At 36.2% G+C, this 72,089-nt stretch overlaps 2 protein-coding genes across 2 annotated transcripts; one reads left to right on the top strand and one right to left on the bottom strand.

Moving 5' to 3' along the window:
• Nucleotides 1-39,387: 39,387 nt before the first annotated feature.
• Nucleotides 39,388-53,852, top strand: LOC149843191 (Pentatricopeptide repeat (PPR) superfamily protein). The gene is made up of 2 exons (XM_090000853.1): nucleotides 39,388-40,847; nucleotides 53,365-53,852. The coding sequence occupies exon 1, from the start codon at nucleotides 39,388-39,390 to the stop codon at nucleotides 40,747-40,749; it is 1,362 nt and encodes a 453-aa protein (XP_089856979.1). The 3' UTR covers nucleotides 40,750-40,847; nucleotides 53,365-53,852.
• Nucleotides 53,853-55,970: 2,118 nt separating this feature from the next.
• On the bottom strand, nucleotides 55,971-63,903 carry LOC149843192 (uncharacterized). Its single transcript, XM_089999645.1, has 6 exons — nucleotides 63,528-63,903; nucleotides 62,763-63,312; nucleotides 58,923-59,034; nucleotides 58,683-58,838; nucleotides 58,525-58,587; nucleotides 55,971-56,521 (listed from the first exon to the last, which is right to left on the bottom strand). The coding sequence occupies exons 1-6, from the start codon at nucleotides 63,703-63,705 to the stop codon at nucleotides 56,318-56,320; spliced, it is 1,263 nt and encodes a 420-aa protein (XP_089855771.1). The 5' UTR covers nucleotides 63,706-63,903; the 3' UTR covers nucleotides 55,971-56,317.
• Between the last annotated feature and the right edge of the window lie 8,186 nt (nucleotides 63,904-72,089).

Here is a 72,089-nt window from a genome sequence, read left to right on the forward strand (position 1 = left end):
CATCAAACTTACGGTGGGATAACCAAAAGTTTAAATAAAAGGAAGTGAAACCTAGGAGCAGAGAGAGGTTTGATAAAAAAAGTCCACCAACTGGTACTCAGATGTGACATAAGACAGATCAATGGTTCTTTGAAGATATTTCTTTTAAACATAATAGTAGTTCATCTCGTTGTGCTTCGTCTTTTCATGAAAAGTATTGTTGATGAAAATATAGATGATACTCTTATTGTCGCAACACATCTTTGAAGCTCCTAAAATCTTGATTATCATATCAGCCAACAATCTTCTTAGCCACACCACTTTCATTATAGTAGTAACCATGGCATGATACTCGGTTTCTGTTGAGGAAAGAGAGAGACCTTTTGTTGTTTTTTGCACCTTCATGAGATCAATGATTCACCTAAGAAAACACAAAAACATGTGGTTGCGTATTTATTATTAGGATAACCGCCCTAGTATGCATCTATATATGTAAGTAAATATAATATAGATGAGAAAAACATGAACATGCCTATAGAAATAGAATTTTTAAGATATCTAATAATACGCAAAACAACTTTCATGTGAACAAATGTGTGAGTGTGTTGAAACTGACTAGTTGTGTGTACAATGTGTGCTATATCAGGTCTAGTAATTATCAAGTAAGAAAGAACTCTGATAAACTATCTATAAGGAGTTGGATCATCTAGAGGCTCCCCAACATCAATTTTTATCTTGACATTTGTTACTTCAGGAGTGTCACCCTTCTTATCATCTGATATACCTGACCTAAGAACAATATTAGAAGCAATCTTTGATTGAGATAATAAATATCCTCTAAGAGAATAAGCAACTTCTATTCCTAGAAAGTATCATAAAAAACCCAAATCAATTATTTTAAAACTAGTTTTAAAAATATTTATAATATGTTGAATTTCCTATATATCTTCTCTAGTTATTACCATATCATCAATATTGAAAAGTAGAATGACAATACCTGCATCAGAATTCTTAATAAATAAAGCAGTGTCAGTTACACAAGATCTAATGACAATATCAAGCATAACATTGTTAAATCTATCATGCCAAGCTTTGAGAGCTTGTTTCAAACCATACAATGCCTCATGTAGGCAAAGAGCCTTCTCTTGAAGTATACCCATATCTGAGGGTACCTTCATGTATACTTATTCCAATTTAAAAAGACATTCTTAACATCCATTCGATATATGAACCAGTTTTTAATTGAAGCAACTGCAATGAGAATTCTAATTGTGGTTATGCGAAAAACAGGTGCAAAGGTTTCTTCATTATCTATGTCATATTCATGTGCATATTCTTTGACAACTATCCTGTCTTTGTATCTCTCAAGGGTCCCATCACTCTTGATTTTTATCTTATATATACACCTACCACCTATGGGTTTCTTTCCCTTTACAAGATCTTGAATAGACCAAGTTTGAGCCTTTTCTAATGAATTTAGTTCTACCTTCTTGGCTTTAACGCATTTTGAGTATTCTTTGGCTCGAATATAAGATAAAGTTTCTACATATGAGTGAATTAAGGTTATACATGCTTGATATTTAGACAAAAAAGAATCATATAAAATAAATTTTGATGAAAGCTTTGAAAATATAGATGATTTCCTAGTTTGCAATTCTTCTTCACCTAAATTAGAGATTTTTTCAAGTGCATATAGAGGTTTAGGACATCCCCGTCTAGAGTATTGTAAACAAATTTGATTATCATGAGAAACTTCATAAAGAGACTCCCTATCTCTTGATTCAATGATATTCTCAAAATCATAATTACAATCATAGTCATCAATATCTTGGTTGGAACCAAGATAAAATAAAAATGAGTACTCAGTTACTTCCTTAGCTTGATCTTTATCAAAAGAAGCTTTTTTTTCAAAAAAGTTACGTTTTTAAAAATATATTACTTTTCAGTCATAGAATCATAACACCAATATCCCTTTTGATTGTCAGCATACCCAAAAAAGGCTCAAGGAATGACTGAGAAAACTTTTCATTTTTGTTGGTTAATACAAAACATTTACAACCAAAGATTCATAGTCTAGCATAATAAGAGAGAGTTTAAGAAGTTTTTCAATAGGTGAAATATTTTGTAAAGAAGATGATGGCATTCTTTTTATAAGATAAATAGTTGTTAAGAATGCTAACCATTTTTTTGTGATGTGTGAGGGTAAGATCTTTGATGTGTGATGCCATAAAGTTTAAGATAATCATTAAAATTAGTTAATAGAAATTCTCTACTTGAATCAATATGAACTATAGAAATTTCATTTTCAAACTTATTTGTAACCAACTTATGAAAATTTTGTAAATAGAAAAAAGACTTCAGATTTATGCTTAAGAAAATATATTCAAGTGCGTCTAGTAACATCCACAAATATAACATAATATGCATATCCACTTTTAGATAATATGGGTGTTGGACCTCAAATATCCGAATGAACTAACTCAAGTGGTTCAGATAAAACAAATGTTCTATCATTGAATGACATTCTCTTTATTTTTTCAATAACAAAGTCTTTACAAAATAAATCATTAGGATTACAAAAAAAAATAATTAAAAAAAATAGATTTTTGATACATTTGGATGCCCTAATCTTTTATGCCATACATTCAAATCTAATTTTTAGACATTACAACAAAAAACATCTTTGGGTATTTCTAGAAAGCTCATATAGTATATCCCTCATTCTCTATGGCCTTGCCCAATCAGTTTTCCTGAACGGCGATCTTGTAACAAACATTCATTTGAAGATAAAGAAATGTCATAACCATAATTGGATATTTGATAGACGGATAAAAGATTTAGGTTTTATTTAGCGATGTGTCGGATCTTTGGACTAAAAGACTTTTTTTATTTTAAAAAAAAAACTTTTCAAAAATTTTTAGTCCTTCAATTTAAAGAGATGTATCATCAACCATAAAAGCATTTGACACACTTGAGTTGTTATGTTATTCAAATAATAAATCATAGTTTGGGGTCATGTGAAACGATGCACCAAAATAAAAAAGGCCAAGAAAATTTATTAGGGTTGGATAAAGATGAAACGACTCCAATTGACGAATGTGCACCCTTGAGAAGAGGTTAAAGAGAACCCACTAGTTGAGCTAGAGACATGCTTTCAATAGGTGATTCTTAGGATGTAAGAATATCACTTGACTCTTGTGAAGAGTCAACTGAAACAATTTTTTTTAAAATGTCTCTTTTAGCTTAGGACATTGAAGATTAGTATGTCCCGGTTCATGACAATAGTAATAAATAATTTTCTTTCTATCATAGTCATTTTCTTGTCTTCTATAATAAGGTGGTTTATATGCACGGACATAATTTCTCATTCATGAGATAGCCAAGACTGAGTCATCTTTATTTCTTGCCACACTTTTTCAACCTTTTTTCAACCTATTTTCTTCCATACTCAATTCCTCTATAGTGTCTAATAGAGGAAACATTTTTTTCTATGAAAAAAAATAGACTTAGTTGCTTCAAACTCCGGCCTTGAACCGTTGATAAATTGATAAAATTGCTCTGTATCTATTTATTTTTAGCGGTGTTCAATATCTTTGGGGCAATACCATTTTAACTCCAAAAGAGTCAATTCTTCTCACATTTTGAACAAGTCATTATAGTATACTCCAATACTTTTTTTTACCTTGGGTCATAGTCTAAACTCTATCTTGCATATTACACATATGTGCAATATCTTTAAGTAGATACATTCTCTTAAGATACTCCCAAGCCTTATTTTCAAGTTCGAATTTAGCAAGGTTAGAGCATTTTTTAACATCCACTCTACTAATAAGCCAAAACATAATCTTGACGTATCACATTCTTCATTCTTTTCACTTCTCATAGTTGAAAATGACTTTGATCTTTTCACTATCGGTTAGTGAAACGTCTTTCTCACCTTCTACTGTGGTGAGAACTAGCTTGGATTCCAAATCAAACCCATCAACTTGTCCAAACTCTTTTTCTCAAATAAGGTGCTTCATAATAAGAGCTCATGTTACATAGTTGAAATCATTAAGTTCCACGGGTTTAATGATGACATTTTTATTGTCATTCATTTTACAAGGAATGGGTAGAGAAAGGGATAAAGAGAAGAAGAGAGTAAATAAAAAAAAATACAAGCACTCCACCATTACCATGCAAGCACTTGAATCCTCTAATGATGCACAAGTACTTGCACAATCACAATCTCACAAACACTCTACTAATGTCTCAATCAAGAACACTTGAATAAGAATAAAAAGAGCCTTACTTTGATACCATGTAAAGATTCAAAGAATCTTCAATCACTAGCCAAGAGTCTATTAACTCCAACTTGAGTCGATAATCACAAAAGTGTTTTTCAAGAAACACACAAATCCCACGAAAGTGTTCCCTAAGGAACACACTCACAAACCCCACAAAGGAGATACACACAATAAGGCACACAATAAAAATATATTTTATTCAATAAAATGAGTATGCAAAAGCATATATTACAAAGAAAAGAATACTCATATTTATATAATAGAGAGAGGAGCGAGAGAACATAAAATGTGAGAGAGAGAGAGCACTAGAGTTGAGAGAGGGACCTCCAACCGGCTAGATTTTTAACCATTGGGAGAAAGTCAAACTTGGTTGACTTGGTCTCGATGACTAGAAATCTAGCCGTTGGTAACCAAGTCAACTAGTTTGACATAGTTTAATAACATATATTATATATATTTATATACAATATGTATATATATATAATAATGATATGGTACTCATGAAGTACCTACTCCCATTTAATAGAAGCTTTAGATTGTCAGACTTCTTAAACATTTTTCGTTGATCTGGCCCTATAGATATGATCTATATGCATTATTTAGCAGAAAACAAGTTTTAGATAATGTGATTATAACGTATATGTTTTTAAGACCTTTAAAAATCAACGGCTCACAATGTATCAAAATTTTATGACTTAAAAAATCTTACTTTTATGTCCAAAAAACATTATCCAAAGCATGATTCCTATCAAATAAACTATGTCGAGTACATCCATAAGGTTTAATTGAGAAACCTACAATCATGATTTATAGTATGTGAGAGTAGGTAGCATCTCTCTCTATATATATAATATATTATAATAAAAATATACATATAATATGTAAAAAGTAAGAATATATATATATATATTCTACACTATATACACAAGTATGCATATGTATAATTTAACAATATATAGTGTTGACATTGCCATCAATTAATTCGTGATGATAAAGGCACCTACTTCAATCAATGAAAAAATAGGCCATAAGTATAAAGTAAACCATTTGAAAAGAATGTCACAGGAAAGTCTGTCTTCACTAACAAAGTACTTATTGAAAGTGCAGTAGGATCGAGGCAACGAGCACTAGAGGGGGGGTGAATAGTGCTTTTAAAAATTGTCTGCGGAATTTTGATGGATTTTGCAATTCACAAAGCAAACACACAAAGAACACAATAATTTATCCTGGTTCGGTTTTTCCCGACCTACATACAGTCCCCAAGCAAAACCCGCTTGAGATTTTCACTATCAACCTTGTGTAACTACAAGATCATACAGACCAAATCCGGACCCACTTCCAGTAAAACACCTACTGAAAGCAAACAACTCCTTTAAACCAAGGAGTCCTTTCTTTTACAGAAAATTGAAATAAGTAATAACTTACAAAACAACCTACGAGCCCTTCTTATGAATGCAAATGAGATACAATTGGCTTTTGAGGTTGTTGGAATACTCTACTCACGAATTCACTATCTCTCAAAGGAATTTGAGTGAAAAATTGAAGTGAAAAATATCACGTGAGTGAGAAAATGAATATGAGTGAAAAGCAAAGAGTAATTGATTCAAATTGATTGAATTGCAGTACTTTTGAGTGTAAAATGCACTCATATTTATAGTTGAAAGTTTCCATATGTTGAGGGTATGAAAGGGTGTCAAAACAGTCTATTTTGAACGATCAAAAAGTTTGAAAAATGAAAAGACACGCCTTTTTAAAAGTTTCAGGAAAAACAGCAAAATTAGTCGACTGGAACAGTAGTTAGTCGACTAATAATTAGTTATTAGTAGACTGACAGTTATCGTCGGTCGACTGATCTGTTTATCGAGCCGTTTGAAAATCTAAAAATTTGAAACTTAGTCGACTAGAGAAAAGTTAGTCGACTGATAATATCATCAGTAGACTGAAAAACCTTTCAGTCGACTGCTGCTAAAATTTTCTGAAAAACACAAGTTTTGTCTGGTCGACTAATAAAAGCATTAGTCGACTGCTGCTAAATTTCCAGAAAACACATGTTTTGTCCAGTCGACTGATAAAGTCATTAGTCGACTGCTGCTAAAATTTTCAGAAAACAGACATTTTGTCTGGTCGACTAATAAAACCTTCGGTCGACTAATTTGATAAAAATGACATTTTGCTTAGAAAATTTGGCGCGAAAGGATTAGTCGACTGGTGAGTCTATTGGTCGACTAATAAACACGAAAATTTAAGAAAAGAGTTTTCTAAAAAGATTTTCATGAAGGGTTCTTTTAGAAAAAAAATTCTAAAGACTTTTTAGCTGAAATGCAATCGAAATATGCACTCTAAGTAAGGCTCTTACAAGAATCTAAGAGACTTTTAATGAATTTAACATTTGCACATAAGTCTTCAAAGATTCTTCATCGAATTCTTCAATGTTTGTCACATTTCTTCATTGCCTTAGCTGAAATGCAGTTGATTCACTTGCTCATCATCAAAACCTTGTACTGAAGTATCATGTACGACTTCATTGTCGTAACAATCTCCCCCTTTTTGATGATGACAAACTTAATCAAAGATGAAGCATTTAAATGCATAGATGGAGATTTTACTCCCCTTATCAATATGCTGCAAAACATTAAAAGTCAGTACATTCAAAGCACATATATCACATATTGATTGGTTTGCATTTCCATCATTACTTCATGCAGTTTTAAAACTTTTTCATAAATGTAATTTTCAATGCTTTCATGTAATTTTCATGTCATAATGCAATATGCAATTTCTATCTTTTTGTTTTTCTCCCCCTTTGTCATAATAAAAAAAGAGTAAGGGCAGAAATAACATAAGCAAAATGTAAATTCAAATTCAAAATATTACAACCCATAAAGTATCAAAGTTTAGTAAAGACAGAAAACAAAGATCAGAAAAGTGAGTTAAGCAAGTCCTTGATTGCAGTATTATCTTTTTGAATCGAAGAAAGTTGTTGAGTCACATCTTCACGAAAAGTGTGTTGATGCAGCTCCAAAGCTTTCAGTCGCTGCAAAACTTCATCATTGTCTTGACTAGTAGAAAATTTCTTTCGTTTTGCTTGAGATGAAGGTGTCATAGAAGATGGTGAGGGTTCAGAAATTGATGGTTCAGTAGGATCAGATGGTTCAGTTTTATCAACGTTTAAAGGAGGCATATATTTGATTTTCATTCATTTAAAAATAGTTTGATCAAAGAACTCCTTTTGCTCAATATATTTTTCATTGGTTAAGGGAACTTTGAAATGTCTGAAAATACGAGTTAGAAGACATCCATAAGGAAGAAATGGTTTTTATTTCCACAAATTAGTAAAATACATGTTGGCCCAATTTATAGAAATATTTCCAAATAAGACATAAAGAGCCGTAGAAAGATCTGTGGAATAATAATCAAAAGAACCAGTTTTAGGTAGAACATTGTGGGCAAGAATTCGTCCAGCAATGCGTGCACGAGTTTGAAGATTAGTATTTTTGAAAGGAGGACAATGAGGTGCACCAGGAAGAAGAATTTGTTCAAAAATTCTTTCATCATTAAGTTCAATAGTATTGAAAAGAGTGTCTGAGGGTGGAATTTTTAAGATTTGTCCAAGTAGTTTAGAATCAAACTCAATTTCAACATCACAAACAAGAGAGGAAAGAACTCTAGTTTCATGATCAATTTGTAAATTTGTATAAAACAAGTGGATCAGAAAAGGATAATGAAGGATGTCTGCACAGGAATCAAAAATATGTGAAATACCTGAAAATAATTCTCTGATTTTGTAACGAGAAAACATGTGAAAGAGGACATTTCGGCCTGGTAAAATAGGAAGTGCAGAAACTGATCCAAAAGTATCATATAAAAGAGGATTTCAGAGTAATCTGAGAGAAAATCCATATTTTGCTAGAGGTGTAGGAGGAGAACTTTTTGCGGATGCAGTCTTCTGACGAGGCATGGTTAAAACAAATTCACCCAAAAAAAAATTTCAGTTGCAGAGAATGATTGATCAACACAGTTGTTGAGAGGAATAGTTGAAGATGGTGTTGATGTCGACTTCCAAATGACGTCCGGCAGGAGGAAGATATATGTAGTCGTGCAACATAAACACTTTGTGCAAAGTGAACGATGTGCCTTCAAATTCGTTGGTAGTGGCCAAAATAATCAACAGTAACAACCCATTGAAGAGAGATGTTGATTCTCCACAGATTTTAGACAAGAGGGAAGAGACGAGGAGGAGTCCGCGGTGGATGACAGCAAGTGAAAGGAGGCTGCCACAAGGATTTTGGCGAGAACTAAAGATGCGTCGGTCACTGCAAGAGGATTCCGGCGACTCCCTGTCACGGTCAGAAGATTCCGGCGAGGAGAGGTTCAAACGACACTCCGAGGGTTTTTCGGAAGAGAGAGAGGAGAGAGAGGGAGGGTTTCATTTTTCAAAGGGTTTCGTTTTTAAGAAAAACAAAAAGGTGCCTAAAAAAATGAAACGATGCCCTTTTTTTTAAAAAAAAATCAGGTGTTAAAAAAAATCCAAGGGGTATCGGGTCCCTTCAGTTGAAATTTTTAAAAAAAATTTAGTCGACTAAAATTTTATCGATCGACTAATAAGGTGCGACTCATTCTAAAAAAAAAATTTAAAGCATCAGTCGACTAGAAATTTATCGGTCGACTAATATGGTGCGATTTTGAGATTTTGTTCAAAAAATCAGCATTTTATAAATCCAAAAACGAGAAAATGCCTAGTTCTCTCCTAATTCTCATAAAATCTTCATTTTTAAGTGGTTTAGTGAAGATATCGGTATGTTGTTCATTAGTGAAAATAAAATTTAACAAAATATCTCCTTTTAAGACATGATCTCTTAAGAAATGATGTCTAACTTCAATATGCTTAGTTCTTGAGTGCTGAACAGGATTTTTTGAAAGATTTATAGCACTAGTGTTATCACAATAAATAGTTGTTATGGAGTAATTCAAACCAAAATCTTTTAAGGTCTGTTTCATCCATAGAACTTGTGAACATGCTAAACTAGCCGCTATATATTCTGCTTCAGTTGTTGAGAGTGACACTGAATTTTGCTTTTTACTAAACCAAGAGACTAAGGAATTTTCTAAGAAATAACAAGTTTCGCTAGTACTCTTGCGATCAGATTTACTTCCTGCAAAATATGCATCACTATATGAAACTAAATCAAAGGAAGATGATTTTGGGCAAAACAAACCAAAGTCTGAAGTATTTTTCAAGTAACGAAGAATTTGTTTTACTGCAGTTAAATGAGATTCCTTTGGATTAGCTTGAAATCTTGCACACATACAAACACTAAACATTATATCAGGTCAACTAGCAATTAAGTATAATAGAGATCCGATCATACCTCTGTAGAGCTTAGTATCTACATTTTTACCATTTTCATCTTTATCAAGAGAAGTAGTTGTACTCATAGGATTTCTTCTTGATTTTGATGAGTCCATCCCAAATCTCTTGAGAAGTTCTTTTGTATACTTAGCCTGATTGATGAAGATTCCTTCTTCAGTTTGCTTTATTTGAAGTCCAAGGAAGTAGTTTAATTCGCCCATCAAGCTCACTTTAAACTCTTCGTGCATAACTTTAGCAAATTCTTTACACAGAGAATCATTAGTAAAACCAAATATTATGTCATCAACATAAATTTGCACAATAAGAATATCTTAATTAAGATTTTTAATAAATAAAGTGGAGTCTACCCGACCAATGGAAAAACCAGATTGTTCTAGAAAATTTTGTAGTCTTTCATACCACGCTCTTGGTGTTTGTTTAAGTCCGTACAAAGCTCTTTTTAATTTGTAGACTTTTTTTGGATATTTCTCATTTTCAAAGTCTGGAGGTTGCTCTACATAAACTTCTTCATTGATGTGTCCATTTAAGAATGCACTCTTAACATCAATTTGATATAACTTAAAGTTCATGTAACTAGCAAAAGCAAGCATCATTCGAATTGACTCCAGTGAAGCCACTGGTGCATAGGTTTCATCAAAATCTATTCATTCTTCTTGATTATAGCCTTGTGCTACTAGCCTTGCTTTGTTTCGAATGACTTCGCCATTTTCGTCCAGCTTATTTCGGATGACCCATCTTGTTCCAATTATTGGATGATCCTTTGGTCTATCAACTAGATCCCATACATCATTCCTAGTAAATTGGTTAAGTTCTTCAGACATGGCCAAAAGCCAAAATTCATCATCACAAGCCTCATTGATATTCTTTGGTTCTATTTTAGATATAAAAACAATATTTGCAATATATTGCAATTGCCTTCTAGTTTGAACACCACTCTTTATTTCTCCAATAACTTGTTCATGTGGATGATTGGGAACTTCTTTCCAAACCGGTTGAAGATGAACATTTTCTTGAGAAGTACTCTCTATCAAAGGTTCTTCTTGAAGTATTACTTCTTCTCCTTCGCTTAGAGGTATAACCTGCTCACAATTCTCATCAAATGTAACATGTAAAGATTCTTCAATGCAAGATGTTATTTTATTAAAAACACGATAAGTATTACTTCTAGACGAATATCCAAGAAATATGGATTCATCTAATTTTGAATCAAACTTATCAAGATTATCTTTGGTATTTAACAAGAAACATTTACTACCAAAAATTTTGAAATATGAGATCTTTGGTATACGATTATAATACAATTCAAAACATGTTTTATGTAAGATTGGTCGAATAAGAATACGGTTTAAAACATAACATGTTGTATTTATTGCTTCAGCCCAAAAGTATTTTGGTAAATTTTTATCTTGAAGCATGGTTCTAGCACATTCTTGCAAAGTTCTATTATTTCTTTCAACAACTCCATTTTGTGGAGTCAGTCTAGGAAAAGCAAAGTTGTGAGATATACCATGTAAATCACAATACTTTAGAAAAGATTCATTTTCAAATTCACCACCATGATCACTACGAATTTTAATAATAGATGTAGATTTTTCATTTGTAATTCTTCTACAAAGTTTGGAAAATTCAGAAAAAGCATCATTTTTGCTTTTTAGAAAAATCACCCATGTAAATCAAGAATAATCATCTACTATAACAAAAGCATACTTGCTATCATTTAAACTTTGAATTCTAGATGGTCCAAATAGATCTAAATATAAGAGTTCAAGAGGACGTTTTGTTGAAACTATATCTTTTGCTTTAAAAGAACTCTTGATTTGTTTACCCCTTTGGCAAGAATCACATAAGTGATCTTTCTTATATGGTATTCTAGGTAGGCCTCTAACAAGATCATTCTTGGATAACTTAGAAATAATTTTAAATTTAACATGTCCAAGTCTCTTGTGCCATAACCATTGAATTTCATTTGAAACAATAAGACATTTTTCATTAAAAGTGGGTAACTCATCTAGATAAAGTTCATACACATTATTCCTTATTTTACCTTTAAAAATGATCTTTTTAGATTGAAAATAAGAAATTAAGTATAAATCATATTTAAAAGAAATGAGAAAACCTTTATCACATAATTGACTAATGGATAGTAAATTATGCATTAAACCATATACTAAAAGAACATTTTTTATCAAGGAAAATTTTGGATTACCAATGTTACCAATATCGATTATTTTTTCCTTGTTATTATCACCAAAGGTGACGGTTCCTTCATCCTTACTTTGGAGGGTGGAAAATAACTTCGGCCTTCTGGTCATATGTTTATAACAACCGCTGTCCAAGATTCATTTGCTCTTTATTTTGTATACCTACAACAAAATTGGAAGACAAAGCATTTGACCCCTTTCTATTTTCGGATCTATGAGAGTTAGTCTTAGGAACCCATTTCCATTTGGATTTTGGTTTTCTTTGATAATAAATATTCTTTCTATAAAAAGATTTAGCATTTCTAGAGTAATCATGTCTAGGCTTATAAGCATTATAAGTTTCATGATTAGATGTATTTCTATTAGAACTAAAAAATTTAGTTCTATGAACAAATGGTTGAGAATATTGTCTTTGATTCTTCACCACATAGTTTGGTCTATTTTGAGTATCAAAGAAGCTATATCCTAATCCGGTTTTATTAACCAAGCATCTTTGAGAACCAAGAAGTCTTTCTAGATTCTCTTGACCATTTGTGAATTTGGTCACTATAGAAAGAAGATCATTTGATTTTTCTTTTAGACTAGTTATTTCTTTTTGTAAGAGATTGGTTCTAATTCCAATATCTTTTATCTCAAATGCTTGACAAGAGTTTTTCTTCTTAAGATCTTCTATCTCTTGAAGTAACACTTTGTTTTGAGAGTCAAGAGTTGAATTCTTAGATTTTAACTCTTTGTTTTTAGAACTTAGACTCTTAAATTTAGCATATAAATCATTGAATGCTTCTAATAAATCATCATAGTCAAATTGACTTACCGAGTCTTCTTGTGCTACAAAGCACATGTTGGTGACTTCTTCATTTGATTCTTCATCGGAAGAGGAGTCACTATCATCCCAACATGCTTGAAATGCCTTTTTCTTCTTGAATTAGTCCTTGGGCTTGATTTTGAGAAGAGGACAATCTTTCTTGATATGTTCTGCCTTTTTGCAGTTAAAGCACTTGACTTCATTTGGATTGGAAGAATCCGTTTTCTTTACCTTTCTTTGAAATCTTCCCTTTTTTATGAATCTTCTGAATTGCCTTGTAATGAGAGCAATATCATCGTCTTCATCTTCTTCTGAATTTTTAGAGTCAGAAATAGTCTTAAAAGCAAGAGATTTCTTCTTGGGTTCTTCTTCTTGTCTGTCTTGAAGTTGAACTTCATATGTCATTAAGTTACCAACCAAATCTTCAAGAGTGAGAGTGTTTAAATCTTTTGCTTCCTCAATAGCTGTAGTTTTTTTCTCCCATTCAGGAGTTAAACACCTTAGGATTTTTTTGACTAAATCCACTTGTGAATATTCTTTTCTAAGGGATTTCAAAGTGTTAGTGATATCAGTCATTCTTGTTACCATGTCCGATATAGATTCATTTTGCTTCATTTTAAACAATTCAAATTTATGAACTAAAGAAGCAATTTTAGATTCCTTTACCTTTAACGTACCTTCATGAGTCATGAGAAGAGTATGTCAGATTTCAATTGCTGTAGAGCATTGGAAGATGTGATTGAACTCTACCTTGTCAACGACACAATACAATGCATTCATATCCTTGGCATTAAGTGAGACAATCTTCTTTTCTTCATCGGTCCATTGACTGAAATCAGTTGATGGCATTTGGTACTTTTCTGAAACAACTCTCCAAATTTTGAGATCCATGGATTACAAGAATATTATCATTCTCACTTTCCAGTATCCATAGTTTGCTTTGTCGAAGAGAGGAGGACGAACAGAGGAGCATTCTTCCTTGTGCTGAGATGTTGTTGTTGTCATGCTAGATGATGGTTAAATCAAAATAATAGCAAACCTGCTCTGATACCAAATGAAAGTGCAGTAGGATCAAGGCAACAAGCACTAGAGGGGGGTAAATAGTGCTTTTAAAAATTGTCTGCGGAATTTTGATGGATTTTGCAATTCACAAAGCAAACACACAAAGAACACAATAATTTATCCTGGTTTGGCCTTTTCCGACCTACATCCAGTCGCCAACCAAAACCCGCTTGAGATTTCTACTATCAACCTTGTGTAACTACAAGATCATACAAACCAAATCTGGTCCCACTTCCAGTAACACACCTACTGAAAGCAAACAAATCCTTTAAACCAAGGAGTCATTTCTTTTACAGAAAATTGAAATAAGTAATAACTTACAAAACAACCTACGAGCCCTTCTTATGAATGCAAATGAGATGCAATTGGCTTTTGAGGTTGTTGGAATACTCTACTCACAAATTCACTATCTCTCAAAGGAATTTGAGTGAAAACCTGAAGTGAAAAATATCACGTGAGTGAGAAAATGAATATGAGTGAAAAGCAAAGAGTAATTGATTCAAATTGATTGAATTGCAGTACTTTTGAGTGTAAAATGCACTTATATTTATAGTTGAAAGTTTTCATACGTTGAGGGTATGAAAGGGTGTCAAAACAGTCCATTTTGAACGATCAAAACGTTTAAAAAATGAAAAGACACGCTTTTTTAAAAGTTTCAGGAAAAACGGCAAAATTAGTTGACTGGAACAGTAGTTAGTCGACTAATAATTAGTTATTAGTAGACTGACAGTTATCGTCGGTCGACTGATCTGTTTATCGATCCGTTTGAAAATCTAAAGATTTGAAACTTAGTCGACTAGAGAAAAGTTAGTCGACTAATAATATCATCAGTAGACTGAAAAACCTTTCAGTCGAGTGCTGCTAAAATTTTCTGAAAAACACAAGTTCTGTCTGGTCGACTGATAAAAGCATTAGTCGACTGCTGCTAAATTTCCAAAAAACACTTGTTCTGTCCAGTCGACTGATAAAGTCATTAGTCGACTGCTGCTAAAATTTTTAGAAAACAGACATTCTGTCCGGTCGACTAATAAAACCTTCAGTCGACTAATTTGATAAAAATAACATTTTGCTTAGAAAATTTGGCGTGAAAGGATTAGTCGACTGGTGAGTCTTTTGGTCGACTAATAAACACGAAAATTTAAGAAAAGAGTTTTCTAAAAAGATTTTCACGAAGGGTTCTTATAGAAAAGTTTTTCTATAGACTTTTTAGCTGAAATGCAACCGAAATATACACTGTAAGTAAGGCTCTTACAAGAATCTAAGACTTTTAATGAATTTAACATTTGCACATAAGTCTTCAAAGATTCTTCATCGAATTCTTCAATGTTTGTCACATTTCTTCATTGTCTTAGCTGAAATGTTGTTGATTCACTTGCTCATCATCAAAACCTTGTACTGAAGTATCATGTACAGCTTCATTGTCGTAACACTTATGTCACCAAATCTAATGGAAGTCTATTAGTTGGTGTAAAATTTGGTAGAATTCAAAAGAAAAACCAGATTTGAGTCTACTTAAAGTTGCATATTGCAATGCCTTAGTAGTACAGACAAGTGACATATCGCAAATGGATCAGCATTGATATTTTCATTTCGTTCAAGTGATGACTTTTTTTAAGAATCCTATAAACAACTTTCAAGTGTAACCTCTAGGGTGCACGCAACACCATAGATGAATTTAGCATGATCTTAACCAACCCCTGGATTGTCTTTTTTAAACAAGACATGAAATTTTAATCATAAAATTTTGGTATTTTTATAGCCATTGATTTTTAAATCGTCAGAGAATCCTGCATCCTGGTTGGTTTTTGGTCATTAAAATGTCAGTGTTCACTAAACACAACATGATCACATCTACGGGGTCAGATTTGATGAAAACAATCTGCAACAATGAAATCCTACGGTGGTTATGACATTAGGATATGAAGATATAGATGAGTGGATACCGTTCATCTTGGCCCCTTCCATGGATAGATGTCGTCTCATAACAAGTTTAAAATCTAAGATGGGTTCTCTTACTGGCTAGTGGTTGATGCTTTCAGTTTCTGTTGTTACAAGTATCTATGTAAGTCTATGAGATCAGATAAGGTAAAATGGTATTTTACAAGGTTATTACAAGGCCAACACAACATGTGACACATGTCCTGTTTGGCACCCAAAATAGCTTGCGAGTCCCAAATGCATGGGACAAGTGTCACTGTTAGTGTTTTGCATAAAACATTTTAGCTAAATCTCTTTTATTCTCATAATTTACATGAAATTAGGATGGGAATTAAACAACACTATAGGAAATGTAGCTGAACACATTCATGAAAATTCTCTCATTGGGAGACATGAATTGGAGGTGCATTGTGATTTCCTCAACACCTACTGGTGTTTGGGAGCACTTCTTTGTGGTTTCTGCAACACTTTATTAGGAATGTACTTGGAAACCCCAACATGACACTTTAACACCACCCACAAGGGGAATTTTTTTTGGGTCAACTCCATTCCAAACATCATATTTATTTTGGCAATACCACATTCTGACAAAACCAGATTTTATTTTGGCAATACCACATTTTGGTAATATATACAAACATTTCTTCATCCCAATGCAAGGCTTTTGAATGGAGCCCTAAAGAAGCATGAAAATAATATGATTGAGAAGAGCTATCCTTGAGAGTGTTCACTATCAATTTAAACACATGGTCTAACCACATGAAAAACTTGCTTGGTGTAGACACCAAAATTTTATGATGCTCAATTACTAACATCTTTTGAAACAAGTGTTTGTAAGTATCTAGTAGGAATAAGGTATCTCTCAAACTTGGATGACAAAGTAGATTTGGATCTCTATTTAGAGGATGACTCACTGAACTGTCGTCGGTTATGGGATGGCATAACAGACCACCATCTGGTATTAAGGACAACATAGTTGTTTCGCTGTTCATTGTGCCGAATGTGTGGATAAGTCATTTGGCTTATCCCTATCTCTTTTCAACCATCCTGCACATTTTTTAGGGATGCAATCTGGATCACACCAGACGAATATGTCTGCATGAACTTTGTGATTGCATCTACTGCAGAATGAGGGGGCATATCATGGATGAATGCCAACTAAAGCAAGAACATGAGAAATGGCAAGGAAATGTTGAGATGAAAGTGGACATACTCTCATAGAATGACCCTATGCCATTCTCACTGATCGTGGAAGACCCAAACCCAATGATATGGGAACCAGGGTCAGATTCACCAATCTACACATTGGCATCTCTTGAGTACACCTCGGGGACAATTAACACACCCCCTGAGTCTCCACAGTACACGTCGGCATCACCTCCTCAGGCACCCATGCCCAAGAAAAGGTGCATTGGAAACTGGGTGGAGTACCGCAGGCACTACACAAGCCGTCCCTAGATGCGGTAGCATCCGACCTATTAGGGGTTAGCAACTCCTAAGTTTTTGTGGACACTATATGGCCAAGCACCGACGAATAACTTGGTGTTTTTCTTTCCTTTATATTATTCTCAACTAAAGCTAATATATATATATATATAATTGCTTCTATGTATCATTGGTGTGAATAACTAACACTGATATGCTCAACTTTATCCAATAATATGATACCAAGACAAAGACCAAACCTCACTTAACATAGAACTTTATTGCGTAAATGGTGTGACAAGGAATGTGTAACACGATTATGGACACACTAACCAACCTCATCAGGGTTGCAGAACAAGTGGAAGCAATGAGAGCTATGGGCGATAACCTCCAACAAATTACACATGATCGTTCTGCAACTGTACCCTATTATATGAACGGAACTCCATATAAGAGGTTCATTGATATGAATCCTTTATCTTTTATTAGAAAATTTGACCCGAAAGGGGCAAAAAATTGGGTACGAGAGATTAAACAAATCTTCAAAGTCCTACGAGTCCCTTAGGACAGTAAGGTAGACCTCAGAACCTATCGATTAAGAGAGAATGCAAAAAGATGGTGGGCTACCATTTTGGAAGTTAAGTTTCATAATGGACCGATGTTGTGCAAACAATTTGTCGAAGTATTCTATTCAACCTATTTCCCAAAGCACGAGAAGAGCAGAAAGATGAAATAATTCTTGGATCTTCAGCAAGGAGGAGATACTCTCACATAATACACCACCAGATTTTGAGGATTGAAACGATATTGTCCAAACGTCTACAACACCAATGAAGAACATGCCATGAAGTTCACACGAGGGCTCAAACAAATCTTAAGGATAAAGGTCTATACACGTGGACCTAAAACTTTGGATGAAGTCATAGAAGTGACTACTCTCCTGGAGCGAGACTGAAACGACTCTCAAAGAACCCAGAACAATTGAGGGGTTCAATAATCATCAAGTTAGAAGAGCTGGCCTAGAAACACATGGAGGGCACTGACGTTGCTCACCAGATCCCCATTATTCTGGGCAGACCATTCTTGGCCACTGCCCATGCTCGTATCAATTGTCATACTGGGGAGATGGATGTTTCTTTTGGCAACAAGTGTTTGCGCTTACATATCTTTAATCCTGCCAGTAGAGCGATAGGACATGATGACTGCTTCCAGGTGACAGACATCATAGGAAAACATTCTGATTCACAGTTGGATGCATATAGATGCTCAGTTTATGGCTCTCCATCCTTTGAGAATAGCCTCCACATGGAGACTAATCTCATTCTTCCTGCTAGTTGAGAGAGCCATTGCAGGGTCCATCGAGGTAGACTTGAAGGAAACATAGTGAGAAGAGTCATTGATGAAACCATTTTCCTCAGACCTTCCGATTGAGCATGACTTCACATCCATTGATCTCATGGACGATGAAGGGTCACCAGAGATCCGTCTGGCTAAGGACGTAAAACTTAGCGCTTTATGGGAGGCAACCCATATTTGTGATGTACTATTGGTAGTTTTTTCTGATTTTAGAAAGTTTTCTTTTTTCATGAGTTAGATGTAAAATTATGTATGCATTGCAGTTTTTGTATGTTTTTATAAGTTGCATAACAGGTAGACAGGTGGAACCTATGCAGAGTCATTCACATGTCATATCAGGTAAGGTTTCACAGCATAGATCAGGTGACTTCTACTACTTCTCTCCCATTTATTTTTGTTCTCATATGCATTCACTCAGTTTCATGCAAGCATGAGGGAGTGCCACTGAGGACAATGTTATTCAAGCATGGGGGAGGGTGTAGTTTGCACACCAAAAAATTTCCTATCTTTGTACTTGCATATTGATGAAAACTCATAAAAATTGGGCTTTTAAGGAATGGGTTTGATCTTATATGAATGCTCTGCAAAATCTAATGTTTTTAGAAAAAATTTAAGCCCCACAAAAAAAATTCTGACATTGATCTAGAAAACCGTGGTTATTTATGTGGATTTTAAAGAAATGACGATAGATGTTAGAGTTTATTTTAAATTACAAGTATTAATATGCACAATTTTATTTTTGAAAAACTAAGCAAATGAACAACATTGCATTCATAAGCTCAAAAAGTGAAAAGAGCATACGATTAGTTATTTGGTATCTTCGTATTTCCTAGTAGCTGGGCTCAGACACAAGTTAAAGTTTTGATTCCCATGTTGAAAAGGATAACGAAGAAAATTACTCATTTGTCTAAGTTAATATCTGTGGCCTATTTTGTTCAAGCAAGTAGAGCCTGAAGAGTGTTTACACCTGGTGCCCTAAAGCCATCTGGCTCGAGAGTTACAGGCCCAAAAGCCCATTACATGGACTTTATAGAGATCCTAATAGATGTTGATATTGTATATGACAAAGAAGCAGACTATACGTAAAACTATAAAAATTGAAGGTCTAGTGACTTGAGCAAGTAAGTTTGAGGAATACTTAGTATCTGGTGCCCTAAGGTAGTCTGACCTAGGAGTAACTGACCCAAAGCTCGTTATACGAGTCACAAAAACTAGAAATTTGATATAGTGCTCAATAAAATAAATAAATAAAAGTGTAAAAATTTTGAAAATCAAGAAAAAGAAAAAAGAAAAGAGCGTAAAAGAAAAAGTTCACTACTTGGAAGCAAATATTGAGAAAACATGTGCAGAAAACATATGAGTGAGGATTAGTAAATAATAACATATACATATTTGATTTTTTGAGAATAAAGCATAAATGATTATGGTTTTTCTTAGTAAAGTAAAAGAAAAAGTTTACTCTGTGGTGGCTTGTAAAAGGCTCTAATTATGTTTTGAGAATGTAATGGCATAAAATATTTGTGAAAACAAACTCCTTAACTGCCTAATGCTCATTGAAGTTGAATTTTTATGCATACATGACAGAGATGCTTGTAGGTTGCATCACTGCAAACCCTCACAAGACCTTACTCGTCCACTGGGGTAACCAGGGTTTGAAAGGGCGTGTTGCATATGCTAAATGCAATCATGATTCCTACGAAAGTGAGATAGGCTTTTGTTTTGATTAGTTTAGTATTTTTGCTTTTTGCTTCAGTTTGCTCGAGGACAAGCAAATGATAAGCATGAAAGAATTTGATCATGCATATATTTTTACATTTTATTCATACTATTTTATACATGATTCATAGAAAAATTGCATTGAAACCCCATTTTTATCATTAGTTTCGAGAAATTGTTTTAAAATTGAAAATACAAGAAAATCGCAGATTTTAGAACTTTCACTATGTTTTTCAGTGTTTTAGTTAGTTTAGAATTTTTCTAATTCATAGTTTAATTAGGTTAGGAGTGTATTTACTAATTTTTAATTAGTTTAGAAAAAAACTTTTGAAAAATACTTTTTTGAGGGACCTGTTTTAGAATTTTTAAAAATATTTCAGATTCCATAGAAAATATATTTTTGACCTAATATTTTTTATAAATAGATTTTTTCCAGCCATGGAGGCTGTTTTTCCCTCTTAAAAAAATGCAACTTCTTCTTCCCTCCCTCTTCTCTTCCTCCTCCTAAATCCCAGTCAGTTCTCTCTTGATTTATTTTGTTTCCCCCATTGATTCATCTTGCTTCTAACCTTTTTTTGTTGTCAATTCTTCTTGCCTTACTCGACGAAAGCGTGCGCTGCTCAACAAAAAAAAAAACAGTCTTCTTCTCAACCCCTCCATCGGATGTGGATCGTATGGTTTGTGTCTTCTCCTCTTATCTCTGTAGTTTAGGATTTTAGCATCGCATGCATGGTTATGTTCTGTGTTTTATTGCATATAGTATAGTTAATTTTATATATTGCATTTTAGATAGATTACGATAGTTTTAGTTGCTATCATTATTTTTTTTATCGTAGATTGTTTAGTTTTCTCATTTTGTTTTTGCGAAGATCACATAGATAGTGCAATAGCGAGGCCATCAAACGAGTCTGCGTGAGTCACGCAGATCAAGTTGATTGACTTCAATCATAACCAGCGTGAGACGATGTGGCCATGAGCCACACGGTACATGACTTTGCAGTTTATGTTTTTTTTTAGTAAGTTAGATATAGTTTATAATTTATAATATGTTAGAGTTAGCATACCCAATACTGAAATAAGTTGTTTAATAATTGTAGTTGTTAACGTTTAGTTATAGTTATTAGCCATTAAGCCTGCAAGTGTTTGACATTTTTTTTTGTATACCAGTTGGTCGTCAATTAACAGGTTATATTCCATATAGTGTTTAGTTTATAGTCGTTTAATTCTTTAAGTGTTTATAGCATACATTAGTTTATTTTATTTCATTACCACTCACGTTATTAGTTTATTTCATTAGTTGTTTATAGTATACGTGTTTCAGGTCATTAGTTATTTTCCATTAGTTGTCTTAGTTAATTTAGTTTGATCATAGTTAATATGCTTTAGTGTTTTACCAATAAGATGTTTTATTTTCTGTTAGTTTTAATTCGTGTAGTTTAAAATAATAGCTTAATTAATCTTTAGTGTAGTATTTGTTTCCATTCATTAGGACCTTTCTTGTTTAACGGTTTGCTAAGTAGTTAGTTCACTATGACAATTTTCTGAATTAGTATTAGATAATTTGTTTCATAATTGTTTTGTAGTTAGATCTCTTTAGCTCATTAGATTGTTTTATTAGTTCATATTAGTAGAGTGATTTCTTTACATGTTTTTATAGTCCAGATCTAATTAGTTTTATATTTGTTTTAAATAGTTAGAATTTGCACAGTTAGTTTCATAATTTGTTATAAGTTTGTTAAGTTTGTTTGCTATTTCGGCTTTTAGTGTAGTTAGTTGTATAGTTTAAATCTTCTTTTCTTGCTGATTTTTAGTTCATTAACTATTAGATTTTTAGTTCTATTCATTGCTGCTGCGTTTGTGTTTGTGATTTTTTAAGGGAAGCAATCAGATGCGCGATGAGACCCATTTTATACCCTCTAAGAGCCCTCTGAGGTCCCCTCAAAAGACCCTTCAGGCCCCCTCAGGAGGACCACAAAGTGATATATAAAGAAGAAAAGTAAAACATCAAGGGCACTAAAGACTCGAAGCACTGAAGACTTTTCTCTTTTTTTTAGATTAGGATTTATTTTATCAATTCGATTGGGGTTTGTAATAAGGCACTATTATTTTATTTATTTCAGCCCTCTGCAGAGGGCCGCACTCTCTTAGTTATTTACACTACAAGAAAAATATCAATTAGTGATGGATTAGCGAGAGAAAATGAGACATCTCTAAAATTTGATTTAGTTGCGGGATTTACGATGGAAAAATTTTGTCACCAAATTCGTCGCTAATTAGCGATGGAATTACATCCATCGCAAACTATGTCACAACTTAGCGACGGATTAGTGACTTTTTCTCGTCGCTAATTAGCGATGATGTTTACGACAGAATATTTTCATCGCGAATCCGTCGCTAAGTAGCGTCAGTTTTGGCGACAAAATTATTCTGTCATGAATCCGTCGCTATTTTTTGACATAAAACAACCATCTAGGGCACGAAATTAACTCTCTCTCTCTCTCTCTCTCTCTCTCTCTCTCTCTCTCTCTCTCTCTCTCTCTCTCTCTCTCTCTCTCACGCTGCTTGCCCCGGTCACCTACCACTCTCCGACGACTGCCCCGGCCACCTATTGCTCTCCAGCGACTGCCCCAGCTACCTTCTCCTCCTTGTGTCTGGCAGACACCCCAATGACCCCGAGAACCCCCCCCCCCCCCATCTATGTCTCCTCTCATTTTTCCAGTGGCCACCGGCGACTAGAGCCGCTGGCGACTATGCCAACGATCTCCACATCGTCGTCCCTCTCTGACCTTGCTCTCCAGAAGTCTCCCTCGGTCGACGACCTCTTTTCCCCGGTGACACCTCCCTCAAACCCTCCTGGTTGCCGTCGACATAACCCCGCATCCCATTTGACTGCCAATTGTTGCCACCGTTGCTCCGACGAGCATCACCACGCCTCTCATTTTGTTTCTCTCCTCAGGTAACCCCTTCCTCCTTTTTTTTTTCGGCCTTCTTCTCCTTCATCTTCTTCGACAGGGTTGCCGCCTGCGTTGGGTTGAATGGCCGGCAGGGGCCAAGCCCCTGCTGTCTCCTCTCTTTTCCGTTGGCAGGGGCCTCGGCCCTTGCCTCCGTTTTCTTCGTCCAGCTTGGGGAAGGGCTTCCGAGGGGCCCTTGTGTTTTGGTTGGCAGGGTGGTAGGGCCCCTCTGCCTGCCTCTGGTTGGTAGGCTGGCGGGGGCAAAGCCTTGCTGCCTCCCCTTCTTTTTCTCGACATGTGGGCAGGGGTCGACCTTGTCGTCCCCCTGTCTCCTTTTATTTTTTGCGACAGGGGATGAGCCCCCTGCCTTTGGTTTTGTCTTCAGATAAGGGGCTTTGCCCTCTGTCTTCATGTGTCTTCCGGCAGGGAGCGAAGCTCCCCCTGCTCCTTTTGTTTTTCTCGGCAGGGGGCAAAGCCTCTGCCTCCTTTAGTTTCCTAGTAAGGGGCAAAGCCCCCTGCCTTCCTGTTTCTGTTCATAATCTTGCCTTGAAGACTTGAAGTCTACTTCAATTCGGGTGCAATTATTTTTATATTACTCTGGGTTATTTTATATTACCTGCTTGGAAACTGAAATATGACATCTCTACTTTGATGCATGACTTTGTTTTCATGTACAAATCCACATTTAAATGCATGTATGGTTCTCTGATTTTATTTCATGTTATTTAATTTCTTGGATGCAATACTTTTTTGTTCACACACTCACTTAGTTGTGGATATCTAGTATTGCTTTGATAGAGTTTTGAGATCATGTTGAGCATGATTTTAATGTATGAAAATAGAAGTGTTCTTATTTTTGGAGTTTGGATTTCATGCTAGGCATAGTGGTAGTTAGCAGGATATTGAAGTGTGTTTGTTGCAGGTAGATGTTTGACATTATTTTGATATGAATGTATTGCAATGTCTGATGTGTCTGTATTCATGCTTGCATGAAGTTATTTTTCATTTGATTATGCCTTCCATGTGAAATTATATCATGAAAACATGCTTAAAATGAATATATTATTTTATGGAATGTGATTTCATATTTTTAAATATCCTCGTGATGTGTATAAATATGATTTGATGGTGTTACACATGAAAATATTAAATTATCAATGCATGCATAATAGTTCCTGAAATTGCATTTTATATTAAGCATGTTTGTGGTATAGAGGGAAAGAAAATTTATGCATTAAGTGAAACAAAAAAAATGCTCACAAACAATCACCAAACAAGAATTAATAGATTAATTAGATATTTTTTTCATCATAGCATTATTATGATTCTCTTTTAACTTGTGATGATAATATCCGTAACATTATAGGACAAAATGATTGCAAATTGTGAATGGATGTATTATAGGATAGTTGACAATGAGATGTCGCATGAATATATAAATGGTGTTGATAGTTTTATTGAATTTGCAATAGCAAGTGTCAGTATAGTGGATCCCACCGGTTGGATCAGATGCCCCTGCACAATGTATAAGAACAATCGATTTATAGAACCTCATGGCGTTAGACATCACCTACACATGAAGGGTTTTGTTAGTAGTTATCAGAATTGAACGCTTCATGGTGAAGAATTTTAGAATAATTTTGATGCACGGGTGGATGTGGTGCACTATAATCCATATGTGGATTTGATATTTGATGTCGCAGGACCAGAAATGGGTTCTGCTATGAGACCTAGTGATATACCAACTGGGGTAGAGAAAGAAGCAACAAACGATGCAGCTAGTAGATTTTATGACTTACTTAGAGATGCTGATGAGCCACTATGGAATAGTTGCGAGAGTCATATTATCTTGTCTGCAGTTCTTCAACTACTGAATTTGAAGTCAGAGTAGAATTTGAGTCAATCATGTTTTGATCGGCTCTGCTCTATTGTGAAGAATATGTTGCCCAAAAATGAGAAATTGCCAGAAAATCTCTACAGTGCGAAGGTTATGGTCAACGCTCTAGGTATGGGGTATCAAAAGATAGATGCTTGTCTAAATCACTGCATATTGTATTTCAAAGATCAAGAAAATAGCAGATCATGTCCATCGTGTGGGCATCTTCGGTTCAAGCCAAAGACAAGGAAAAATGGTAGTACGAGGTAAAAAGAAGTGCCATATAAGCCACTCTGCTACTTCTCTCTCACCCCTAGATTGCAACGACTGTATATGTCTTTGAGGACAGCTAAACAAATGATATGGCATGCAAATAAAGTTCAACATGATGAAGACAATATCACACATCCTATTGACGCTAAAGCTTGGAGACACTTTGATCATACTCATCAGAACTTCGCAATGAAAGTGAGAAATGTCAGGCTCGGTTTATGTACAGATGGATTTAATCTATTTGGGGGTAGATCAACCCCATACTCATGTTGGTCGGTATTTGTCACCCCATACAACCTTCCTCCAAGCTTGTGTATGAAGCGTCAAAATCTTTTCTTGTCTCTATTAATCCCCGGTCTGACTTTTTCGGGCTAAAAACTTGATGTATATTTTAGGCCATTGATTTATGAATTGAAAATATTATGGGATAACGGTGTTCTCGCGTACGATGCCCACAAAAAATAAAACTTCAATATGAAGGTTGCTATTCTATGGACAATTAATGACTTCTCTGCATATGGTATGTTATCTGGTTAGAGTATACATGGGAGGTTGGCATGTTTGTACTGCATGGAGGATACAAAATCTTTTAGATTGACGCGTGGAAGGAAGTTGTGTTGGTTTGATTGTCATCGTTGATTTCTATTCAGCGACCATCCGTTCCGACGACAAAGAAATGCGTTCAAATCAAGAACAATTGAAATAGAAGGTTTACCTACACGGTTGTCTGGCATAGAGATTTTAAGACAATTATGATACTTTCCATATGGACTGACAGATACCCATAGTGTGAGGCCCTTTCTTGGATTTGAGAAGGATCACAATTGGATAAAGAAATCTATATTTTGGGAACTACCATATTGGTCGACCTTATTGATACGACATAATCTGGATGTGATGCATTGGGAGAAAAATGTGTTTGATAATGTGTTCAATATGGTAATGAATGTTAAAGGAAAAACGAAGGATAATCTGAAGGCCCGTATGGATTTAAAAGTAATATGTAAAAGACTAGAATTGGAACTTCAAGAGTACAATGATAAATTATTAAAACCAAATGCAAGGTACGTACTTGGACCATATCAAGTAAAGCAGGTATGTCAGTGGTTGAGACAGTTGGGACTTTCGGATGGATACGTCTCTAACATTGCTCGGGCTGTGAAGATAGACGAGGGCCAATTGTATGGGTTGAAGAGCCATAATTGTCATGTTATCATGCAACGGTTGATTCCCCTAGCATTTCATGATTTGTTAGACAAATTATATGGGGGGTATTATCCGAGTTGAGTCTATTTTTTAGAACATTGAGTGCATTGAAAGTTATAGTAGCTGAGGTAAAGAATCTCGAGGATTCTGTCGTCACTACTATTTGTCAGCTAGAGAAGATATTTCCTCCAACATTTTTCAACATTATGGAACATGTGATCATACACTTGCCATATGAACTTAGGGTTGGTGGTCCTATGAAATATCGGTGGATGTACCCATTTGAAAGGTAAAATTTATTTTATATTTTTTTTCCTAATGCTATTGGGAATTTATTATATTACGAGATGTATGTTGTTGACAGATGCATGTTTGACTTAAAAAAAAGGTTCGGAATAAAGCAAGAGTGGAGGGTTCAATTTATGAGGCATACACTTTAGAAGAGATTTCAAATTTCTCATCTATGTACTTTGAGCCTCACATTCCAACATGTTACACTTGTCCATCTCGTAATGATGATAGAGAACAAGTTATTGTGACTGACAAACTATCGATATTTAAACCACTTGGGAAGGCCTTTGGCAGTTGCCAATCAAGACTCTTGGAAGATTGAGAGCAAGACGCATCACAAATCTATATCCTTTTTAATTGCTCAGAGATCGACCCCTACATCAAGCAAGTATACATAATATGTTACACTTAGTTCTCTACGTACATGTTTTGGTAATATAATTATTTGTTAAATGCAGACGATTTGATCTGGAGTTGCGAAGAGAACTTCCACATCTAACTGATTCAAAATTATAAAAAGAACGTGAAAATAAGTTTGTCGCATGGATGAAAGAGTTGGTAAAGACGATGACATGCATTCTTTTCGTGTGAACAATAATATGTTATTTAATTGGTCGTGTTTACAGTCATTATTTATGCTTGTAGGTCCACCATGGTGATGTTAATGACTAAAAAATATGTGATTTACAAAATAGTCTGACTAAAGTTGTGCAATGTTATAATGGATACATCGTAAATGGTTATCGATTCCATATAAAAGACTACGGTGCAAACAAGTCAACGATGAATAGTGGCGTGTGTGTCCACGGTAGCAGCTACGGTGAAAATGAACTTGACTACTGCGGTATTATAGAAGAAATAATGAAGTTCACTTATTTAGGCATAAATAACAGGTTAACTTTATTCAAGTATCATTGGTTTGATCCCACAACAACAAGAGTCGACAAAGCCTCAGGCATTGTAGAGGTGAATCATAAATCAAGGTTTGAAACATATGAACCATTCATATTAGCATTGCAAGCTCAACAAGTTTACTATACTTCATATCTGAATACAAAGAAGTCAGATAGAAATGAATAGTGGGCGGTTTGCAAGGTGAAGTCTAAACTATACCCTGAGTATAATCAATTACAAGAAGACAAGATTGTTGAAGAGGTTGAATACTATCAATCAGATAATATGTATGACTTCTCTTATAGTCACGATGATACACATGGTCTGCATGTCATATCTCCATTGTCCGATGGCACATGTATGAAAGAATGTGATCCAAATGATATACCAAGTGGATGGGCGCTCAATATAGAAGAAAACAAAGAGGAGGAAGAAAAAGAAGAATATGAAAGTGAAACAAGTGATGATGAAGCATACTTGATCTAGTGAAATACATGTTTGAGTGCTATGAGTGATTTGAATGTATTGTCATGTTTGATGAGATAGTAGTTAGCGAAATATTGGAGTGTGTTTGTTGCAGATACATGTTTGACATTGATATTCTATGAATGATTTGAATATATTGTCACATTTGATGTGACTGTATCCATGCTTGCATGAAGTTATTTTCGATTTGAATATGTATCCATGAAATTACATATCATGTAACTGATCTAAATAATATTTTTATTTGTTAGAATATGGTTCATGGAGGTCACAGTGGTCGAGGACCAAGTGGAGGCCATGGGACATCATTAGGTAAATGTTTTATGTTAGATTTAAATATAGACATTTATTATATGTTTGCTTATATGTTGATATAAACATTGTTACTTGTTAATCGTCTTTATAGGATCCCAGCTCAATAATAGGCAGTCTCAGCATTCATCTTCATGCAATTCTTTGATAGGTATATCATTTAAATAATTATATACTTGATTAGTTTAAATGTGCATTGTGTGAATTTCTAACTCATTGTTCTGTAGGTGATGTTTCGCTTACACATGACCCACCTACACCAGCTACTCATACACATCACGAGACAACGCTGGATGTAGGGTCTTCTCAGTATGACACACGATGACTCATTCAAATAATGTATATCGATAGTCGATCATAAATATTTCATTGTCACTTGTCCAATACTTATCTTATAAATAGTGTATATCAACAATCGATTGTTAATGTGTATCAATTCATGTGCAGTGTGAGGTTCGAACAATAAGAAGTAATACAAGAAATTAGGAAGTCACTACTGCAGCATCTTTTAGAACCGGTCGCACAATGGAAAGGGTACCCGACAGAGGTGTTGGACAGATTAATGTTCTCATTCATGGTATGCAATCGTTTATCATAACTAATGTGTTTCATATTTAATTTTTTTTTATACTCATGTGTGCTAACTTTCTGAAAGTATTTGTAGGCTTATCATCGCTTTGCGACTGCGAACGAGGAGAAAGAAGCAAGGATAGTGTGGCAGAAGGTGACTCCCAATTGATTTGCCGACATGCTGCACAATATGAAGACTGCAACAACAAAAACAGGTGGTGGGATAGATGATCCACTGCAGTGGAAGGGCCATGGGCATTCTACTATCAGGAGAGATTATTGGGAGGGCATGTGCGACAAGTAGGCGAGCAATAAATTTTAAAACCGCTCAACAAAGGCTGCACAAAATCGAGCGAAGATGCTCAATGCTCATCTACACACAGGTGGATCAAGGACTTTTGGGAGCCATCAGAAGAAAATGGTAACTCATCAATATATATATATATATATATATATATATATATATATATATATTATCGAATTTGTAAGTATTTCTGCAAATTTATTAATTAATTTTTTTATCATTTAACATTGCAGGAAGCAGAAAAATGAGATATTGTGCCTTACAAGTATGTGTTTGTTGAAACACATAAACGTAAGAGCACGAAAGTTTTTGTATCAGAGAATGCGAGAGCAACATCAGTATGTATTTATTGTATTAATAAACATTGTAATATACAAGTTACCATTAATTATGTTATCATAAATATTATAATTATTAATTATTAATTTATATTATAATCATTACTTTATAGGAGTCATACAAGCAGCAAATGGTAGAGCGATATGGCGATGACTCTACTCAGCATCCACCTTTTGATCATGCAACATGGGTGACTGCAACCGGTGAACCCAAAAAGGGTCGTGTGTTCGGATTTGGGAGTAACATGAACACCACATCAGTCGTTGCCGCTTGCAACCATGGCTCTCAGAGTTTTCCCGCCAGCATTAACTCCCAACGTCTGATTGACCCTGCTATGTCTTGGGATAGTGTCTGTTAGCGTCTTAAGGATAAAATGCAGTACTTTTTAAATGAAGACATTCCCAACATTATCCATAATGAGTTATGCAACTTTTTTCGGGACAGAAAAACTTCGTCTGCATTCAACATGAGCTCCAGTGCCCGTCAGGTATAAAGATTAATGTCATTTGTTTCATGTCGTTAGATTTCAAGCTAGTGTATGCATGATTGAATACATATATGCATGATTGCCTCACTATGATTTTTTTTATACCTTTAGAACACATATATGCATGATTGATTAACTATACAATTTTTATGACACCCTTATAACACATATACGCATGATTGAATCACTATGAAAGTTGTTTTACAACCTTACAACACATATATGCATAATTTCATCACTATAAAATTTTCTTAGTGCCTTAAAACACATATATGCATGATTGAATCACTATGAAAGTTTTTTGACAACCTTAGAACGCATACAAGCATGCTTTCATCACTATGATAACCTTAGAACACATATGAGCCTGATATTAGCATATATGAAAGTTTTTTAATGCCTTATAACACATATATGCATGATTGAATCACTATAAATTTTTTTGACTACCTTAGAACATGATATGCATGATTGAATCACATATAAAGTTTTTTTACTGCCTTATAACACATGATCATGATTGAATCACTATGAAAGTTTTATTACTACCTTATAACACATATGAGCCTGATATTAGCATATATGAAAGTTTTTTTATTGTCTTATAACACATATATGCATGATTGAATCAATATGAAAGTTTTTTGACAACCTTAGAACACATATATGCATGATTGAATCAATATAAAAGTTTTTTGACAACCTTAAAACACATATATGCATGATTGAATCACTATGAAAGTTTTTTGACAAACTTAGAACACATACAAGCATGCTTTCATCACTATGAAATATGTTTTACTGCCTTATAACACATATGAGCATGATTGAATCACTATGAAAGTTTTTTGACAACCTTAGAATATATATTAGCATGATTTCACCACTATGGAAGCTTTTTGACTGCCTTGTAACACATATATGCATGATTATGATAAACACATTTATTTGACAGCCTTATAAACCATATATGCATATGTAAATCACCGTGACATTCTTTGACAACCTTAGAACACATATCCGCATGATTAAATCACTATAAATTTTGTTTCTAGTCTTAGAACACATATCTGAATTCTGTTAATGTCCTTCAGTTTATTGCTAGTCTATGTGTCATTCAGCCATTTACTTTGTTGCATTAGATTAAGTGCATTGCATATAATTTATTTCATTATATTTTGTTTATAAATACTAAGATTTTGGTTCTCTTATAGGATGTTGGAGATGATCAGCGTAGAGGAGCTGATGGAGGCATGGAGAGAGGGGTAGATCGAGAAAATGAAGAGGATGATGCCCCGAATCTTGGCGAGGATTAGATTCATGTGTTTAATTTATTTTACGTACTTGTAACTAATTATAACTTGGCAAGGACTGTATTTGGTTGTTAAAGTTGTTTAACTTAGAACTTGTGTTAAACTTGTTTCACCTGTATATGTATTTTTTATATGTACTTTATTTTTTATAAGCAGGTTATACGAATTGTATAAAGAGAAATTTTTCTCGAGTTTCATATTTCAAAAAAAAAAAATTTAAATTAGCGATGGATTAGTGACGAATATTATCCATCGCTAATCTGTTGCCAATTTAAATTAGTCGATGGTTTGCGACAGAATTTAAGCCATCGCTAATGTCCATCGCCAAATTGGCGATGGACATTAGTGACGGATATGTATCCCTCATCACAGTTTAGCGACGGATTAGCGATAGATTAAATTCTATCACATAACCAAATCAGTCTCTGTTTAGCGATGGATTAGCAACGGACATGATCCGTCGTTAATCCATCGCTAATTAGCGATGGATTGGCGACAGATAAATTCTATCGCAGTTTAGCGACTAGGATTATGCGACGAACGTTATCTGTCACTAATCCATCGTTAAACACGTTAGCGATGGATTGTGCGACGAATAGCGTCCATCGCTAATATGCATTTTTCTTGTAGTGTTATTTATTTAATTCTTTTTATTTTTGACAATAAAGAGTAGTTAACTGTTTGCTTAAATACAAAGTATTTTCTCGTTCCTTGAGATCGACTCAGACTCCACCACTCATGCGAGCCGGTTTTTATATATTTTGGTGTCTGGCTTTCACACTTGTTTTTACTTAAAATATCTTTTTAAAAATCATTTTCCAAAACTCACACCAATCGGCGTTGTCTTGAGTAACAAGTCAATACCAAACTCTACCTCTCTGATTGGTGAAAGTCTTTGCAGATCTTCAGAAAAAATGTCTAAAAACTCTTTGACTATCTCAAGGTCTTCTATCAATAGAACATCAGGATCTGTCCCAACCACACTAGCCAAAAAGACGGTGTGTCCTCTATCTAAACATCTCTGAGCCTTTACTGTAGAGATGATACGACCACACAAAGTAGGTCTGGATATCCTGAACTCAATCTATGGGACATCGGGTCTCAATATCATAATATTACCTTCTCAACACAAAATACGGCCATAATGCTCGAACAGCTAGTTGATTCTTCATATGACATCATAATCTTTCATATCGAGTAGGACTAGGTTGGCAGGTAAGACGTGCCACTGCAACTTTATACTTAGATCCCAGATATGAGAAATATACAAGGAATTATTCTCAATTGGGGTACGAACATTAAGATCAAAGATAAGCGGTTCTATAAGCAATCCCAACCAATTAGTATAATCTACTGAAATAAAGGAATGAGTAGACCCACTATAAAAAAGAACTAAAGCGACTTGTCCCTCCACAAGAATCATACCTTAGACCAGATCATTCGACTGTAACTGGTTGATCGTGGTGGCGTATACATGTCCTAGCACCTGATTCTGCTGGTGCTGGGGCTGAGCCCTCCCAGGCTGTTGTCGCCCCTCACCACGCTTTGTATAGCAATCTCAGTGGCCTCTCTTGCCATAGTAGTAGCAAACGGTGGTCTCACTAGGGCTTGTCAATCCACTATGCACCCTATTGCACTTTTGATACTTTTGTCTGAATCTCTATGGTGGTTGTTGTCGACCTCTCCCTACTTGCTGTTTCTTCCTCTTTAGCAGGAGAGACGAACTTCTTTTCACTTATAGGATATTGTCTACGATGATCCTCATTCATTACGGGTTGCTGCTTGGATGATTCCTTCTTTTTTTTCTCCCACTCTGCTGACAAGGTTGTATCTGCCTTAATCGAATCAATGAAGGTTATGGGCATGTTGGTCATGACCCGATACCTAAGCTCATCTTTCAAACCCCTGACAAACTTAGTCACCCTAGCCTCATCATCAGTAAATAGCATGGGGTAGTACCTCTCTAGACTCCTGGATTTGGTAGTGTAGTTTACCAAACTCATACTCCTCTGCTCGAGCTCCAAAAATAAATGTTGCTTCTTGATCCTGACGTGCTGAGGGAAGTAGGTCTCCAAGAATGCTCCTCGGAAAGTTTGCCATGGAATATCGGTCACTCTTGCAAATCACATGGTGCGACACTTTTTAGCGTCATCCTTCAAGCAGTAGGTATTGAAATCTGTCTGTTTGTCTGCCATCGGGGATAGGCAGAAGTCAAAAAGCTCGCTCGATCTCCTCGAGCCAATTCTTTGCCTCTTCGAGATCAGCTTTCCCTATAAAAGTAGGTGGTTCCAACTTAAGGAACTTCTCGTATGTCACTGGCCCTGAGTTTGGATTCTAATATACTACCTGCATAAGAAGAACTGGATGGTACTAGTTCTATGCCAGTGTCTGAATAGCCTGACCAATATTCTGAAGGGTGTCCATGACAAAACCCCTCTATGTCTGCCACTCATCACCGGATTTGGTCTCATTGAAAATATTTTCACTCAAAGTGTTCTCACAATGTGCCATCTACAATTAATTAACCATAACTTAGCTATGATGTAAGATATTAAATTTAAACATTTTTTAGTTTATATTATTCTCACAATAACCATAGATTTAAATACTTCTTTATGCAAACACACAATTTTGATGGAAGATACTTACAACGAGATGTCAGATTGCTGGACGGTTGTGAACCAGTGATTATCACTGACCTCTGATACAAATTGTAACGGCCCAACAGATTTCATCCCAAAAATACTAGGATTTTTTTTTCAGAAACTCATTATTGGTTTTCTTTTTCTTTTCTAATATGTAATAATGCAACGGTCTCACCAACATACACGTTATAATTGTACCAAGTACTAGACGGACCACCTGAGTGCATGCATGAGTGTATCCCAGATCCAATATGAAACTACCGTTAACAAATTCTATTAACCATTATATAAAAAAGATTATTAATTTAAGTATTTAATCATTTGCATTGCCTTAATCGAAATAAACTCTAAGGAGTCATCTTGTGCATGCACCGGTGTTTAATAGCTCCTTAGAACAAAGTTTGAGATAAAAGTGTCCAAATGACAAAATTTTTATATCATTATTTATGTGAGCAAACACAGCAAAAAATATTGATTTGAAATCAATTTAATATGCTGGATTTTTTGTTAAACCTTCTGGACACATTATATTTAAAAACAGTCATTCAATCACCCATAAGAGAAATTTATTGAAATATAAAATAGTCCAATTAAATACCAAACCATCCAATCATTTGTTTAAAAATAGACGATTAAATAGTCAAAAGAGTATCGAATTAAAATCAGACAAGTAGCCACTGGGATCTCAAAAATATCAGTCACTCACAACCCCCTCCAACATCCTGCATTCGCTCCATAGATCATATATTACCTGAAAAAAATATTTTATTTTGAAAGCATGAGACTTTGAAGAGTCCCAGTAAGATTCACATAACTAATATAAAATACAATACATAAAGCTTGCATAGTATGCATCAATCACCAAAGAACAATATTCAATATTTAATAAGTAGATAAACAATTTAATAGAAAGTTCATGCATTCATGATTCTAATGATGTACACACATCATGATATAATAATTGCAAGCATACATAACTGCAATCAATAGATTCAATAATATGTATGCATCCACATAATCATATGAGCATAAATAAATGTGCAGAAAAGTAAAGTGAGCAAGTATTTTAAGTTCCACTTGATTATCAAAAGCCTATCGGGTATACGTAGGACAACTACAAAACAGACTAGACTACTCGGGTGTTTATTATGCTATGTATTTTAATTTTCTAAGTAGCGGACTAAGTCATTCTCCCAAGAGTGGAGTCAGGCCATGAGAAGTAGCGACGTACTCAGAGAGAATCTGCTTGGGGGCATGGCTTTGTACCATACGATGATCATGATCACTCACTTTTGTAGAAGTCCCAGGAATGTGCCTACTTAGGATAAAAGAGTCAGTCCTGGTCCCCCTAAATTCTCTGGGCTAGAGGTCCGTCGAAGCATTTCCCCTCGCAACATAATAAGAAAGAAAGGCCTAGAGAGTTTCATACCTTCCTACCCTCTCTAAGGTAGACCACAAATTATTCTGGTTCAGCATACCTCGGTAAAGGCATGCAAGAATCCTGCTCAGGGTTATCTTATTAATTAGGTTATAGGTAAATGCATCTACTACCATTTAGGCTAGTGCATCTCTATCTCATTGTTTCCTCTTTGGAATCATAAATTAGCATTTTATTGAACACTCAAGTGCCCATGCAACCCTGTGGGATTTCTATGATCTTGCATGCATTTCATAAATACTACATCTTAAAGCATAACATGCATTTTCATAAGCAATGAATCATGTAAACATGTTATTCAATATTTTATCTATGTAGTATCACATAATTAATCAACATGCATCATTATCACAATATAAATCGATCTATGAACCACAATTCTAAATCACTGTCAAATTATTTAGGTCTCGTGGCCAGGCTAGCCCGAAACCGCATAACTAAAACATGTTTTGCAAAATCATGATGCAACCATGTCCATATTTATTTTTTATATACTTTGCAAATACCATCATGTTCATGCTCAATTTATCATGAAAAAAAATAATAATCTGTCATAAATGGATTTACTCATAAATCTCAAATACAATTTGTGTAAGAGACTCTTTCTCAGAAACTGGGTATCCTTACACCACAACTATAACTTATCAATTGTAATCAAACTCGCCTCTATCTCTATCATAAATATCTATATCAGATATGATATAATTCAAAACTAATTTATGAAAATTTTAAAGAAAAACATTAAAACATAATTAGAGCCACAAACCTTGACTTTCCCGATAAGAGCTTCCATAAACCCTTACCAAGCAAATCAATATGACTCCAATTAATGTCTTGATTTGCAGTAACTCAAATCATATCAGACTTGATTAAAATATTCATAATAACAGATTGAATCAATAAATCTACTACAACTAACTCATAACAAAAAACACACAAACCGATTTTTCTAGTCCAGGCTCCCATAAGCCCGAATCGAAAAGGCTTATATGTTTTTAATTATGTTAAGTTGTAGCCATGTTTTCACAAGGTAAATATACATAATTTAATTTAATTCATGTTATACATATCTTAAAAAAATCACGTTTCAATAACATATGCATTTAAAAAAATTGAATTCCAAGAAAGAGCCCAAAACCCTAAATCAATTTTTGAGAAATTTAGGGGTTTGATTCTCTTAAACACCAACCATCCAAATTTCATTAAGTCCAGTCTAAATTCAAAATTTTAACAAGCTAAACATGTTGAATACAATCATATAAATAAAAATGCTCTCTTTTGGAATCAACCAAAATAGTTAATTTGCATAACAATCAAGCTTTGGCAATATCTTTTAATTATAACTTACATAAATTTAAACTCAGATCTTTCTAAATGTTTAATCCTTTGTTTGTGATTTAATAGGGTATAACAAAAAAATAGTAAAATCACAAGATCCTAATACCTTATTAATTAATCATAAGCACAAGTCATAAGGGAAATGTGGATCCTTGATGACTCATTTTATAAAATCTTCACATATAAAATCACCATATTTTTATTTTGGCTGCTTGTACCTATCAAGAATACAACTCAATAAATTGTTTTAAAAAATAATGAGTAAAAAAGTAATTAAATTGTTTTTACGGAACCTTATTTTGACAGAGTTTCAATCCAGAATCTGTAAACTACAAGATTTTCATCAGATTAAAGATTTTCGTGGAATTTATGAAAAACACTTTTGGCAGAACCCTTTTTCACATCGTCTTTTATTATATGATAGACTTCATCCAAAAGTTTTATAAAATATTTAGAGTGATTTAGCTTGGGCATTTATACATTTCATTAGAGATAGGTCAAAACAATCCACTATCCAGAGCCTGAAACTGGAGCTCTGTTAGGACGGACGTTTCTCCCTTAATACGAATCCAAATCAGACAAAACAAGATTCTAACATTAAGCACAAGATGAGTAGATTAACCTAGTATTTTTATTTCTTTTTTTGGCTTGATATGTAAAGAGATGTCGATTTATTTCTGAAACTGATTATAAATAATTTATCGGTCATCTCCAACTTAGGTTTCTTAGAAAATGTTTTTGCTAAAAATATTTTTTAGACTATAAAACCTTTGCAATATCAGTATTTTAGATTTTACCAGATCCATTAAGGGTTAACTTAAGAATATTACCAATAATAAACACGTTATGACTGCATCTAACTCGAATCAACAAAGAACCATATTTATACATATTTTTCGAAATCATTTTTATGAAGAACCCATGATTCACCCTTTGCAAATCTAAATAACAATTTCTTTATAAAGAAAAATGTGTATAACAGATCCGGATATGTAAATATACTTCTAAAAGTAAATATTATTTATTTATGCATGCTTAATGTATGTATAAAGCATCTACTACGTAAATCCTACCTTAAAAATTGATAGATCATTTAGACGGAAAGAAAATCGGGTAGTCCGATCTCTATACCACCACAACCACCAAGGTTTATGCAGGTTTATTGATTGCACACCATAACTCCAGACCTCCTAGACGTTTTTTAGGAGAAGAGAAAGAAGAAGAACAAAAAGGAAAAATAGGAGAAAGAGAGAGAGAAAAAAGATTTTTTGATAAATGAGAGAGGCATGTGAGAGGAGATATAAATAGCCCTCTCCACAAGCCCTAACCCACTTGATAAAGAACTCTCCTCTCCAAAATAGTGTGGAGGAGGAGAGGAGTCCTTTCTAGAAGAAAAAATTATCTTTTAGACTCTTTCCTCTCTTGCTATTTGATTTTTCTCAAATTTTATTTAATTAGGATTATTAGGTTTGACTATTCAACAACTAACCACCAACAAAACCTAATTAATGTTATATATTAAAGAGATGTGGAACATCACACCCTCTTTAATATCTCAATTAGTGATTTAATTAATTTTTCTAATTAAAAATTTTAATTATCACTTTTATTTATTTATCTAAATTAAAACTAAATAAGAAATAACTCATGTAAACTCTTGAATCCAAATAAGGGTCTACATAGGACGTCTCATATGAAGGTACAATCCATAACCATTGGATCTAATTAATATTTAAAATTAAATCCAATCCAAATAATAATTAGATTCATATTGGATCTAATTGCCTAATTTTAGATCCAAAAGTGAAGTCTAAGATTTAAAACTGCTCTTACTCCGTTTAATCTTCGTACCTTAGCTTTTTTTTCAATTATTCTTACAATATTCTTCTTGAGACGAAAGTTTATAATTAATCAAAATAAAGGAGAATCAAGAATTCACAAGTATAATCATAAATGCTTCAATAATTTATTATTTATTTATTTAATGATCGAAGAAATATATGGGATTTTTACAACCTCAGCTATAAGAGAACCTTATAAAAGTTTGCCTTTCAAAATTTGAACGTTAAGGCCTTTTTGCGTGCCACCGAAACATTGTGGTTTTAACTGAAATGCAAGAAGCACGATTTGGTTTCTCCGTGTAAATTAAAAAAAAAAAAAAAACACCTATAAAATCACGTATCAGACAGGACCCAGCATAATTACCCTGATCACAGGTGAATCAACTACCTTTGATCTTAAGAACCGAGCGTATGCTCAAATCAGCGATCAGCAACTGATCTAGCAAACTTTCAACAAAATGGACTAAAATCGGGTCGACTGTAAATACTACTGGTAAACGAGCTTAACGTGCTCAAGCCTGGCTCATTCTTGTGTTGACCCGAGTCCATTTCAAGTTTATAATGAGCTTAGGCTGAGCTCGAACTGTGCTGTTAACAGAAAAAAAAAATACATTGTAGAAGAAAGAAGCAACCCGAATGAAAAGAAAACAGAGAAGAAAGAAAGCGACCGACTAGGAGTAGTCGATGACGCCCCGGTCGCTCCTCCGCCTCTCCCTGCAAGCAACAACTCGTCGTCTCCCCGCCGCTGCCGCCGCCGCCCACTTGCCTCCTCCCCGAACCCTCGCGACCACGCCCCCTACCAACCCAAAGGACGAGTACTTCATGGCGGTACACCAGGTGTGCAACGTGGTCCGGCGCGACTTCTACCTGGAGCGGACCCTCCAGCGGATGCGCGTCAGGCCCACCCCCGAGCTCGTCTACCGCGTCCTCCGCGCCTGCGCCCGCTCCGGCGTCGAGTCCCTCCGCTTCTTCAACTGGGCTCGCTCCCAGCCCGGCTACGACCCCACCACCGCCGAGTTCGAGCAGCTGATCCGCACCCTCGGCGACACCCGCCAATGGGACCACATGTGGAAGGCCGCCGAGCAGATGCGCGCCGCCGGGCTCCCCCTGACCCCGGCCACCATCTCCGGCGTCATCTCCTCCTACGGCGACGCCGGCCTTCTCGACCGCGCCGTCGAGGTGTTCAACCGCATGCCCCGGCTCGGCTGCCCCCAGAACGCCGCGGCCTACAATGCCCTCCTCTCCGCCCTCTGCCGGGCCCGCCACTTCCGCGGCGCCTACTCCCTCGTCCGCCGGATGGCCCGGCGCGGCGTCCCGCCCGACAAGGCGACGTTCGGCACCCTGGTGAACGCCTGGTGCGCCGAGGGGAGGTTCCGCGAGGCGGTCGGGTTCCTGGAGGAGATGGCGCGGCGGGGGTTCCGTCCGCCCGTCCGCGGCCGCGACCTCCTCGTCGAGGGCCTGCTCAACGCCGGGTTCCTCGAGACGGCGAAGGGGCTCGTACGGCGGATGACGAAGGAGGGCGTCGCCCCGGACCTGCAGACCCTCAATTCCCTTCTGGAGTCGCTCTGCAATGCGGGCGAGGTGGGGTTCGGCATCGACCTGCTGAGCTCGGTCGAGGCGCTGGGGCTCCGGCCGGACCTCGAGACGTACAAGATCGTCGTCCCGGCCGCGGCGAGGGCCGGGAGGATCGAGGACGCGTTGAGGGTTCTGAACCGGGCGATGGAAGACGGGCACCGGCCGTTCCCGGGCTTGTACGCGTCGGTGATCAAGGCGCTGTGCAAGCAGGGGAGGTTCGCCGACGCGTTCGCGTTCTTCGCGGACATGAAAGCGGAGGGGCACCCTCCGAACCGGCCTGTTTACACAATGCTGGTTCGGATGTGTTGCCGGGGAGGGAGGATCGTGGAGGCGGCGAATTTTCTGTTTGAGATGGTGGAGCGGGGGTTGTTGCCCATGGGGCAGAGCTTCGATGCGGTGCTCGATGGGTTGAGGAACCGCGGGAGCTACGATCTCGCGAAGAGGGTCGAGCAATTGGAAGTCTCGCTTTGATTCCGTGTGAATTATTGGTCCTTCGTTTCCTTGCAGATGTTGGTTTGCTGGTTCTGGTGTGTGGTGGAGATGAGATTCATGAGGTGTGGACATTGTTGGTAAGATTACTATTTCCTTCTTTGTATGTTGTTTCATTTTGCTTCTGCTAATTAATGTGTTGTTTTTTTTTTTAGTTTGCATGATTGATTTCTCTGAAATTGGTTATTGAATTGAACAATTTTGAATTCGTTTATGCTGTTCTGTAATGTGGTCGATTGCCCTCCTAGAAAAATGTAGTCGATTGCATTTGCTTTATCGATTGATTGTTGCAACACACATTGGTTGGTGGATATTGAGAACCGCTTGATCATTCAAGTAGCTGTTACATGTTCAAAATTGATTGGTTCAACCCACAAAATATTTGGTTGGCTTGTTAAATTTTACTAATTGAAAAAATCGGCTTCTTGTAAAATGGGCAATCCATAAAAGTCATTTTCATTCTAAACCAAAGATCTGAATAAGATATTCAATTATGTGAAACGACCAGTGCCTAGAGTTCACAGTGCCTTAACCAGAATGGAATCAAAATGTGAGCTTTCATCCAACTAGGGCAGTAAAACTGCCTAGCCCTACAAACCATTTGTATATTCAGTTATACATTTAAGAATGTTGTATATACATGAATATGATTAGGATTATCTGGCATATCATGTGTAATAATACAAAAGAATTGCTGTTTTGTGCTGCATACTGCGCACTAGGGTAAGATGCTGCAGATAATTATAGATATTTTATATTTTTTCATGAGCATTTGTGGGTCTACTAATTGTTAGCACAATGTTATCTTATACATTTACCTGTGTTAAAATTGTTGTTTTTGTGCAAACATAAGTATATGGATGTCTCTTGCGAATGTTTACAAATTCTGGTTTAAGAAATGGATAATGTATTTGAGTAAGTAGTATCACCTGTATAGGATTGGTTTGCTGTGTGGATGACATATTGAGCAGCCAAATTTAGCTTCAAGAGAGAAACCAAAGTTTTCAGGATTTCAGTTCCATTTCTATTGTAGAAAGGGCAGGGGGCATATTAGGATATGTTGGTAGAACCCTTTTGTATAATACAAATACTAGGACCTAGTCACCTATCAGACCTATTTCTAGGTGTGAAACATGCTGAATTCTCTTCCATAGAAAGCCAAACAAAGATGTGGATTTGTAAGCTCTGCAGCAGTTCAAAATTAACTTGGTTCACAAGTTATCTGAGATCTGCATCAGGAAGAATCATTCTGCTCCATTTGTTCCTTGTACTGAGATGGTTCTCTTCTTTCTGTATGGTCCGTTATTGCCTCTGCTTTAAGTTTCGGAGGCTCTGGGCAACCATGTGTTCAAAATTGAGGAACATAGATGTATCAAAATCAGGCCACAGCCACTTCCTGCTTTGTTGGCACCTGTAAATCATAACCAAAACCTCCAACATTGCCAAACCCTGTCAAGACTTTGTATTGCAAATCAAGAGGCAGGCACTGCTCACAGACTAGTGCCAGGGGATGCAAATGCTGGATAGTTTGATGCATCATTAGTTTAGGAGATGACATGGCATGTTGCATGTAATATTTACTTTAAGCTGTTTGTGTTTGATCCATGGTTACCTGAACCTGCCTCTATAACTGAGAGACTTGTTTATTGTGCAAATACCCATTCGTGTACAATTCTGACATTTCTTATTGTGCATTCCTTTTTGCTTCATGTAATAGTTTCTTGCCTGCCTTTCACTGCTTCCCCTTAATGATTCCTTTTATATGCAGCTCCTCCTCTTTCTGCTCTTCAAGTGTGCACGCTCCTGGAATTCATTTTGTGCTATAGCAAATATGTTTTGATCCATTTAAAATTCTGATACATAAAGAATTCTTGTTCAAACCTGCAACCCTGTCATCACTTAATCCATATGGTGTTGGAATCCTGATAGAAAGAAAAACTCTTCTTCTAAAGTTTGCATGCCTCCACTGTTGAGTCCACTATGGTCGGTCTTAGTTGACACTCATCGTCATGAGGCATTTGTCTCTAAGGTCGTCTCTCATCTGTTTTCTTCATAGCAACTTTCAACTCAGACAAATGTCAATCCTGTCCAAACTTGACAATCACACTGGGATCTATCTTGATTAGTCATAGACCTAACGTTTAGTCCCTTTGGGTTCATAATGATAAGTTTGAGGAAATGAAGGAATGAAGTTGGCCTCTCTCAGGCACCAATCCAGTATTCTTCCACTCGTTTTTCATTTCAAATTAGTGGGATGGGGAGGTTAGGCTTATCTTGAGAGAGCTTAAGAGTGTACTCTGGAGCACCCACTTTTATCAGGAAAGTAGCATAAGTATTTAACTTGCTTTTAGGAGTACAATACAATTTCCGAGACTCATGCATATGAGGAGTGAGATATGACCCAGTCCGGAAATATAGGGCCAGTCAAGAATTTCTAGATTAGTTCTTATCATCATTGTAGCCGACCTCGGCAAGTAATCACCTAAATCATCGATAAACCACGATGTGGAATGCATGCGATGAGAAAATGACGATTTTTCCCTTACATCGCCTCATCGCCGAATGATCGCACCTGGAAAGTCATGATTAACTGCGACTTTTCTGCAAAAGGCATGCTTCGTTGCTCAAACAGAACAAGTAGGTTATGCCTTTGTCCTTTTCTTCACCTTTAAATGGCTTCAGCAATCATTTCATCTGAACTTCATGAATTTCCGGTGGCTTTTGTTACTCCAAGAATTGTTGTGTCAACCATTGTTTGTAACACCAGAACATCGAACCTAGGGTTGTCATTGGGTCAAACGTGTCAATTTTCCAGCCCAGTTAAAACTTGAATTTCAATGTCAAAGTTTTATTGGTTACTACCTAAACCCAATCTAAATTCAAGTTGAGTTAGAGATGTGATTTAAATAAAAATACATTATAAAGGTATTTTAAATTATACGTGTCAGTTTTGGGCTTTTACTGTCTACAACCCAACATAACAAGAGGTTGATTACTTGTTATATTGGCAGCTTCTTGTGCACCTTGACGGGTCAAATATCTCACCCACTAATAGCTCTAACCGAACTTGAGCTTCTTACCCATTAATAAATCATTGTAAATAAGCATTTATCTAACCAATGATTGCAGAACTAAGCATATTTAAAAATTACAAAAAATGAAGATTTCTGATTGGGTTAACAGAAAGACTTTGCTATTTTAAATACATATAGGTTAGGTTTATTAATTTGCAAATAAATATATTTAACACAGAAGATTTTGAAGATCATTGAGATTTGATATGTTGAGGTTAGTATTTTTTTCCTGATTAATCACAATTCTTTCAATAGCCGACTAATCACGATTTTAAGAGGAATTGACTTAAACAATTTTGACTAATTTTTTCCCGATTAATCTTGATTTGATGATTATTGGAGCTCCTGAGGAATTGGTGAGGACGAGGTAGGCTACTATGCTTATCATGTTGCATGTATTTGACCCTATTGGATCCAAGATCCAATACAACAACAACAACTACGCCTTCATCCCAAAACAATTGGGGTCGGCGATATGAACCAAAAAAGAAAATCATTCTGGGTCTTCCACATGAATCCTTCTCCTTCAATCATTTCTATCCAATGCCATGTCCTCGGTGAGGTTCAAAGCATTCATATCCTTTCCTATCACCTCCATCCATGTCTTCCTAGGCCTACCCCGACCTTCTTTAACTAATATATTTTCCCATTTCTCCATCCTTCTAACTGGAGCATCATTAGGCCTTCGCCGAATATGTCCAAACCACCGTAAACGATTCTCTCTCATCTTATTTTCAATGGGTGCAATGCCTACCTTCTTACGTATTTCCTCGTTCTGAATCTTATCTTTTATTGTATTTTCACACATCCATCTCAACATACGCATCTCAGCTACACTCATTTTTTGAATATGATGTCTCTTGGCAGCCCAACATTCCGTACCATATAGTAAAGTGGGCCTAATAGTCGTCCTATAAAACTTTCCCTTCAACCGCAATGGCATTCTACGATCGCACAACACTCCGGTTGCACTTTTCCATTTCATCCACCCAACCTTTTGTAAAAGTAACTCCAAACAAGATACTAAGATCAAGACCTTAATATTCTTGATAATAAACCCGGCACACATGCACAATAAGAACACTTTAAAACACTTGTGCACAAAAGCACAACTCACAAAGACTCACAAATGCACAAAGGCATAAGAATATTGGAATCACTTTATTGAGCACTTGGGCTTTGACTCAAAGCCATGAAGAAATACAAAGGGGAGAGCCCCTATTTATAACAATACAAAGGGGGCCTTGGAGGGGCTCCACTCATAGACGTTGGAGCCCCTCCAACGGTCACAAATGTGACCGTTGGAGGGGCCCAACGTCTATTTGAGTGGCCCCCCCAAGGTACCTTTTGGTACATTAAAAGAAAAGAAAGAAAAATGAAAAGGAAAGAAAAATAAAATAAATTTACAATCACATTCATAAAGTGAATGTGCGTAAAACAGTGGAAAAGACTAAACTACCCCTACGGCTAAACAAATAGAAATATATATTTTATATATATAATAAGTAGATACATATACATATATATTAATATATGTATATGTATTACCTTATATATATATAATATATATATATTACATTACATGATTAATTACATAATTTAACACCCCCCGCTCAAACTTAGGGCAGGATGACCGAGAGTTTGCTAAGAAGGAAGTTGAAATGCTCTTTAGTGAAGAAATCCGCCAACTGATATTCTGACGTGACATATGGAAGGTCAATGATTCCTTTGAGGTACGCCTCCCTAACATAATGGCAATCCATCTCTATGTGTTTGGTCCGCTCATGAAAAGTGTGATTCTTAGCAATATAAATCGCACTTTTGTTGTCACAGCATAGCTTGGTAGGCCCTTCAATTGTGATCTCCATGTCTTCCAGCAACTGATGAATCCAAACAATTTCCATGGTAGTAGTCGCCATGGCACGATATTCGGCTTCAGTTGATGATAGAGACACCTTTTGCTGTTTCTTGCATCTCCATGAGATCAATGAGTCTCCTAAGAATACACAAAAACCAGTGGTGGAGTGACGGTTATTTGGGTCACCTCTCCAATCAGAGTCAGTATAAGCAATTAATTTTAACTCAGAAGTGGAAGACATAAAAACTCTCTTATTAAGAGTATGCTTTAGGTATCTTACGACACGTAAGACAACACTCATGTGAATGGAAGTTGGTGCATGCTGAAACTGACTTGTCGTATGTACTGCATGTGAGATATCTGGTCTGGTAATACTTAGGTACATCAACGATCCTACTAGTTGTCTGTAGTGAGTAGGATCGGAGAGAAGAACACCATCATCAATCTTCATTTTAGCTCCTACTATAGCAGGAGTTTCACAAATTTTATCGTCTGTAATACCTGACCTGTCAATAATCTCGGATGCAAGCTTAGTTTGAGACAAAAAATATCCTCTATGAGAGTATACTACCTCAATACCTAAAAAATAAGTTAAAAAACCCAAGTCAGACATTTCAAACTTATCTTTTAAAATTGATTTTATGCTTTTAATCCCTTTAGAATCGCTTCCGGTTATAAAATGTCATCCACATATAGTAGCAAAATAACAATCCCTGCATTAGATTTTCTAACAAACAAAGCAGTATCAGTAAAGCAGGATGAAAAACCATTTTCTAACATTACGGAGTTAAACCTATCATACCAAGCCTTGGGGGCTTGTTTCAAACCATAAAGTGCTTTTCGAAGGCGAAACACTTTTCTTTTAGGAAACTTCATTCCAGGAGGAGCATCCATATACACTTCTTCGTTTAGATCTCCGTTTAAAAAAGCATTCTTAACATTCATCTGATAGATGTTCCACTTATTGATTGAGGCAACGGTTATAAGACATCGGACGGTGACCATCCGAGCTATCGGGGCAAATGTTTCCTCATAATCAATCCCATATTTTTTACTATATCCTTTTGCAACTAAACGGGCCTTGTATCTCTCAAGGGACCCATCACTATTAGTCTTAACCTTAAACACCCATCTACACCCTATTTCTTTCTTGTCTTTAGGGAGGTCTTGAAATTCCCATGTCTTTGCTTTCCTTAGAGCTTCAAGTTCATTATCCATAGCGGCTATCCATTCCGGACATTTTCGTGCTTCCTCGAAATTTTTAGGTTCTATGTAAGATTGAATGGCACTTAGACAGGCTCTATATTTAGGTGAAAAAGACTCATATGAGATGAACCTAGAGGGGGGTTTTCTCTGTCTTTCGGTCCTACGAAGGTTTTCCTCACATTGAGGAGTAGTCCCACTAGCATCATCATATCTTTCGAGGGCACTTCTGAAAATATTTCTATCTTTATGAGTGTAGGTTATGGGATCTCTATGTGGTTCTTCATTGATATGTTGATGAAGCGTTGGGGGCACAAAATTGGTTTCATTATTACTTAAGTCATTTTGATTTGACTCATCATCACTAGTATCATCACCTTCAGTCAATAGATCAAACAGAAAAGAATAGTCTATATTCTCGTCATTAGATTCAAGTTTTTCGAAACCACTGATATTTTCCAAGAAGCTTACATTTCTGGAAACATATAGTTTATCATTTTTAATATCATAACAACGAAAGCCTTTTTGAGTTTCGGAATAACCAAGAAAGGCACAAGGAATGGCCTTGAGGGAGAGTTTGTCATTTTTATCAGTAAGGACAAAACATTTATATCCAAAAACCCTTAACCTGCTATAATCAGGTTCTTTTTCGTATAATTTTTCAAATGGGGAAATCTTGTTCAAGTTTTTAGATGGGAGTCTATTTATGAGATAGACAAATGTAAGGGCTGCCTCAGCCCAAAGTCTTTTCGGAATATTTTGTGAAATGAGCAAAGTTCGTGTTGTTTCAATAATATGCCTATGTTTTCGTTCGGCCAACCCATTTTGTTGTAGAGTTTTAGGACAAGACTTTTGATGGAGAATACCATGATTTTCAAGATAACTTTTGAATTCATTGGAAAGATATTCGCCACCCGAATCAGTTATAAGAATTTTTAAATTTTCATTGAATTGATTTAAAATCATCATATAAAATGTTTTAAAAGTTGAGAAAACTTCATGTTTATGTTTAAGAAAATATATCCAACTAAATCTAGTGTAATCGTCCACAAAGATAACATAGTATGAGAAACCTCCTTTAGATATCACCGGAGCCGGACCCCATACATCGGAGTGAACAATTTCAAAAGATTTTGTTGTAAACATGGATCTTTGAGAAAAAGGAAGACTTTTCATTTTCCCAAAAATACATTCATTGCATACAAAATTTTCATTACAAAGATGTTTAATAAAAGGCAAATAAGAGATTTTAACAATGTTGTGATGACCCAATCTCTTATGCCATACATGAATATCTTTGTTTTGAGCAACATTACAAAATTGATTCTTGAGAATTTTGAGAAAATCAATATAGTAGAGGTCTTCTCTCCTAGAGCCTTCCCCAATCAACTTCCCGGACTGGCGATCTTGTATCCAACATTTATCAGAAGAGAATTTTATATCGCAACCATAGTTCGAGAGTTGAGAAACGGAAAGTAAATTTAAGTTTAGTTTTGGTATAAGACGAATTTTTGGAATAAAGAAGTCTTGTTTTTCAAAATTGCCTATTCCTTTAATTTCAAGAGGTGTTCCATCCGCCGTTGAGACAAAAGATGGAAGAAAATTTTTAGAAAAATCAGAAAGAAAACAAGAACTTGGAGTCATATGAAATGAAGCACCGGAATCTAGGAGCCAAGATGTCTTACCGAGAGAAGAGAAGGATGACATAGCGGCTCCAGAAATGCCTCCTTTGAGAAGAGGTTGAAGAGCATCCACAATTTGTTGAAGGGAAAAAGACTCATTTGATGAAAAAGGTCGTTCCTCTGGTTGGGATGCCATAGTCGCGGCAAGAATTTTCTTCCATTTGGGACAAATGGGTTTGATATGCCCCGGTTCTTTACAAAAATGGCAAGTTAATTTGCTATAGTCTCTTTTGCCATATCGATCATTTCCTCCTTGTCCTTGATTTTTGAAATGGGGAGGTTTGTAGGCCTTCATATTATTCCCGGGTCTAGACACAGCATTAACCACTTCATAATCATTTTGAGAAGGTGTAGCAAGGATGCTAGGATTATTTTTACTAATCCCCATACGGGTTTCCTCACCACTTAGCTTAGTGATAACATCTTCAATAGAGGGAGATGTGAAGGCGGATAGAAGAGAGGACCGAATTTGCTTAAATTCGGGTCTAAGACCATTTAGAAAATTGAAGAATCGATCTTCCTCTAGTTGTTTGTGTCTTAACTCGATAGCTTCTCTGCTCCATTTTGGTTCGAGCATAGCAAGCTCGTCCCAAATAGATGGTAGTTCGGCAAAATATTCCCGAATAGACAAATCATTTTGTTGAAGTGTCAAAGCCTTCTTTTGGAGGTAATATTTGTGAGATAAGTCCCTTGAAGTATACATTTTTTCAAGGTACAACCAAGCTTCAGAGGCCCTTTTAAACTTAATGATGTTGGCGTTGATCTTGGTTTCTACGGATGAAAAAATCCAAGACAAGATTTTGAAGTTCTTCATCTCCCACTCATCATGCCTTTTGGAATAATCTTCTAGGGCATTTTGTCTATCTTCACCTTCAAGAATCTTAATATCCCCTTTCTCTATGATTGTAAGTTTGGGTTCGGGTTCCGATATGAAACCTTGAACGTAACCCCAAAGACCTTTTCCTTTGATATGGGCTTCCATATCGCCGGCCCAAACATGGTAGTTCGAACCACTAAGTTTAAAACCAAGGGAGAAGTGGGAGTCTTTTTCACCAATTAGAGAGGGAAGAAGATAGAAAATAATGCGTACCTCAAAGGATTTTCAAACCTTTCTTGACAAAAGATGCTTCTAAAATATTGCTCGAAGGAGATGGTTCACTTCAAAACTTCAATAACTTGAAGGCATGTTTTTCGAGGCACTTCACAAGTGAAGAGATGCACGATCCTCCTTCAACGAGGCTCTGATACCATGTAAAAGTATCTCCAAACAAGATACTAAGATCAAGACCTTAATATTCTTGATAATAAACCCGGCACACATGCACAATAAGAACACTTTAGAACACTTGTGCACAAAAGCACAACTCACAAAGACTCACAAATGCACAAAGGCATAAGAATATTGGAATCACTTTATTGAGCACTTGGGCTTTGACTCAAAGCAATGAAGAAATACAAAGGGGAGAGCCCCTATTTATAACAACACAAAGGGGGGCTTGGAGGGGCTCCACTCATAGACGTTGGAGCCCCTCCAACGGTCACAAAAGTGACCGTTGGAGGGGCCCAACGTCTATTTGAGTGGGGCCCCCAAGGTACCTTTTGGTACATTAAAAGAAAAGAAAGAAAAATGAAAAAGAAAGAAAAATAAAATAAATTTACAATCACATTCATAAAGTGAATGTGCGTAAAACAGTGGAAAAGACTAAACTACCCCTATGGCTAAACAAATAGAAATATATATTTTATATATATAATAAGTAGATACATATACATATATATTAATATATGTATATGTATTACCTTATATATATAATATATTACATTACATGATTAATTATATAATTTAACACCTTTATCCTATGATTTACATCTCCATACTTTTGAATGATAGATCCTAAATATTTGAAACAATCATCCACCTGTATTTCTTGCTCACCAAGCTTCACTACACTCCCATCACTACTTTGTTTACTAAACCGACATTCCATGTATTCTGTCTTACTCTTACTCAACTTAAAACCTCTTGCTTCCAATGTCTGTCTCCATAATTCTAACTTAGCATTAACCCCAGCTCTAGACTCATTAATCAAAACAATATCATCAGCAAACAACATAAACTACGACACATTTTCTTGAATTGATCTCGTAAGCTCATCCATCACTATAGCAAATAGGAAAGGGCTTAAAGTAGATCCTTGATGTAACCCAACCGTTATAGGAAAATTGGTTGCCACCCCTCCACAAGTGCGGACATTGGTTACTACTCCTTCATACATATCTTTAATTATACTAACGTACTTGAGAGAAACACCTTTCTTCATCATTGTCCATCAGAGAACGTCCCTAGGTACTCTATCGTATGCCTTCTCCAAATCAATAAAAATCATATGCAAATCTTTGTTCCTCTCTCTATTTCTCTCAATAAGTTATCTAAGAAGATGTATAGCTTCCATAGTTGATCTTCCAGGCATAAAACCAAATTGATTCTCCGATATCATGACAACCTTCTTCAACCTAAACTCAATCACCCTCTCCCAAAGTTTCATAGTATGACTCATGAGTTTTATACCATGATAGTTTGTGCAATCTTGTATATCACCCTTATTCTTATATAGAGGCACCAAAGTACTCTTCCTCCACTCATTAGGCATCTTATTTGTTCGCCAAATCTTGTTAAAAAGATTTGTCAGTCATTCTAAACCTTTCTCTCCCAAGCATTTTCAAGCCTCGATAGGTATACCATCTGGGTCAACTGCCCTTCTTGATTTCATTTTCTTCAAAGCCTCTGCAATTTCTTTCTTTTGAATCTTGCGCATGAAGTCACGATTCATCTCATGAAAAAGAATGGAGAAGTCTCCAAGATCCTAAGCATGACTTTCATTAAATAGCTTATCAAAATAATCTTTTCATCTCTCCTTAATCTTCTCATCTTTGACTAAAACCATTTGCGTTTCATCTTTGATACATCTAACCATACCCAGATCCCTCGATTTCCTATCTTTCATCTTTGCAAGCCTATAAATATCCTTCTCGCCCTCTTTGGTATTCAACTTGTCATAAACCTTCTTATAACCTTATCCCTCACGTTTCGAACTATTTTTTTAGCTTTCTTCTTTGCTATCATATACTTCTCCAAATTCTCATTATCACGACTCTTACTTAGATTTCTATAACACTCTCTTTTAACCTTAATAGCTAATTTGACATCCTCGTTCCACCACGATGTATCCTTACCTAGCGGTGCACCGCCTTTAGACTCACCCAATACCTCATTAGCCACCTTTCTCATGCCACCCGCTATCTTATTCCACATTGATTCTGAATCCTCCTCGAGACATCAATCAACGTCTTTAATTACCTGCTCTACAAACATTTCTTGTTTAGCTCCTTTCAGTGCCCACCACTTAATTCTAGGATCTATCTTGTGTATATCCCTTTTACGGCATTGTCTAATTCTAAGATCTAAAATTAAGACTCTATGTTGTGTAGCTAACTTTCTCCCGGTATAACCTTACAATCGATGCAACAACCCTTGTCTCTCTTTCTAAGTAGGAAAAAATCTATCTAACTAGTATTAACCCCATTTTTAAATGTTACTAGGTGAGACTCCCTCTTCCTAAACCAAGTGTTTGCTAAGATCATATCATAGGACAAACAAAAATTTAAAATCCTTTCTCCACTTTCGTTTTTTTCTCCTATACCATAGCCTTTATGGATACTCTCAAATTCATCCCTACTAATGCCTACATGCCCATTAAGGTCACCGTCGATGAAAAGCCTTTCTCCATAAGATATCCCTTGTACTACTCCATCTAAATCTTTCCAAAATTGACGCTTAATGGAATCATCTAAACCTACTTGAGGTGCATAAACACTAATAATATTAATAATATCCGTACCTAATACTAATTTAATAAGTAAAATCTTATCACCCTTCCTACGGACCTCAACTACATTATCTATAAACTCATGACTCATAATAATCCCTACTCCATTCCTATTCCTATTTATTCTTGTATACCAAATCTTATATCCTCAAGGTTCTATCACTTTTGCTTTTTCACCTACCCATTTGGTCTCTTGTAGACATAAAATATCAATCTTTCTCCTACACTTAAAGACCTTATGTTCAAAGTGGCTAACCTAATTTTATGGTCTTGGACTAACTTCTTTACCCCCACCCGTCCAACAAAGTGAGGGAACCCTTGCCTATTTGACACCACACCCGGGCGCCGGTGTGACGCGTCGCTTCCGGGCGACGACCTAACAACCCTTGCCCATTTATCACTGCCTCCGGGCTTATAGAGTACAACGCGTCGCTCAGTAGGGAACGCCCCAACGAAATTCTCATATTGGTTCATATTCATAGGGTATGACTAAGTTTTTATGCTGGCTGTCACAGGCCTACCGCAACCCTCCTCCTTTATCCGGGCTTGGGACCGGCAGTGTATAACTAAACAGTTACAGTTATACACAGTTATCCAAGATCCAATAAAGTTATTAAATTAGAAAGTTATTAGAATTAGAATTAAAATTAGAAGCTTGTTGGATTAGAAAATTTTCATTTACTAGAATAAGGAGAAAGAGGCACCCTCATGCAACACATTTAAAGATTCAGACATATATGTGTTACCTTAGTTTGTTTCCTGCAGCGTTAGCTGCTAATTTTGCTTTCTAGACTCCAAGATGAAGCAAACAACTTTGTTCCAAGTCGGATCTTCTTAGCGGGGACTAGGAAACAGCAGCTTATCTAACCATATGTCGGTGCCTACTTTCATAGAAAATATTGATGGTGAATGCACCGGTCGCACCAAGCCATGAAACGTCTGCGGCTAGGTTCTCTTCAAGGGATGAACTTACCTCTTTGATTGGTTCAGAAGCCAAAGGCTGAAGTGACATTTTCCAGTTCAACAGATTTGGCCTCCAGCAACAGCTTTTTGAGTGTAAGATGCCTACACTCTGGAGGGGCATTATACCAAGGGATGGGTTACTTTGTCTTAGACAAGTACTTTTTTCCAGATCTGTTTTGTTTTGATCTTTGATGCATAAAATTGGTACCTTGTTAATTTATACTGAGTTCCAGTGAAAAGATTGGGTGTTTTCCTTCAAGCATGGTTGCACCTGTAACTGCTGCAGTTTTTTTATTTTTTAACTTTAATGAATTAGATGATATGAATATTAAGGCATGGTTTCAAGTTATTATGGAATTATGAGTAGCCGGATATCAGTAAACTGCAATTCCTCTGGTCAATGGAATTATTTGTGTAAGTAATCTGCTTTTCTGGGGGTGTGTTGGTTGGTTTGGGATCCTCATAATCTCTAACTAATCTGCAAAGAATCATCAGTCATGGAACCTATACCAAAAGATATAGTCCTTGAAGGAAATGACATGTAACACCTCCAATATTGAACAGCTGTGCTGAAACTGAAAGCACAAGTTGCATAGTGTTTAACCTTGGCATCATTAGACTGATCAACATGTTAGAACTTGGAACCAACTAGGTAGAATTCTTAATCTTAATTTGACATTTTTTATTTCTCATAAGAACCAACCACTGCAGCGGCTGAGAGATTTTATTGCTTGTACGAAGATTTTCATTTTTTTTTTTTTGTAGAAAGAAAATTGGCAAGTTAAAAACGCAATTAGTTATTCAAACTGATAACCAACTATTTGTTTTTTTGAAATGCAAGCTGGGGTTAGGCAGACCCCCACCAGTTATTATTCAACGTACCACTGGGGTTTTGAACCTGCAGCGTTCCACCACAAGGAGACGTGCACTGACAGCTCCTACCAACCACGTGGAGCCCCAGTTGGTAACTGATAACCAACTATGGAACCGTAACTTGGAGGTCTGTTACAGAATGGGCGTATTGAAATTAACGATGGGCAAAGATGAATCAAGTAGTGTAGAAATTGAAATGAAGGAGGCGATTGTATTATTGGATATAGTCGCATGGTGTTCAACAAAAAAAAAAAAAAAATTGAAAGGCAAGCTGGGCCAAACAAGTGGAGCCCTCAGTTGGTGTTCAACTTATTTATGTTAGTAAAGTAGTAGTAGAAAAGAGTCATGGGAACCAGAACAATGTTTTTTTTTTTCAGATCACCAAAAGTAAAAGCAAATTTCGAGGCAGAGAAGAGAGAAAAAAAGGGAATCCATAGGTATTGGTGCATGGCCAAATGACCTGTGATGGATGAATGTGAAAATTTGCAGTGATTGTAAATTATTATAAATTAAGACCACGTGAGGTGGTCCGAATTACGAATATAATGGGACACTGGCCATCTTAGGAGGAATTTAGCCTTTTTTATGAAAGTTTTTTTTTTTTGACAGAGAGCTGGGGTTAAGCAGTCCACTACCAGTTACGAGGTGACATGTACTAACTGTTCCTGCCAGACAAGCGTAGCCCCCTGTTGGTCCTTTTGTACGAAAGTTAAAGACAAAAGTAGCATCTCACAGATAAGATTCGTTTGAGGAATTCCAACTTCGAAGTTTCTCTCTCAGCGCTCGAACACCCAGCAAGGGACAATCCCCAAACATAGCCTGAAATAAAGACCTCTCTCTCTCTCTCTCATGTGACAACTTCCAGTTTCACGATATTCTATACAAAGAACTGATATATTCTAAAAAGGACGACTTTTTGCAAAAATATCAAAAAATTAACTCAGATGGGCATCCCGGAAGAAAGAATCAAGAACATATCCAGCTTGGGAAAGAGGAGAGTTCCCTGTCCACAAACTCGATGCCATGGTAGCAACTCCTAGGGGTATCCTAAAACCCCCAGCTTTCTCATATGTTAAGTCAAAGCAGTCGGATTCAATAAAAGGCCAAAAGCAGTCGGACCTAGGATCTTCAAGATCATCTTAATAATAAATAAAGCTGAATTCAAGCCCTAATTGTACTAAGAGAAAGCAAGCATTCTGTGAAACTAATCAAACAGAGAAGAAACCAGTAATAAGCTTATAACCTTCCCCCATGAGATTATTAAACACTGAAAAATAATTGCATCTCAAGCTTAAAAGACTTATTTATTAAATGAGTCAGCTTCACCAAAATTATGTATAAGCTACGGTACTAATTAGAATAGAGAAATAGATACTAATGGCTCTCAACAAGTGTACATCAAACAGTTAAACCCATTTTTTTTTTCGAAAGGCAAGGTGGGGTTAGGCAGACCCCTAACAGATATCTCTTAAGCCCCATGTGGCAGAGAGATTCGAACCTGGGCCTTTAGCTTGGCACAGGACTCAACCTACAACATGGGATACTACCTCGGTGGTGTTAAACCCATATTATTAGAGCCTCATCAAGAACAAAAATCGAATAAGGTAGGCCGCAACATGAGAATCAGAAGTAAATGATACTCGGAGCAAAGAACCAACAATGATTCGCAAAAAGATTATTTGATTGAAATAAAAAGAGAATACCAGCTTATAGTAAGTAAACGTAGCTTTACAGCAAAGCACTAAACTGCCAGTCAGGGAAACCAAACATACTGAAATTCTCATAGGTTCTCCGGAAAGAGAGAAAGAGAACCTCCCTGGTTGGTAAGACAGCTGACAGAGAAAAAAGCAAAAAAGAAATGCCAAAAAATGCAAAATTTAGCACCATAATCTATCCCAGGTGACGATATAGGAAAAAAAAACATCCTCCCTTGACTAGTATAGTAGTATTTATCCAAATAGAAAGGGGGAAAAAACAAAAAAAGTGATCGCAGCTTGTATCAGAGCTTTTTCACTGCCCACCCAACTGTGGGAACTGGCCAGGATCCTCGATGCAAGGGGCAAGTATGTTATCAGCACCAGTAAATCGCCTGACAAAACCTCCCTGGAAAACCCCACGCTCACCTCGACCACGTCCTCGGCCACCACGACCACGCAAAGGTCCCACATACTTCTCACCATCAGCTGGTTTCAGGAACTCATTTATGCTCACAGACTGCAAAAATAATCATCTGGTTATTGGCAAGATCAATGGTAATTACCTTAGTAGTAACAAGATTAATAACAGCAATAGCAGTAGCAGTAGCAGCAGCAGTTCCATTAGAGATGACACTCCCAGTGTTGTATTAACCCAAGGAGAAGACCAAGAAAAAGGATGACAGGCTGTGGCATCCAAGGTTGCTGGACTGTTGCTGCTGCTTCAGCAGCATGCATGGTCGGACAAGATTGTGGCGATTTCCAAACCCGAAAATATTTTTGGAGGAAAGATGTCAAGGCAAATGGGTTCTCAAAATGAAAAGCTTCTGCCTCATTATAACACGTGACATCAAGATCAACAAATAAAACTCCATAAACGCAATTTCAGCTACTCTTATCATTTAAGCACCTTTTAATGGTAACTGTAAACATTCGGCACCCATGTACTGCTAACGCATTTTCAGAACAGATCAGTAAAAAGCATATTTCCTTCTGATAACGCTATCCCCAGGGAATCCTATTATGCATTATCAAACAGGCATCAGAAGGAAAAGAGTCCTTATTAGGCAAAAGAACATTATTATAAGTCACATGCTTATTCGAGTCAGTTTCTTTTTCATTCATAGATCAGGGAATCTATTTATTCAGTCACTATAGTTGCAGCTTCCTTTATTCTTTTTTTTTGGATAATATGGGACATAGAAATTGCATAACAGTTTTTTATTGAGACATTAAAAAAGAAGGGGGATGGGGATTTATATTTGGAGCTATTTTCTTCCTCATCATTCTTGTACTTGCACAGGAAAAAATAGCCCCGAAGCAAAGCACAGTGGATCTAATCTCTTCCAGCTGTTGTCAAAACATTTCCCTGTCCTGCTATATATTTAGTTTATGTATAACCATCAAAGCAAAGTATTATTTTTCAAAAAAAATGCAGGTATTATGAAGAAAAAGATATTCATGTGTAACGCTATTAGCATTTACCAAAAATTCAACCATCCAGCGCATTGTGTTTACCCCCTTACCATGCTGAATAGAACATACTGAACCAGATCTTGCTCATGTAAAAGAATTTGCAAGGGAAAATTGTGTTTGTTTTAAACTATGGCTTTCCACAAGTGTAACAGTGAAAAAAAGAAGCTGTGCTCCACATTGGCTGTTCAGGAACAGTAGAATTGCCTTTCTCAATTTGACTTAGAGTGATAATTGTTTAATGGTCATGTATGAGTTACACAAACTTGAATGTCCATGTGTCAATAGTTGAAAGCTATGCCACAGGGATTCTTCAACTTGCCCTCATGTCGTGTCTCTAAGTCTCTTTGTATATTATTCTTAATAGAAAATTACACAAAAATGGTGTCTCGTGTCCTTTTACCCGTGTCCTTGTAACATAGATTGAAAGATTACTGGCTTATAATTGGGGCATGACATGGATTTTCTGCAGCTTTCCCTGAATCCTACAAGAAACAGCCAGTTGTCTCTTTTCCTTCTCTGGGTTTTAAGAAAACAAAGGAAAAAATCATCTAATGCACAAATCAACTAAAATTTACAGTTAATCATTATGGGGCATGCCACTAATTTTATTGAGGATGAACATTCTCAAAACCCAAACAATTAATATCAAATGAAATTTCTGCTTTAGTAGCTCCGATCATCTACATGTTGTAGCAGTCGTCCTAAGATCGACCCATCCCCTTTATAGGCAACCAGTATCAACTATCAGCTAGCAGAAAGCTAGCCACTAAGACTATCAACAAGATTTTGCATGTAATCTAGAAGTTTCACTAAATTTACAAGTTGCAGTCAGATTGTCTAACTGTTTTTATTTCCTTGGCTATCACAATTTCATATGCTAACATCAAAACATAAGTATATAATTGATTGTTCTCAGCATCCATCATAACACAGCATTAAAATGGTGTTCCATTCTAGGCTAATCGCATCATCATTGCACAGAAAAGCCCCTATCTACCAACAGGAAAATGCACTCAAGAGCATGCCATTAACAGAGGAAGAACTTACCTTTCGAACTCTCTCCTCTTTTTCAAGGCCATCCTTTCTCTTAAGCTTCTCTTTCTCAGACTTCTGAAAGCATCGATGGAGCACAAAGAAAAATGATAAGACCAATGAAAGAAATAAATCAATAACATGCATAAAGTTCAAAAAAACAAAGAACAAACCAGCCTAAGCAAATTGTCCTCATCTTTCTTCTTCTCTACAAGTTGCATTTCCAGAAAGTCCTTGTCAAGAGTAACTTTCCTCTCCTCAGTTTTCAATGCTTGCAAGGCCTTCCTCTTCTCACTGAGAACCTTCTCATATTCATCCAGGGTCATTTCCTGTGCAAATGCAATTTTGTCAATATAAAATACCATATTTTCAATGCGACGGTACAAGTCAAAAGGAGAGAAAAGCTAACCCACCTTGTCTTCTTCTTCTGCGACCTTTTTTTCAGCAGTATCTTGTGAATCAATTTGCTCGGATTTCTTTTCGGTCTCTGCATTTTTTGGTGCCTCAGTAGTCTCTGGAACATCCCTGATCATGACAACAGCCACAAAGCATAAATGTCACAAGCCAGTCAAGAAAAATCATAAATAGATGAAAACAATGAAACCAGTACATTTAACTGCCAACAGTCAATATTCATCAATTATCCAACATGCAAGAGCATACATTAATAGCCCTCTGCTCGATTATAACCTAAAATGCTTAATCCAGCAGCACAACTTTAAGATATGATATTCACTTTTATAACACAAACAAATTCACAGTTTGTTGACACTATGACGTGGGAAAACACACAGAAAATAATGAAACAGGCATGATACAGAATGCAGGAGAAACAAAACAGTGCCTTAAAATAAGACATTTTAAAATATCGCTTGCCTTCGGCAGCTTTTATTTTCACCATCATATAATGCTTCCACAAAATACCCAATATAAATGATATTATCTGAACAGTGATAGGCCAAATAAGATAGCTGGTGGCATGAGAAAAGTGGCTAAGGAAGTATTGGGTGAGTCTAAAGGCGGTTCACCACTAGGTAAGGATACATCATGGTGGAACGAGGATGTCAAATTAGCTATTAAGGTTAAAAGAGAGTGTTATAGAAATCTAAGTAAGAGTCGTGATAATGAGAATTTGGAGAAGTATATGATAGCAAAGAAGGAAGCTAAAAAAGTAGTTCGAAACTCGAGGGCTAAGGTATATAAGGAGGTTTATGACAAGTTGGATACCAAAAAAGGCGAGAAGGATATTTATAGGCTTGCAAAGATGAGAGATAGGAAATCGAGGGATTTGGGTATGGTTAGATGTATCAAAGATGAAACGCAAAGGGTTTTAGTCAAAGATGAGGAGATTAAGGAGAGATGGAAAGATTATTTTGATAAGCTATTTAATGATAGTCATGCTCAAGATCTTGGAGACTTCTCCATTCCTTTTCATGAGATAAATCGTGACTTCATGCGCAAGATTCAAAAGAAAGAAATTGCAAAGGCTTTGAAGAAAATGAAATCTAGAAGGGCAGTTGGACCAGATGGTATACCTATCGAGGCTTGGAAATGCTTGGGAGAGAAAGGTTTAGAATGGTTGACAAATCTTTTTAACTTGATTTGGCGAACAAATAAGATGCCTAATGAGTGGAGGAAGAGTACTTTGGTGCCTTTATATAAGAATAAGGGTGATATACAAGATTGCACAAACTATCGTGGTATAAAACTCATGAGTCATACTATGAAACTTTGGGAGAGGGTGATTGAGTCTAGGTTGAGGAAAGTTGTCATGATATCGGACAATCAATTTGGTTTTATGCCTGGAAGATCAACTATGGAAGCTATACATCTTCTTAGACAACTTATTGAAAGATATAGAGAGAGGAACAAAGATTTGCATATGGTTTTTATTGATTTAGAGAAGGCATACGATAGAGTACCTAGAGACGTTCTCTGGTGGACAATGATGAAGAAAGGTGTTTCCCTAAAGTACATTAGTATAATTAAAGATATGTATGAAAGAGTAGTAACCAATGTCCGCACTTGTGGAGGGGTGACAACCAATTTTCCGATAACGGTTGGGTTACATCAAGGATTTGCTTTAAGCCCTTTCCTATTTGCGATAGTGATGGATGAGCTTACGAGATCAATTCAAGAAAATGTACCGTGGTGTATGTTGTTTGCTGATGATATTGTTTTGATTGATGAGTCTAGAGTTGGGGTTAATGCTAAGTTAGAATTATGGAGACAGACATTGGAAGCTAGAGGTTTTAAGTTGAGTAAGAGTAAGACTGAATATATGGAATGTCGGTTTAGTAAGCAACGAAGTAGTGATGGAAGTGTAGTGAAGCTTGGTGAGCAAGAAATACCGGTGAATGATTATTTCAAATATTTGGGATCCATCATTCAAAAGTATGGAGAAATTGATGGAGATGTAAATCATAAGATAAAGGTTGGGTGGATGAAATGGAAAAGTGCAACTGGAGTGTTGTGCGATCGTAGAATGCCATTGCGGTTGAAGGGAAAGTTTTATAGGACGACTATTAGACCCGCTTTACTATATGGTACGGAATGTTGGGTTGCCAAGAGACATCATATTCAAAAAATGAGTGTAGTTGAGATGCGGATGCTTAGATGGATGTGTGGAAATACAATAAAAGATAAGATTCGGAACGAGGAGATACGTAAGAAGGTAGGTGTTGCACCCATTGAAAATAAGATGTGAGAGATTCGTTTACGGTGGTTTGGACATATTCGGCGAAGGCCTAATGATGCTCCAGTTAGAAGGTTGGAGAAATGGGAAAATATATTAGTTAAAAGAGGTCGGGGTAGGCCTAGGAAGACTTGGATGGAGATGATAGGAAAGGATATGAATGCTTTGAACCTCACCGAGGACATGGCATTGGATAGAAATAATTGGAGGAAAAGGATTCATGTGGAAGACCCAAAATGAATTTCTATTTTGGTTCATATCGCTGACCCCAATTGTTTTGGGATGAAGGCGTAGTTGTTGTTGTTGTTGTTGTTGTTGTTGTTGTTGTTGTAGTGATAGGCCAAATCATGCTGCATCAAATAGGGATTATTTTCTTGTTGAAACACTTGATCTGTGCTACAAATCAATAAAAAACAGAATTTGGAAACTTGAAATTGTTGCCTGGATGCCTAATCTCATAACTAAAACAAAAGAAAAGTCTGATAGCCATGATGCATATGCATTTTGGATCTGCATCTGCATACAAACTTGAAAAGCATGGTTTGTTTTCCTTCGGTTACCATATATAACAAAAATAATGAGAAAGATAACAACAAAACAATCTTTCACCGAAAGCAGCATAAGAACTAAAATAGCAATTCTAGTGGCACTTATGAAGGCACAGCATGCTAGAAAAACCAGAAGTTTAGATTCTTAATCTCACTGCTGGATTAGTTCCGCCAGAAATACTTGACGGCAGTTAATACACTGCTTAGTATACAAGTAACAGAAAAATATATTTTCATTGCAAAGATCTCAATGTTAGGCAATCAAAAGTACAAAAAAATAAAGAAAAAAAAAGATGATTGGTTTGACTATGAAACATTTTTGTTGGAAAGAATTTGAGATGTTCTCCCAAGTGGAATAGATCAGGAAAAGCAAAACTGAACAGATCAAATGTGGGCACGCCAAGGCTATCAATTCTAGCTTGTTTGTAGAGTCTAAAATGAGAACAATTATATTACTGTACCAGCATTGAGTGGCAACTTAATCAGTTGAACATTAGTCATCTTGATCAAGCATGGTGTTTGGCATCAGCATGTAGGACTCAAATTTCAAAATTAGTTTAGAGAGAAACTTCAGCAGATCAAAACCGTATATATGTTCAGCAAGAAACCTGGATAACCATAAGATGGAGGCGTCCATAACATAATTATATTTCACAACGGATGCAATTGAAGCAACCCCAAAAAGAAAAGGAATAAAGAGCAACGGGGAAGATGGAGGGGGCATTCCATAATACAAAAGCCGAAGAAAGGTTTACCCATGAAATAAGGAACATATGTTTACTCCAAAAATAAATTCAGTAGCCACAAAAACCCAAGTAAAAGAAGCAAGCCATATAATTACCAGGAAAATATATCATTAGAATTTTCATTACATTCATATATTAATGATAACAAGCATCTAAAAGTTGCAGCCAAAAGAAAATGATGAGAAACCTAAACATCCCAAAAGAATGTATAACAGTGGCCCCATAAAAGAATGAAGCCAAAGTTCAAAAGGTGGAAGAGATTACCATCCAGTAGCCTCAACGCTGGTAACCGTTTCTTTATTCCCATCACCTTCCGCCTGCTTCTGTTCACTTGTATTCCATCCACCGTTTCTTCCATAACGACCACCTTCACCATCACCATATTGGCGTCTTTCCCCACCCCTGAAATTCCGATTTTCACCATTGACCCCCCTGTTTTCATTCCCATACGGACGATTCATATTGCCATAAACCTTCCCTTCTCCACCATGCCCCTGATTCTCACTCCCCCATCCTTCATCACCATGGCCTTGATCATCCCTCCCCCCATTTCCATAAACTCGGTTCTCGTTCCCAAACTCTCGGTCCTCATTAAAACCCCGACCCCTACCTCGGCCTCTCCCACGACCACGACCACCTTCGCCAAACTGTTTCCCATCATAATCGCCCCCATCATTCATCTGATAACCGTCCGAGCGTGGGCGTCCATAGTCAGCAAACCCATTACTCACTCGCCCACCGCTCCCAGCATCAGCAGCACCCCTTCCAAGGCCCCGGCCCCGGCGACCCCTTCCCCGTCCCCTCTCGGCCTTAACTGAAACAAATCAACCCCATCATCCACAAAAACTAAGTAAACCAAACCAAAAAAGAAAAAAGAAAAACGCCATAACCCTGAAAAAAACAACAACCGTACACAATTTAACTGAACAAAAAGAAACCGAACCAAAACCCTTTTGAAATCAAGAGGAAAACAACGTCATCGAACAAACGCAACAGAAACAAGAAGAAACAGCAAGGGAAGATCCCTACCGGCCTCGGCGGGGGGAAGCGGCTTGGAGGGAAGCTTCGCAGGGGCGGCCGGCTGAGGAAGCGAAGCCGACTTCTTCTCGGGAGAGGCCAACTTGGTGGCAGCGGAGGCTAGGAGGGCGGAGACGTCGTCGCTCTCGTCGTCCACCAGGAGGGCGAAGGAGTTCTCCATGCGAGCCATGGCTAGAGGGAGAGAGAGATCGAAGAAGGGAATTTCTAGAGGTTTCGTCCCCTCCCCTTCTGCGCTAGGGTTTGCTCCTCAAACCCTAAGTTTCTGCGGAAACGAATCCATCGGTCTCATTAAGAGAAAGGAATCGTGAGTGAGTGAGTGAGAGAGAGAGAGAGAGAGAGACCAGCGGCAAAAAAAATCGCAAAACCCTTGTCGCAGCCGCGAGCCCTTTTATAGCACCGTGGGTGTGACCTAACTCGGGTTTATATCTTAACCGTGGTTTAACGAAGGCCTACCTCTGTTGGGAGTGTGATTCCTTCTTAAGACGGTAATATTCTCTGTAAAAAAAGTCGGTAATAATTTGTAAATGACCTATTTACCCGTGAAATATAAGTAGAGGTAAATGGGTCGGAGCTCCGAACCGGTTCTGAATAGGATCTCATACACATCTTCGAATCCGGATAATAAATATCCGAATTCAAATCGGATTCAGAGCATAGTTACAGACCTCGGTTTGGGGAATTTATCTGGAAAGGGAAAAAATCGTAATATAAACAAAAATTGTTTTTTCTCTGAAAATTCTTAGGAAATTATTGGTGCATTTAAATTTTAAAAATATATAAGAAATTTTAAAAATATAAAAAAATAAAATTTGTCAGTATCTAATGTGATAAGATTGTGATAAAATCAATCAAAAATCAAAATTATATTAGGTTTTAAAAATATCGGGATAAAACCAGGATATTTAAAAAAAAAAATGCTGATGTTTGCTACTGTGATTTTTGGAACGAATGTGGTCCGATCCAGTTGGACCCTGATTGGATTCGAGTAAATAAATATGTGGAGAATCGGGTCTTAAACGATCTATCCAGACCGTTTTATGTACACATAAAAACCAATATATTTCAACTGCTTTCACCAGATTGGGTGTCAGATCATATCCAGATCCAGAATTTTGCTAGAGATGTGAGCCACATCTGTACCCGAAATCGGTACCATTCATTAAAAAATCCAACCAGTGTTGAGTCAAGGTTAACCAATCCATATATGAGTCTCAAAGATTATCCACAAGGGTTTTGCTCATCTGGTAGGGGAGATGTGTAATTATCACCAAGTTAACGGAAAGTTACAAGTTCCAAACCCACAGGTGCCATCCCTTGGCACAAGGTCGAAGTTGGGTGTACTCTCCGGTGGTTGGTAATCTAAGATTTGACATGACTTGAATCTAGGATCCCACAAGGTTGGATATGTATTGCAGTTTTCCATTAAAGTACGTTTTAAAATATATTTTGAAGGTTATAAATTACTTAAACAAAAATTTTAACAAAAATATTTTATCGAATCATAAAAGGATGAAGATTCTTTTTGTTTCCTTTTTGTTTTCAAGTTTTTATTGAAATGATTTTAAGGGGATTTTAGGTATGACTTAAATGAAAAGCGTTGTATGAAATGTGATTCAAATCATAGAGACAAAGCACATTCTCAAGATTTTTTCGTCAAGAAAAAAATTCATAATCAATTGGAAATTTTGTTAAAAATTGTTAGATCTTTCAAATTGTATGAATATTTTTTTCAAAAAAAATACTAGAAAAATACTAGTACATTTATAACTAAATTCATAAAATAGTAAAGAAACTAGTAAAAGTATAAACCATAAAAGTCAAATTGTAACGCCCCAAAATTTCCAACTTAAAATTTTAATTCCATTTTTTTTTAAATAGCATAGTAAAAATAATTTGGGTTTCGAAAGAGTCAGACAATTTCGACGGGTTACAAAGATGAGAAATGTGTCTAAAATAGAGTTGCATAATCTTAAGAAATCAAAATCATTTTATGCATTGAAATATAACAATTCATCAAAGTTTATACAACATAACAATTTAATCAAAATATCTCATAAAAATGAGATAAGCAAAAGTTGGTTTCAAGATCGGAACTTAGTTAGGGAGGTTTGAATCAGTGTCCTGCCGCACATCCAGCTCTTGCACTGCACCATTCTTCATTACCTATGCCTCCTAACAAACAGGGTCAAACTCTTCCGAGTAGGTAAGTAAAATTAAACATCATGCATTATGATAAGGTATCAACATTTATTATGCAGTATTTATCATGCTATAATCTTATGATATGTAATGATCATGAATTGACAACAGTAACAAAATGATAATGGGACATTAATAAGAACACCATGATTTCAGCAATGTAATCAAAATAAATTACAACTAGCTATGTCAGTAAGTTAGCAGTGTTAGTATTAAGTTTCGATAGTCTAACTCTTCTGGGTACGCAAAGGTGGTCATCGTGACAATGAGAGTTACTACAGGATTTTATTATGCAATGGTGAATTTGTCGTAGCTTCTGATATTTGAATTCATGATCCCATGCCATGGCCTCCTACGATCAAGAGAGATAATCGATTCATGGGCAAATTGGATTGCAATCCCTACTGTTGTTGCATTTAAGGTACACCCTTAGGTTATCGAACCTCCAAGCCTCGAGTGACGAAGATCTGAGGATGCTTTGTTGTTCGTTTTTCAAGTCGGGTATGATATGTAGTTATAAAACTCTATATGTGACATTTGTCACTCGAGGTGTATCATCCACCCTCTCTTTGAGAACCTGTTTTTGAATGGGTGACTTGGGCAACTCCATCTTCATTATGGGTGTTAGTAAACATGCTCTCGTGTCATAAGAGGTTTAAAGGATCAACAACCCCATACTCCCCGCAAGGTAGTATGTCATGACAAGGTCTATGCCCAACCCAAATCATGTGCCTCCTTGGAAAAGGCACATTGTCAGTGATGGCGATAATATCAGATTTAATGTGTGAGAGTTAGTGCAAGTAGTGAGACTTCATCTCATGGGGTGTAGTCACCCAGCTCTCAACAAAATACTATTGACATTCATAATTTAATTCATTCTGCATACATATGAGATGTTTATCATGCCTCAATGCAACAATAATTAACATGTTATGTGAAGTGCAACAACCCTCTCATCTTACAAAGGCATCATGTATGAAAGTATGAACATCAATATCATTGGCCTATATGCAACATGTACTACTTATACATTTTCATTCGTCAGATGCACGTTTTTTGCCTAACATTTCATTTTGTGGGCAATGTACACACTATCTTGATGCTTGACCATGCATAGAGAAGTATATAATTCAAGCATAAGTTGTATGTTCATTCATCACATTTATATGCACATGTATGTATTTTTTGCATGCAACTTTGGTGTATTGTTGCCTAGCCCTTGGCTCGAGTTCATAAAGTTTAGATTGCTTCTTGCATATGTGAACTCCTTTCAACGTTTGGCCATGGTTTAAGTATAGACATGACTAGCCTCTTTTTAGGGCGACGATATTTGCAACTTATTTCATGTTAACTTGAATATTGGATAGTCTCATTTCTTTGAGAGCAACACCCTTAAGGTTCATAGGTTTAACATTGAATCCATTCTAAATATCAATTTACAACACTTCTATTGAATGAATCCAACTTTATTTGGGTTGATTCAAATATAAGATCCAATTGAGAGGATCCAAAACCATTTGGGTAAAGTCAAATCCTTTTGAGAAAATCCAAATCCATTTGAGTTGAACCAAATCTAAGATCCAATTGAGAGGATCCACAGACCATTTCTATTTGAGAAAGATCCAAGATCCAAAATTATTTGGGTAATAGTCAAATCCTTTTGAGAAAAATCCAATCCATTTGAGAAGGATCCATGATCCAATTAAGAAGATCCAAAACCAAATCTATTTGTGAAGGATCCAAGATCCAATTAAGAAGTTCCAAATTCATTTGAGAAAGATCAAAGATCCAATTAAGAAGATCCAAAACCAAATCTATTTAAGAAGGATCCAAGATCTAATTAAGAAGATCCAAAACCAAATACATTTGAGTAGATCCAAATCTATTTTTTTTAATCCAATTTGATACAAAACCAATTACTCGAGATCTAATTAGAGAAGAAAACTAATTTAGAAAGAACTTAATTAGAGGGACTCAAATAGAGAATTCAATTAGAAAAATCAATTAGAGAATTTAATTAGAGAGAATTAGATCATCACAATTTGACAATCTAACAATCCAAATCCAAAAATCTATTTTGTTTAAAACCCATATTCATTCCAAAAAACCGATCTTTATATTGGAAGAGATAAAACAATCTTCCTTTTAATTAGGTGAACCACAAATATTCGAATTACTTTGCTTTAAACATGATTATAGTGATCATGTTTGCACGGATTTCTCAAAAATTGATTTGCACATCATACAAATTTTGAGCATTCATTCTCCCATATTCACATGAATCAAAATTCAAAAATTTAAGTAGGATCAAGACATATCCTTTCACACGAATTTTCAAGAGTATAATTTAAGTAGGATTTCATGAACCAGACTCGGACCGTAGCCATAAAATAATATGTTTTATCTTTTTTACATTGAAAAATTACTGATCTTAGTTGAAACTCGAGTCGGGCATGAGTCTGGTATGAAATTTCTCAAATCATACTTGTTTTAATATATTAATCAGACCCTTTGGGTCTGACCCAGATTTTAATCAAACCTTCTTGCTTATCACCACCATATAACCCTACAGGGTATGATACGGGTCTGGTCCGGGTCAAACCCGACCCATTGACACTCCTAAGTGAATGCCCACTCACCAAAAAAGCATGCCAATTGCCACCACCAACTGGGGACTTGGGAGTGATGACACTATTTTTTTTTAGGTGCCACAGAATGTTGGTGGAGTGCCACACCTGTGTTTGAGATGACACCTACTTGATTCATGTGCCTTCCTGTTCCCAATCCCATTTATGAACACAAAACAAGAGAGAGAGAGAGAGAATGGTTCATTGCTAGCCCACACTGCCTCCCCTCGCTAGCACACCAAAAGCAACACTTCTCAAATCACTTCCGAACATCAATGGCTTCTAGAATGTGGGCTTCAAGGGCTGCCTCCTACCTCAGACTCTCACGCTCTTCTCCTTCTTCTTCTTCTTTTTTTCTGCAGATCCTTCTCCTCCGGTACTCTCTATCTATCTATCTATTTCACGAAGGATCATAGATCGTGAACATTGAGGTTCAGAGTTTTGGAAGATCCTCTGCTTGAGATCGCGAACTGTGAATCTTTTATTAGTTCGTTTGTTTTCTCTTACTTTGACTCTGTTTGCGTTGCGCCTTTTCGAACTGGTAGTGTTCGATCATGATCCCGAAGTTAGCCATGTCGGCGGTGCGATATTCTTGTATTGCGTGATCTATTAGATTTTTGTTTCTCTTTTTCTTGTTTTCTTTTTCCCTATAGAGATCATCGATGGGATGATGAGATCTCTGGGTTATTGAGGTATTTTGTGTTGTGTGTTGATCTTGATATGAATTCTGTTGATGTGCTTGGTTAGATCTATGTGTAGCATCCGCATTTTGTACTTTTTTGCAATCAGAAGCAACGCCGTCATGAATGTGGACAGATCATGCTTGTTCAAGTGTTCGAGTCGATAAATTTCTTTGATGTTCTTCAGAATTCTATGGGGGAAGAATTTGCATCAATATCTCAATTTTCGTTCAAACGACGAACACTCCATGTTCTGATAAATATTTACAATACAAAGATGAGAAATATTTAAAAAAGATAAAACATATTATTTTACGGCTATAGTCTGACGGGTTACAAAGATTAGAAATGTGTCTAAAATAGAGTTGCATAATCTTAAGAAATCAAAACCATTCTATGCATTGAAATATAACAAGTCATCAAAGTTTATACAACATAACAGTTTAATCCATAAGAATGAGATAAGCAAAAGTTGGTTCCAAGATCGAAACTTAGTTAGGGAGGTTTGGATCAGGGTCCTGTCGCGCATCCAGCACTTGCACTGCATCATTCTTCATTACCTGTGCCTCATAACAAATAGGGTCAAACTCTTTCGAGCAGGTAAGTAAAATTAAACATCATGCATTTTGATAAGGCACCAACATCTATTATGTAGTATTTATCATGCTAGAATCTTATGATATGTAATGATCATGAATTAATAACAGTAGCAAGATGATAATGAGACATTAATAAGAACATTATGATTTTAGCAATGTAATCAAAATAAATTGCAGCTAGCTATGTCAGCAAGTTAGCATTGTTAGTATTAAGTTTTGATAGTCTTACTCTTTCGGGTACGCAGAGGTGGTCATCGCGACAACGAGAGTTACTACAAGAGTTTATTATGTAATGATAAATTTGTTGTAGCTTCTGCTGCTCAGATCCTTAATCCAATGCCATGACCTCCTAAGACCAAGAGAGATAATCAGTTCATGGGCAAATTGGATTGCAATCCCTACTGCTGCAGCAACTAAGGTACACCCTTAGGTGACTGGACCTCCACGCCTTGAGTGACGGAGGTCTGAGGATGCTTTGCTCCTCATTTTTTAAGTTGTGTATGACATGTAATTGTAAAACTCTACATGCGATATTTGTCACTCGAGGTATACCATCCACCCTCTCTTGATGAACCTGTTTGTGAATGTGTGACTTGGGCGGCTTCATCTTCATTATGGGTGTTAGTAGTTATGCTCTCGTGTCATATAAGGTTTAAAGGCTCAACAACCTCATACTCTTCGTAAGGTAGTATGTCATGACAAGGTCTATACCCAGCCCAAATCACATGCTCCCTTGGAAAAGGCACCTTGCCAATGACGGCGATAATATCAGATTTAATGTGTGGGAGTTAGTGCAAGTAATGAGACTTCATCTCATGGGGTGTAGTCACCCAGCTCTCAACAGAGCACTATTGTCATTTATAATTTAATTTAATTCATTCAACATACATATGAGATGTTCATGCCTTAATGCAACAATAATTAGCATGTTATATAAAGTGCAACAACCTCTCATCTTACAAAGGCATCGTGTATGAAAGTATAAACATCAATATCATTGGCTTATATGCAACATGTGCTACTTACGCATTTTCATTAGTTATATGCACCTTTTTTGGCTAACCTTTCATTTTGTGGGCAATGTACACACTGTCATGATACTTGACCATGCATAGACAAATATATAATTCAAGCATAAGTTGTATGTTCATTCATCACATTTATATGCACATGTATGTATTTTTTGCATGCAACTTTGGTGTATTGTTGCCTAGCCCTTGGCTCGAGTTCATAAAGTTTATATTGCTTCTTGCATATGTGAACTCCTTTCAACGTTTGGCTATGGTCTAAGTGTAGACATGCCTAGCCTTTTTTTAGGGCGACGATATTTGCAACTTATCTCATGTCAACTTGAATATTGGATAGTCTCATTTCTTTGAACGCAACACCCTTAAGGTGCATGGGTTTCGCATTGAATGCATTCTAAGGATTTGCATGACACTCATACTACCACAAGATTCATTTGGTAGAATATTTTTAACATTTTCCCAAGGTGCGGTTCAGTGAATACGAATTTTTTGAAATTCATTAAGTAAATATCAATTTACAACACTTCTATTGAATGAATTCAACTTTATTTGGGTTGATTCAAATCTAAGATCCAATTGAGAGGATCCAAAACCATTTGGGTAAAGTCAAATTCTTTTGAGAAAATCCAAATCCATTTGAGTTGAACCAAATCTAAGATCCAATTGAGAGGATCCACAGACCATTTTCATTTGAGAAAGATCCAAGATCCAATTGAGAAGATCCAAAATTATTTGGGTAATAATCAAATCTTTTTGAGAAAAATCCAATCTATTTGAGAAGGATCCATAGTCCAATTAAGAAGATCCAAAACCAAATCCATTTGAGGAGCATCCAAGATTCAATTAGGAAGACCCAAAACCAAATCCATTTGAGAAGGATCCAAGATCCAATTAAGAAGATCCAAAACCAAATCCATTTGAGAATGATTCAAGATCCAATTAAGAAGATGAGTAGATCCAAATCCTTTTTTTTTTAAATCCAATTTGATACAAAACCAATTAGAGAAGATCTAATTAGACAAGAAAACTAATTTAGAGAGAACTTAATTAGAGGGACTCAAATAAAGAATTCAATTTGGAAATCAATTAGAAAAATCAATTAGAGAATTTAATTAGAGAGAATTGGATCATCACAATTTGACAACCTAACAATCCAAATCCAAAAATCTATTTTGTTCAAAAATCCATATTCATTCCAAAAATCTGATCTTTTTATTGGAAGAAATAAAAAATCTTTCTTTTAATTACGTGAACCACAACTATTCGAATTACTTTGCTTTGAGCATGGTTCTAGTGATCATGTTTGAACAAATTTATCAAAAATTGATTTGCACATCACACAAATTATGAGCATTAATTCTCCCATATTCACATGAATCAAAATTCAAAAATTCAAGTAGGATCAAGAGATATCCTTTCA

Source organism: Nuphar pumila, chromosome 3 (genome assembly GCF_984573655.1).
Source record: "Nuphar pumila chromosome 3, dmNupPumi1.hap1.1, whole genome shotgun sequence".
NCBI classification, from domain to species: domain Eukaryota; kingdom Viridiplantae; phylum Streptophyta; class Magnoliopsida; order Nymphaeales; family Nymphaeaceae; genus Nuphar; species Nuphar pumila.

Coding starts and splice junctions, on each gene's coding strand:
- LOC149843191 (XM_090000853.1), top strand. CDS start 39,388: ATGACGCCCCGGTCGCTCCTCCGCCTCTCCCTGCAAGCAACAACTCGT.
- LOC149843192 (XM_089999645.1), bottom strand. CDS start 63,705: ATGGCTCGCATGGAGAACTCCTTCGCCCTCCTGGTGGACGACGAGAGC. Junction 58,839..58,922: donor TCGCAGAAGAAGAAGACAAG/GTGGGTTAGCTT, acceptor GCATTTGCACAG/GAAATGACCCTGGATGAATA. Junction 56,522..58,524: donor AAGAGGAGAGAGTTCGAAAG/GTAAGTTCTTCC, acceptor TTATTTTTGCAG/TCTGTGAGCATAAATGAGTT.